The sequence below is a fragment of the Anabrus simplex genome, chromosome 2, assembly GCF_040414725.1.
Source record: "Anabrus simplex isolate iqAnaSimp1 chromosome 2, ASM4041472v1, whole genome shotgun sequence".
Lineage (NCBI taxonomy): Eukaryota > Metazoa > Arthropoda > Insecta > Orthoptera > Tettigoniidae > Anabrus > Anabrus simplex.
Window position 1 is genome coordinate 762,030,661 of NC_090266.1, and position 72,089 is coordinate 762,102,749.

The following is a 72,089-nucleotide window of genomic DNA, read 5'->3' on the forward strand; positions in this document are numbered from 1 at the left end:
ATCGTGAAGTGAATAGATTTATTCAACATTCACTAACCTGAAGAAAGCAAGCCTGCGGTCTCACGTGGCTGTTGATATCGTGATCACAGCAAAGAAACCACCGTCTTTACGTTCAGTCGAAACCACAAGTAAGTGGCATTTGATTAAAAATATCAGTCCTGTGCTTTTGAGGCTCCTGTACCCGATTTCTTCGTTGAAAGATTAGCGTACTGGCCTTCGGATTAGAAGACTCCGAGTTTGATCCCTGGCTGGCCCAGGAATTTCAATTGATTATATTTAATTCTTCTGGCTTGGGGACTCTGTGCCTGCCGGACTGGAGTAATACGCTTACAAGTTACGTACCCTGCAGTAACACATACAAGTTCATGAAAAGTCTTGGCCTTCTAAAATTACTGCTGCACAGTGAAATGTCCTGCAGATCTTCGTATGTGGCGTGGTTAGTGTTTGGACATTCTTATCGCATTCCTTGACTTTTCTTGACCTGATGTGCTCTCTCTCATATCAGTCAACATCTCAGTTGGCCTGACGGGAATGAGTGAAAGAAGTTCCAGATCGTAGTCCAGAATGAATATTCTCGAACTATCCAGGAGTCGAATCCTAGGCTTCTCGTTAAGTTTCAGACACGCTACTCCTATACCAGTCGGGTGGTGGGGTATTATATTAAATCAACAATTAAAACTTCTGTGAAACCAAACTTGACATAAATATACAGGGTGGTCGGAAACCACGTGAATCGTGTATATGAGCGTTAGAGTGTTAATAATAATAATAATAATAATAATAATAATAATAATAATAATAATAATAATAATAATAATAATAATAATAATAATAATAATAATAATAATAATAATCATAATCATAATAATAATAATAATAATAATAATAATAATAATAATAATAATAATAATAATAATAATAATAATAATAATAATAATAATAACAACTGGCTTCAGAGCCACACCAAGAAAGTAGCATCAGACACAAACACACCGTGGGTTTCTGCCGGTGTCACGCAGTGTACGTGCTATGACGCGATCTTGTTTAGCTCCGAGGTCCATGTTCATATCACTCCCCTGGTCAAATGATTTGATTTCTTGGGTGCTCTAAAGCCCGACTTAAGCCACGTGCAAATTTAGCAACACGCCTCGCAAAGGCCATTTGAATTCGCTCGCGGAGCGGTATGATTGGCTAATTTCAGCAGCTGATAAAATGAGAGCGGCGTGAGATGTCAACTTATTTTTTAAGAAATATTTTTCAGTACGACCAATCCTGTAACGCTCATATACCCGGTTCACGTCGTTTACGACCACCCTGTATACGATTTTCATTAACATACAAGAATTGTTTTACTTACCCCTAAGAAAATGCAGAGAAGTTTCTGGTACGTTCAATGTATTCCAATGATTTGTAGACATATTAGATGAGAAAATTAGAAATTAAGTTTTTGCACACTGAAAGGTAAGCATTCACCGCCATATGCAATTGTACCTGGCTTGTTATAATACATTTTAACGTTTACTTTATTTTCCAATTTAGTTCATATTTGTTTTTATCATTCGACGGTAAAACTGTCTAAAGGCAGGGGAAATAACTGATTCTTGTAATGCCTGGAGGATTACCTGCTGGTGAAAAGAAACAGTATTTTTACCGTGAAAATTGTTTAACGAATAAGAAAAATCGATATATTGTTATGACTGGCAGCGTTATTAGCTGCCGTTCTTGGAGGACCGGATTCGATTTCCTGTATAGCCAAAAATGTAAGATAGGCAGGAGGACTGGTGTATAGGTGAAAATGTACATGTATGTCGCGTTTATCGTGGGAGTGCCTGAATATAGCTACAACACTTCCGGACGAGAACACGGACTTGTGTTAGTCCGGCTACTAAAACTGAGAATAGAAAATTATTTGAAACACATATCAGCTGAGAGTACTGTATTATTAGTAATGTGTGTTGAGTATTCAGCCCGAAGACTGGTTTGATCCTTCACAGCTCCACCAACAGCAGTCATATATAGCCAAGGTGACACTGAAAAGGCATACTACGGAAATGAAGAGTGAGGCAGTTTCCCGTTGCTTTCCTCACCGAGCCAGAAGTTCGTATTACATATCAGTCTGCCAAGCCCACTGTAACGTATGCACCAACCTACTCTATGAGCGATATTTTCACACCATTCCCAACAGAGACTGGCTGTATAAGGAATGGTATTACTAGCAACGCACATAACTCGGTCACTTTCATATTGTCAAAGCCAAGGATAAGACAGAGACAGATCAGTGAAAGTAACAAACTTATTCTAGCCCATACCAGAAGACATAGTGTCCTGTAGAAACTACATCTCTCCAGCGAAGGCTTAACAGAGTAAAACGCTGTAATGTGTATTTTATTCAAGTATTTAGTTTTTAATTACGTCCGCCTCTGTGGTGGTTCGATTCCCGGCTCTGCCACGAAATTTGAAAAAGTGGTACGAGGGCTGGAACGGGGTCCACTCAGCTTCGGGAGGTCAGGTGAGTAGAGGGGGGTTCGATTCCCTCCTCAGCCACCCTGAAAGTGGTTTTCCGTGGTTTCCCACTTCTCCTCCAGGCAAATGCCGGGATGGTACCTAACCTAAGGCCTCGGCCGCTTCCTTCCCTCTTCCTTGTCTATCCCTTCCAAACTTCCCGTCCCCTCACAAGGTGCCTGTTCAGCATAGCAAGTGAGGCCACCTGGGCGAAGTACTGGTCATCCTCCCTAGTTGTATCCCCCGACCCAGAGTCGGCAGCTCCAAGACAGTGCCCTTGAGGTGGCAGAGGTGGGATCCCTTGCTGCGTCCGAGGGAAAAACCGACCCTGGGGGGTAAACAGATGAAGAAGTTTTTAATTACAATTCCCAATGTCTTTGCGGTATAGTTGTTCAATGCGTATAGAAAATACTCTGCGTTTTACATCCTTTTACCTACTGTAGTTCTTTAGAGGTGGAAGATAGTAAAGTCCGTCACAGTCGTCCCTTTTTTAAAGTAGCACAAAATTACAAGCATATTAAGACCGGTATACGGTTTTGAGGGGCGAAATACAGCACACACGTAAACTCCCGTATGAAATGTCATTCCCAGTGTTTTGAAATTTGTATTGTGTTTTATTCTAAAACTTCTCCCATAAGACTACCGTCTTGTAAACAAACGCAAAATAAACTAAATGTCGTGCGGCTACCACATACATCCAACATTCCCAAATTCACAAGCACTATATTACCGTTTTAAGTGAAAACCTATGTAACGATCCGAAGCATCAGCAAGAAGTTCCCGTCAGGAAGCAAGTAGAGGCAAAATGGAGTGTAAGGAGTGGAAATCTTCTACTCAAATGTTAACCTCACCAGCTCGCGGTGCACTCTGCTTCAAACTGACAAGGCTCTGACGACTGAGTGACTCCCGGTATAAGGAGCCCCTGCCCCACCTCTGCCATGCCATCGGCTTCTTTTTAAGGCGGAGGAGCAGATGGAGCATTAGGGCACTGTATTGCCCTTGAGGTGGGAAACTACCTCTTAAAGCGTACGTATGAACCAATAATGGTCAACGGCGGTCCAAGGAGCATGAGCAACTGATGTAGCTCCAATTGCTGGTAGGGCGGATGAAGGCTGTAGCAGTTCGGTAACTCCACTCGTCATAGTTGCTATGCGACTGGGCAAAGGCTCTGTAACTGTCAAGGATCGTGTGACTGTTGGTGTGCAACAACGTACCGACAATAATAGATGTCACGCACAGGTGTCTTCCGAAGAACTGTACTATCTCATCATGCACGACTGCAAGCCCTGCGGTGATCGGGGAGTTGCGACGGGAGCAGGATTGTGTTATCTGGGAGCACATAGCAACAAGCCGGCACGTAGGCTGCGAATCTGTGACCTTCGCTTTGCTCGAGGATGGGCTGTAGAGCAATTCGTATGCTGCATTCGTGACTATTTAGGATCCACTCTGCTTACCCTGAATGGGGAGGGTGCTAGAAAGGTGCCCTAAACATAGTCAGCATATTTCCACCCGGCTAGATAGCCGCGTCCAGGTGGTCCACGACTTGCAGTCGAACAAAATAGGAATGAATTATGCTGCTTGGAACATACTGTACGTACTTCTATGGACAGTGACACAGATAATCAACTACAAATACGAGCAGCAATTGTTGCTCGTGAACTGAAAAGGTTCAATATTGACATTGCTACACTCAGTGAAACAAGGCTTGCAAATGAAGGACAACTAAAGGAACGCGGTGGAGGTTATACCTCATTTTGGAAAGGGCCGAATTCGAACGAGCCCCGTATCCATGGAGTTGGTTTTGCTATCAAGAATAAAATTGCTGATAATCTTGATGAGCTACCATGTGGTATAAATGAAAGGCTTATGACTCTTCGCCTTCAGCTCACTAATAACCAGCGAGTTACAATAATTAGTGCATACGCTCCAACTCCTACGTCCGATGATGACCAGAAGGAAGAATTCTATTCCCAACTCGATGTGCTTCTAAAAATACCATAGCCAGACAAAATTATCCTTCTAGGAGACTTCAATGCCCGAGTTGGCAGGGATTCAGCATTATGGTCTGGTGTACTTGGTATAGAAGGTGTCGGTAAAAGCATCTCTAATGGAATCCTTCCCCTAACCAAAGGTTCTGAACATAATCTTGTAATTACGAACACACTCTTCCGACAAAATAACAAATGTAAGACTTCATGGCAACACCCCAGTTCAAAAAACTGGCAACTGATCGATTACATGATGACGTATTCATCACAATGGAAAATGATGACTGTTGGACCGAGCACCGTCTGATACGGTCTGTAATGGCTCTGCAAGTTAATCAGAAACACAGGAAGCATTGAAAGCATATCAGATGTAGGGTGAATACCGAACGTCTCAACGATGATAGCGTTAAATCGAAATTACACCAACTCCTTGATGAAAAGCTGCCTGAGAATTATCCACAGAATGTCGAAAACCATTGTCAAACGTTCAAGTGAGCAGTGCTCTCAGCCTGTGAAGAATGGGCTGTTTTCTCCCGAAAGAAACATGAAGATTCGTTTCATGAGAATGACCTAGAAAAACAGTCTCACGTAGAAACGAAAAATAGAGCATCCAATGTCCGAAAAAATAACACTAAATCAATCTCCAAAAGGCAAATGTATCAAAATGCAAGCGCTGAAGTCCAGAGGAAAACTAAGGTCATGAAAAACCGATGGTGGATATGTAAATCCTGTGAAATGAAGCATCTAGCTGAAACAAACAATACCCATGCTTTCTTCATTGCAACTAAAACTCTATATGGTCCATCTCACCACGGAATCAATCCCATAAAATCGAAAGATGATACTGAACTTCTTAGAGAGACAAAATCCATCAAACCCCGCTAGAAAGAACATTTTGGAGAACTGCTGAACAGGAACACACAAACTGATGACAACATCTTTACCCAAATTCCTCAGAGCCCTATACAAATCACCTTGACGAAGCTCGCATTCTATTAGACGCGAAAACTGCCATCAGTCAACTCAAGAATAATAAGGCACCAGGCGTGGATGGAATTCCCGCTGAGCTCTTCAAGGAAGGGAACACACCACTAGTTCACCACATACACAAGCTCAAAGACAAGATATGGCAGACTGGTGATCTGAGGCATTCCCTGATAGTAACCATATTCAAAAAGGGTGATAGGGCGTCATGTGGCAACTATCGAGGGATATCGTTGATTTCTGTTGCTGGCAAAATTCTCGCTAGAATACTGAGCAACCGCCTGAAACCACTGGCCGAAACAGTTTTGCCTGAAACTCAGTGTGGCTTTAGACGACCGTCGGCTGTTGTGAAAATGGTTAAGGAAGGTTTTTGATTATATCACACTGAGGCGAATACCGGTACAGTTCGTAGTATAGGCCACGGCTGCCAACACTCTCACCTTCACCAAACATCTCCTTCACCGAAATAAATCTTCCTCGCCTGGGAGACGGCGTTACCGTAGCATCTAGGAGGCCCGCCGGCCCCGTAAGGCAGGGAATAAAAACTTGTGTAGAATGATAAACTGATAGATAGACAGGTAGATAAAGGGGAAATAAAAGTTTTACGACTCTCAAGGATACATGAAGTTAGGTAGAAAACTCACGGTGCTGTATTTTACACAGTCTTTGCGCGGAAGTTCAATTAACCAGAGTGTTCAGTGTAACCCTAGGAAATAACGAACTATAGACTTCTCGCTACCTTTAAACACTTTTAAACCTCTTTTTAATTCTTCATTCTAACAAACATTTATTGCACTATTGTGTGGTTATCCTGTTCCTTATTGCGGCTTGTATGTAATTTACAACTGCAACATTCCAAAAAAAGAAAAAAAATGTTTGAAGCTTTTATAAACATTTTGGCTGTAATCTAGAAGTGGGTAGTATTATCCAAAATATCAAACAATGCACATTCTTGTCCATTCTGAAACTCGCTTATTAGTTCTAGTAATTATATTCATCTTAAAGTGTAATGCGTAATATAACCATGGACGGCAACTTTAAAGACCTGCGCCAGGCCTCTTTTGAGACCATAGTCAATTATTACAGTAATGTTATCAAATGACTAAAGTTTTCTAGAAAGAAGTTTAATTAAGTCTTTCAGGAATACACGAGTAATACAAGGAAGGATTTCTAAACTTGTAATCTCATTTAACGTGGATAACTGCCAACTCATTATTTTCAAGAAAAGAATAGAAAGTACAAGCAGGCCCTATACACGAAACCACATGGAGTAGCAATTTAAAGTCAACGGTGGGATTATTATTATTATTATTATTATTATTATTATTATTATTATTATTATTATTATTATTATTATTATTATTTCACTGGGAATAAATGTGTCATTTAACGTTAAATACGTATAAGTGTAGAAAGGGATTAATTTCATGTGAGCCCTAGATGTTGACATTGGGATTGCCGGCTCGAGTACTTTGTCTAGGTACCTCATACCCTGTAAGGTACGAGTAGGCCCTATACATTTGTCTTTCTCTTTATTGCAATCAATGAGTGGGTAGTAATTAAATGAAGGAAGCTTTTACCAATTTTTAGAGAATTTGGATTCTCGTAGTTCAAAATTGATCATTGGTTGACGGCTCACTGATAACAAGCGAGCACATCCCATGGTCGGTCTAATGCAATTCAACAGAATGTCACTTCACTATGTGACAGTAACGCTTGTTGCGTTGGACAAACTCGAGGACAACATTCATTAATCTACTTTAACGGCCAGCGAATATTAAAGCAGCATAAAACACCAATTCCATGGTGGCCTTAAAATACAATTCATTTACTAGCTTGGTGCATTTTATAGGAGTTGATTTTCAAAGCCGAAAATAGTGCTGTATATCTCTTTATACTGACGTAACACTAAATTAGCTTTCGATGTATATGCCATATTTAGACAGGTAAAATAATTTCGAATAATTGCTTCTTATTTCTCTTTGATTCGTGATCATTTTCAAGTTGAGTTTAATAAGACACACTCCTATCCTGTTGAATGAATCCTTAGGTCTTGAAAATACTGAACGCCGATGCAAAAATAGTTCTGTATATGTTCCTAAGATTTTCTGAAACGGCTAAAAATATTATTTGCACGGTGTGAAAGAAAGAAAGAAAGAAAGAAAGAAAGAAAGAAAGAAATAGTTCTAAAATAATATCTTAAATCGATCATTTTGTGGACACACGATTTCGAAAAATGAGCTCTCATATATCTAAATCTAGATTCCTATCCAGATATGGCTGCTGTAAACTATCATATGTATTGTGTATTACTATCAAAACACGCAAACAGACAATATATTAGTTTTAAGTAATTGCCAACACAGTGATCATAGCAAAGAGACTGCCTTTTCACGTGGGAGGTAACTCCTTATTTTCAATATTCCCACATACATTGGCCAGATTTATATGCATGGTTCCCTTGTTAAAATATCAAAAAGCAATTCAACAGGTTATTCAAATTATTACTATGTGGCTGATTGAGAAGATCTTAAAAGGTAACATGATGAGTAAATAGCGATATTTATGACTCGATTTACAGGCGCAGAGTGATTTAAGAGGAGAGGAACGGACACAAAGCCAGTTAGTAACTACCTCATACTGATTACTTTACCATAAGAGAACTCCTCATTGTGTCCACCTAATGATTGATGAATAGGGAGAAAAATGACGCATATCATCACGCTGATTTATTCCTCTTTTCCGTCAACGGTTTAATATAGGTGTTCTACTATACCCGGTGGTACAGCTGGCCCTACTTTTTCCTTAACATATGGAACCAGCTAGGAGTTAAATGTCTCTTAATCCTATCTTGCGCAACATCCTACAGCAATTTCATGTGCAGTTAGTCCGATATAGATTTCCCCGCACAATGCAAAAAGGGTACAAGAGCCAATAAGTGAGGCCCATCTCAAAAACACTACCATTTTATGTAGAGCGGAGTCCAATACTCCCGTCATTTTTACGAAATGTTACTGTACTGTACAAACCATAGTCACTCCTTGAGCTGTCGGTAGATAATTGCTCACCTGATTGTTTCAAGAGGCCATTTTCTTTTGAGAGAAAAGGGTGATCAAGGTATCCAGAAAACGTGATAGGTTAGGACCAATTACACACATGTCAATTCAACGCCATTTTGTATAGTGTCATCACATCGAAATTGATAGAAACGCATTTTTCACAGTATTTCATAATCTATGGCACGCAAATACTGTACAGAGGATGTGATAGCTTACGCCATGTAATTACTACCGTTACAGCGTTCAATAAAGTCGTAAAACTGGACCACAAGGATGTAACACATCAGTAACTTGACGAAACGAGAACTTTCGCTATGCTCGTGAATACAGAGTTGTAAGAGCGAGACGTTAAAGCAGGAAGTAGCTGCGCGCAATTAGGCATGTTAGATGTACGTGGATAAGCTGCAGGGAGCAGGGAGGTTTCGAAACCTCAGTGAGTCATGCCTTTTTGAATTTATATTTCTCATTCTTCTAGGCATCCTTTACGAAGACTTGACTTTTCTGAAGTCTCCGACATTCTTCTAAGGAAGTTATTATAAACAGACATAATAATTATCGACAAGTGAGCACCAAATACGGACAAATTCATTGTGAATACCACCCGAAACATAACGCTGGACTCGTTTAACCAAGTAATATGTACATACTATACTCGTAGGGAATGGTTGCAAATATCTGGGCTTAAGAGTGACATGATTCTTTAGCATACTGTGGTGTTTGGAACAAGGTAAACCTGTCTACACATTCCAGTTCAGAACTTGTAACATACAAGATCAGTTTCGAAGTAATGGCGTACATTATTCCATTAGTACAGTGATACGAAACCCATTCTTCGTCGCATGGAGTAGCTACATGGTAATAATCGCAGCCAACATCTGATTTTTCTGACGGATTCAGAGTTCGAATCTAGCTACGAGCTTACCATTTTTATTTTTATACTCTTAAGGAATTCATAGTTTAGGTTTAACTTATTAAGGTTTAATTTCCATAAGTCCGAAAAGTCACTTTTCACCTTTAGAAAGAAAGCATACATCAGAAAGGAAAAATAACACGCGACATTTTTATGGCAAACGGCTACAACGAATGAAGTACACTGCAATTACTATCAGCATTATGACACACCCTTTCAAACAAACAACTGCGCACGTTCGACTCGAAGAACGATTGGACGTAGCAAGCAAGAATGACTCATCCCTACCGTGCTCAGATAGGCATTAAAGAAGGAGAGTAGTATAATGGGAGAGTTCGGGCGCCTCCTCCTCCTCCCGCCGCCTCCTCCGCCGCCGCCGCCGCCCGCGGGAAATTTGAATTTTGGCGGGAAATTTGAATTTTGGCGCGAGATTTGAATTTGTAAACAAAGCCACGTGCTTTTTGACAGCCACGTGCTTTTTGACAGACAACAACGCATCGCAAACCTCAGTACTGCCATCTTGACGGGTCTAACCTTAGTGGTACCAACTTAACCTCACTAGCATGAGGTAAACAAAGCCACGTGCTTTTTGACAGCCACGTGCTTTTTGACAGATTTGTAAACAAAGCCACGTGCTTTTTGACAGACAACAACGAATCGCTAACCTCAGTACTGCCATCTTGACGGGCCTAAACCTCAGTAGTGCCAACTTAACCTAACTAGCATGAGGTAAACAAAGCCACGTGTTTTTTGACAGCCACGTGCTTTTTGACAGATTTGTAAACAAAGCCACGTGCTTTTTGACAGACAACAACGCATCGCTAACCTCAGTACTGCCATCTTGACGGACCTAAACCTTTGTGGTACCAACTTAACCTCACTAGCGTGAGGTAAACAAAGCCACGTGCTTTTTGACAGCCACGTGCTTTTTTGACAGCTGTCATCCGCCATCTTTAAACCGCAAAGCACTGTGCTGCCCTCTATATCGCAGTAGCTGCAAAATTCGTCACCTGTCATCGGCAGCGCTACCATCTTGACGGGTCTAAACCTTAGTGCTACCAACTTAACCTCACTAGCGCGAGATAAACAAAGCCACGTGTTTTTTGACAGCTGTCATCCGCCATCTTTAATCCAGAGAGCACAGTGCTGCCCTCTTTAGCTACTTACCTTTGAAATGTGGTGGCGGATAATTTGAAAAATGCTTTTTTGACAGCAGCCATCTTTGTGCACCGTGCTGCCCTCTTTAGCTAGATACCTGTGGTGGCAGGCAATTCCACGTGACAGCAGCCATCTTTAATCAAGAGAGCGCCGTGCTGCCCTCTATGTGGTGGCGGCAAATTGAAAAATTCCACGTGCTCTTGTTTGGAAACAAACTCATGTGCTTTTTTTGACAGCTGTCATCTGCCATCTTTAATCAACAGAGCACAGTGCTGCACTCTTTAGCTAGATACCTTTGAAATGTGGTGGCGGCAATTTGAAAAATTCTATGTGCTCTTGTTGGGAAACAAAGCCACGTGCTTTTTTGACAGCTGTCATCGGCCATCTTTAATCAATAGAGCACCGTGCTGCCCTCATGCGGGGCAATTTCGTCAGCTGTCATCCGCCATCTTTAATCCAGAGAGAACAGTGCTGCACTCTATGTGGTGGCGGCAAATTCCACGTGCTTTACAAACCCATGTGCTTTTCTGACAGCTGTCATCCGCCATCTTTAATCCAGAGAGAACAGTGCTGCACTCTATGTGGTGGCGGCAAATTCTACGTGCTTTACAAACCTATGCGCTTTTCTGTCATCCACCATCTTTAATCTAGAGAGAACAGTGCTGCACTCTATGTGGTGGTGGTAAATTCCACGTGCTCTTGTTTGGAAACAAATTCTACTCGCTCTTCAGCTGTCATCCACCATCTTAAATCAAGAGAGCACCGTGCTGCCCTCTTTGTGGTGGCGGATAATTTGAAAAAATTCTTTTCGACAAGCAGCCATCTTTAATCCAGAGGGAACAGTGCTGCCCTCTTTAGCTACTTACCTTTGAGGCGGTTAATTTGAAAAATTCTTTTCGACAAGCAGCCATCTTTAATCCAGAGAGAACAGTGCTGCCCTCTTTAGCTACTTACCTTTGAGGCGGTTAATTTGAAAAATTCTATTTAACAAGCTGCCATCTTTAATGAAAAGAGCATCGTGGTGCTATCTTGCGGGTAATATTTTACGTCACAGCTGTCATCCACCATCTTGCATTGCTAACCTTAGTGCTGCCCTCTTTAGCTACTTACCTTTGACAAGCTGTCACCCGCCATCTTGCATCGCAAACCTCAGTGCTGCACTCTATGTGGTGGCGGATAATTTGAAAAAATCTTTTTGACAAGCAGCCATCTTTAATCAACAGAGCACCGTGCTGCCATCTTTAGCTACCGCCATCTTACATCGCTTACCTCGCTGCTGCACTCTATGTGATGGCGGTTAATTCGAACAAGTTTAATCACGCATCGGGGAAAGCTAGAGTAAGCACGTGCTGTTGTGATGACGTCATTGTGCATGTTTAGACTTGTCCGTTTTCTTAAGAGTAAGTCGATGTAAAGGAATGTGGTAGCGGTAAATTCGAACAAGTTTAAACATGCATCGGGAAAGCTAGAGTAAGCACGTGCTGTTGTGATGACGTCATTGTGCATGTTTAGACCTGATCGTTTTTCTTAAGAGTAAGTCGGTGTAAAGCAATGCAATAAGTACAACATTTTTGAATGCGATCAAATATTTATTTACAAATGTACTACAACAGTGTTCGTTTTTTGCTGCTGACAAGGTTGGTGTGCTTCTTAACAACGTATGCTTCTGAAATGCCTCCTGCAACATTCAAATTAAACAAAGCATTTAGAAATATATTATACTAAGTATGTTATGCTTTACAGAGAAGATCATATACTTCTTACCTTGCTGTTATTCCTTTTCGGAATCATCATCATCATCATCATGAAGTACTAGAGAAAGTTCATTCATACACTGTGTACAGTGTTCAATCCTCGGATTTGGTCCATCCCAATCATCATCACCATTTTCTCCTCGATGCTTGTAATGTCGTTCACAAGTTCTGCATAAAGCTACTTCGACTGACATCTTACTGTGTAGAGGAAGGATGTCCCAAAAATTATGTACGTAAGAGGCAGCGTACGTATATAAAAATCCTGGTGGTAAGTATTGAATAAGATGTTTCGGCATCGACGATCTACGTTTATAGAACATCTTAATAGCCTCACTCACTCGTGAAACATAAATAAGATGTTGCGTATGAGCATGCAAACATCATGCACATTTACAGTTTTGTTCCATAGCGTACGATGTCGAAGCACACACTAATGAAAATGATAAAGATCTATTCTTATTTATAGTCTCGTAACAATATTCGTTAGCGGATGGTAAGTAACATCACTCATATGAATAATAAGACAATAGGCTGCTGTGTTAGCAGGAATGTTTTCAGATGTTTCAAATTCTAAACGAATATCAACTGGAGATTCTTTTATAGATTCTTCGTGATAAGAGCAGTCTATAACTACAATCGGTGCTTTATTTTTAAATTCTTGAGGTGTAAATAGCGGACGATCTTCTTTCTGATAATACGATGATTGAAATTCACAAAACATGTCATAGAGCATCCCAAACTTATTTTTCTCAAAGTTAATGTCGATGTTTTCGTAGGGATACGTAATTCCATTGAGATATAGTCTAACGTGTCTTAATTTGCAGTGATCAAACAGTGAGCTATCTTTTTCGTGATTGAATTTACGATTAGTTTGAAATCCAAAAATAATGTACAAGGGCTTCTCAGTAAAACGTGATGTTTTAACAGCCCAGCTATGCTTGTTTGTAGGTGGTAACACAGGATATTCATGCAGCTCCCAACTTCTAAAACGTATAGGTAATGGTGTATCATTTTCTACAATCTTGAGCAATCGAAGTTTTTCACGATCAGATAAGGTTACATGTGGGATCCGCCACAGTATACGATGCAGTGTTATTTTCGATTCTACAGGTGTTTCTACTGCTTTAAGAGAATTGTAATCACTTCGATCACGGATTAGAATAAGCTCTTGTTTTACGTTGGTTATAATACGTGTAAAGTCTTCTGCGAATCCAAAAATATGTTTCAGTGATAACATACCCGTAAAAGTTCCATCCTCATTAATCATCCAGTTGTTAGTAGCTTTTGGACACCATCCAGCCATCCGCAAAAGATTACTTTCTTCATCACAGAAAGAAGGGTAGAGTTTCATTGCGCTTGTAATACCAACATTCTTCCTTCGATCTATTTCAACATTATTTACTTCATATCGCGCTTCAGAAAAGAGAAAAGCTAGAGCATGGTTGTTTAGTTGTGAAGTGCTTGGTCCACTTCCATCAGACTTTTCTAATCGTCCTTCAATATAGAGGTAGCTTTCGTGCGGTAAGGTGTAAACATCTTGTTGATTAATAATAAAATGAATTTCATCATTGTTATTTAATCCAAACGTAAAAGGTTGATAGGAATGAAGCTCACTTCGTACTACACCTTCACGACTTTCTACTGTATTCGTAATGTCTAGCATTTCTTCCATTCTGTTGTAGTAGTGTATATCCTAAATCTTGGAGTATCTGCTTATGGGTATCTGTTAACTCGATGAGTCTCTGCACACATGTAGTATGTCTTCGGAATGTACACCGTGTTTTATAGATGGTTTTCATACTGGTTTAAGATGTAGTTTGTAAGCTACGTACGCGTGCTGATCTAAATGAATAAGCTGATTACGTTTATTTACAAGTCTAAGAGTAATGTTGCTAATGTGTTTTACAGACACAGGATGATAAAGAACTACTGCTGGTTTCTCACAAATAGTATATCCACGTTCCTCTGTAACAATAAAGTCGTGCAGCACGTGCGAAGGTTGTAGATTACTATTCAAGTCTGTAATAATATTACAAGTAATGTTCACATTATAATCATCGAAGAGTTTTATAGGTTGATCAGACTCGTAACGTACGTTCGGTAGGAGCTCCCTCGATGAAAATCCAAGCAGTGGTCCAATCGAATCAGGTTGTGATTTGAAGTCAATCTTAAATGATGATTCAATAACACATTTATGCGTAATGTTGCTTATAGTGATTGAGAACTTGTAATTATGATTACTAAAACTATCTTCCCCAAACTGATCAATTAAAGTACTTTCAATATAGTCGTGAATATCATCTACTGTATAACTACCTGAGGGTAGTGTTAGCACATACTCATCGTAATAGAACTTGTTTAAACCATCACGCACATTATAGATTTTATTGTAGCTTTCAAACGATACTAGTCCAAGACTATGCGGCTGATAACCAAGTTCGATTGGTGGATTAAAATAGATGGTTGTTTCAGGTCCTTCTCCACGTACAGCAAACGTTCTTTCACTGTTCGTCATCACGTAGATACTAATACACTTTCTCTACTGTCTGGGTTTGATATAAGAACATAAGACATAATCGTCCGCACATGCGTGTATTAAAGTTTTGCACACGGTTTTTATTGTAAACAATGTCTGCACTGCTTCCGAAATAACGTATGAGCTCAAAAGGAGGAGGTAAATCTCCATAGCTATCAAAATACCATACTTTAGATTTACGTTTTACATAAGCAACGTAATGAGTTCCAGGTCCACGACTGTCGTCCAAGTTAATTACGGCACTGTCACGTTCACGTGGATGTGCTGGTAGTTGATCGCGCATATACACTCCTCGAAAATAATGAATTCCTAGTTGTTTAGCAAACGTAAAAACTTCATCATGCGATAGAGCTCGATATGGCAGTGCATTCAGTAGACGTTTTTTGGAGAAATGTAGATACCAAGCCCTTTCTTGTATGGCGCTAGCTTCATGTTCACACCTTTGCCTCGTAACGCAATTGCCTCCATCGTCTTTTTATGACGTTCGCTCTCTTTCAACTGTTGTTTCGCTTCTTCTACAGCTTTGACAGTTCTCGCTACAGCACTAGCACCACCTAGCAATGACCCTAAAGCTGCTAAGCCAGCAAACAGCGCAGGAAGAAATCCTCCTCGTTTTGGTACAGGAATAATTCGCGCACGTTTACTAAATATTGCTCTGCACTTTGGAGAAATTCTCGCTCTTGCTGCGCGTAACGCCTTAGTAATAGCTACACGAGGATTGTATTCCCCTCGAATAGCTTTTTGCGCAGCCTTTATAACATCTTTCCATCCAACAGTTTTTACTTTCTTCTTCTTCTTCATGTCGTTTGGATATCGTTGTTTCACCATGCTGGACACGACTTTACTAGTCAAGAGCAAATCATAAACTAACCGTTGCCTCTTGTTTCGTTTAATATATATATTACTATTACGTACTTTATGATTCAGTTATCATGAAGATTATAAAGCAGCAAGACACGCTACCTGTTACCGACATTGTACCACATCTCTTACCTAGTTCTAGTACAACTACAAGAAAACGTCATGGAACGTTGTTTCCTTTTACTGTTCGATGTATTATATCAGGTCCGTCGGGATGCGGTAAAACAAATCTTTTACTCACACTTATTACTTCTGTAAATGGTGTACGCTTCGAGAATATTTACGTTTACGCAAAGTCACTCTATCAGCCGCTATATACTATTCTACAAACTGTAATGCACGATCTAGTTAAAGATGGAATAAGATATTTTAAATTTAATTCACATGAGCAAGTACCATCACCAGACGATGTGCTTCCTAATTCTCTAATGATCTTTGATGATGTCGCAACAGAACAGCAAAACGTTATTCGTGCATTCTTTAGTATGGGTCGACATAAATATGTTGATTGCATCTATTTGTGCCAAACCTATTCTCGTGTGCCCAAGCAGTTGATACGCGACAACGCAAATGTTATTGTGCTTTTTCGGCAAGATGAGCGCAACATGCGACATGTGTATAACGATCATGTTAACACTGATATGACATTCGATGACTTTAAACGTATGTGTGCTAAATGTTGGTCATTACACCGTTACAGCTTTTTAGTTATTGATAAAGAAAGTGATGTACAGCATGGACGATATCGCATGGGTTTCGATCATTTTATATGTATTAACACAGAATTACAGTAACTACTTGATTAAAAACCACCATCATGTTAACATCTAGCAAGGAGATCACAAAACATATCATCCAAGCTCGAAACAATATTCGACGGAAATTTAAAGAGCTTAAACGTATTCAAGCAGACACGGATTTATTTTAAAAAACACAACTAAGTACACCACTCAAAGAAATTTTTAATTCTACTTCATTACCGCAGTCTACTTCAAGTTTTGCTTCTATGCAAACATCATATCATAAAGAGAAGCATGAAGAAGAAAAGCATGAAGAAGATACGGAAGAGAAGAAGCAGGATGTAGATCAAGAAGAGGAAGATAAGGAAGAAGAAGAAGAAGAAGAAGAAGAACTTAATGATACATCACCATCTAAGCGTGTTGAGTTTTTAACTACAGATGTTATTGCAGAAACACCTACTACATCGACGCAAAATCTACCATCTTTGTCTGAGGTTATGATTACACCAGAGTATCGCAATCAGTTTAGAACTTTTATTCAAGATACCTACGGATCTCTCTTTGCACCTTATATAGAAAAACTTTTTACAGGACAAACTGACACTACCTATGGTATTCGCTACGAAGATGACTGTTTCCGGATAGGAAATTCAAATGTTAAGATTAATAGCAACAAACTCATTGTAAAAGGTGTTACCTATAAACCTACGAAAGGACTCTTAGAACTTCTTTTCTCACGAATACCTGACAAGGATATAATTTTACAAGATGATCTTAAAAAGTATAAAGCAATACTTTTTGCTACTGATGCAACACGACGTAATTACAAGAGAACAGAAGCTGTAAATGCGAATAAGAGTTACAAGTATCGTGAGTTTATTTCTAAGCTGTTTGCGACTGCACGTAGTCTAGACGTTATCTACAAGCCTTTGTTGCCGTATGTGGATGTAAGATACTGGAATGACCCAAACTTACTCGTTGAACGATTACAACTTTTAAGAGCATCGCAAGAGGCTGGTCACACTGGTCACGGATCAGAAATTCTAGAAATAGAAAGAGAACTACGTTATGCCGGTATTATTTTGTAATGGCTCGTCAAGAGAAGATCTCACCTGTAAAGGTAAACATCGCGCATGAGTTACATAAACCAGCACGTCGCACCTACTGTCGCAGACGCGTTATTACACGAGGAAAAGATGATCTCTGGCAAGCAGACTTAGTAGAAATGATTCCATATGCTTCTAGTAATAAGGGCTATAAGTATCTACTTACTGTTATCGATGTGTACTCAAAGTTTGCTTTTGCACAACCCGTGCGTTCTAAAACAGCAGCTCAAGTTAAAGAAGCATTTAAACATATTGTTGAAGAATCGAAACGCTGCCCAAGGCTTCTTCAAACTGATCAAGGTAAAGAGTTTTACAACAAGGATTTTTCTTCTTACCTCAAGTTACTTGGCATTCAACACTACTCTACGTTCAGCAATCTCAAGGCGAGTGTTGTAGAACGCTTTAATCGTACACTCAAAACAATGATGTGGCGAGAATTTACAGCGCAAGGTTCATATCGTTGGATTGATCTGCTACCTAGACTTTTATCTACCTACAACGATACACCTCATCGCACTATCGGAACAAAGCCACGTCTTGTTACAAAGAATACACCTCGTCTAGATGCTATTCATCTTGTAATCAAAACAGCTGATCCACGTCGCTATCGCTTTAAAGAAGGTGATTTCGTTCGCATCAGCAAACACAAGTCTATCTTTGCGAAAGGATACACACCTAACTGGAGCACTGAAATTTTTCAAATCAGAAGTGTTAAGCTTACTAATCCAGTTACGTATTTACTCCGCGATCTCAGAGGACAGCCTATTGAAGGAGGATTCTACATCGAAGAACTGCAGAAAACAAAATATCCTGATCACTATTTAGTTGAACGTGTTATTCGACGTCGTGGTAATAAACTGTATGTTAAATGGCTTGGTTTTAATAACAGCTTTAATTCATGGATTAATAAAGAGGATGTACTTTAAATCTTATGTGTGTGTTTTCTTTTAATCCTCTACGTTTCCTTTCTTCTAAGTCACTAGGACATGCTGTAGGATTAAACAACACCTGTAATATGTTTTGACAATTCATATTTATTTTAGACTATATACATACATTTTTATCCTTTGTTTATGTTACGGTCTTTGACACTCAGTTTTCGTTTTATTGCACCAACAACGACAAGTGCTGCTATATTCTTCTGAGCAGCTAAAGCACTAGGTAATAACACATACACACACAGCATAACTTTACGAAGCAGATTTTAACAGCTACACTCTATGCAGGCAGCATGTAACTACGTATCAGGCGAATGTGTTCTAGGGCTGCAGGGGAGATGAAGCACGAAGAAAAGAAGATCAATCACTCTATTGATGAGTCCACGCCCAACATGCTTCCTCATCTTTCTCCCAGCACTTTTCTTCACCTTTTCCTTGTTTACTCTCTCCACAGCCATGATAAGTGTTTATAAGCGAAGACAACTCGTTAGTTTTAGGTCCGTGATACAGTTTAATTAGTTGACATGTACGGCACTGTCTCACAGAAGGTCTTCTAGCTAAACTCACGTGTTCATGATGTAAACTACACGTTTGAAGCTCTGACAAAACAGGATCTTGAGTCCACTCACGAGGCACCTTTTCCCAAATCTTCTTTACAGCATTCGCAGCTACATTAACCAAAAATGCCTTTGGTAATGCATTTAACTCTTCTTCAGTAAAAGTGTTTAGTTTCTTTTTGCATGCATAAAACTTTACGATCGCCTTTTCAACTGCGTTACACTTAGTATCTGTTAGAAATGACATGATGTCTTTACTCTACAAATGTTTCTTTTACACTAAGGTTATTTCGACACTGCACTTTACATATGTTGTTCACTTCCCGGCATGCACTGCGACATAACCAATCAAAGAGCATACCTACATGTTGTAAAGACTGTTTACTTGTTTCTCTGCTATGCTCTTTCGGAAGAGTTTTAAATGATGGGCACCCCAATTCATGCATGTCGATAACTTCACACGATGATGGTAGAAAATCACGCAACCATTCTTTCTTTTCACAACCCTTTAAAAGAACAAGATCTGCTCTTGACAAATGTGCATTCATCATTAAAGGTAGAAAACGATAAGGTATTCCTTTTTCTTCCCACTTCAAACCTAAATTGTTTTCAATCCACTGAGTCTGCTTTTTATCTTCATCTGTTTGCAAACAGTAAGGGAACGGTGGACTAAATACTAAACTAACAAGTTTTGGAGCCCACAACACACTGCAATCTAACACAGCCACCTCTTTAAACACAAATTTGTTTCCATTTACTTTAAAGCCTTGCACATCAACTATTAATGTTTTCGTCATGTTTGCACTCTACACTCTATCACTGTTTCTCGAAGACTAAACCTTTTAGTCAACGAACGGGTTTAAACATGCACAATGACGTCATCACAACAGCACGTGCTTACTCTAGCTTTCCCCGATGCGTGATTAAACTTGTTCGAATTAACCGCCATCACATAGAGTGCAGCAGCGAGGTAAGCGATGTAAGATGGCGGTAGCTAAAGATGGCAGCACGGTGCTCTGTTGATTAAAGATGGCTGCTTGTCAAAAAGATTTTTTCAAATTATCCGCCACCACATAGAGTGCAGCACTGAGGTTTGCGATGCAAGATGGCGGGTGACAGCTTGTCAAAGGTAAGTAGCTAAAGAGGGCAGCACTAAGGTTAGCAATGCAAGATGGTGGATGACAGCTGTGACGTAAAATATTACCCGCAAGATAGCACCACGATGCTCTTTTCATTAAAGATGGCAGCTTGTTAAATAGAATTTTTCAAATTAACCGCCTCAAAGGTAAGTAGCTAAAGAGGGCAGCACTGTTCTCTCTGGATTAAAGATGGCTGCTTGTCGAAAAGAATTTTTCAAATTAACCGCCTCAAAGGTAAGTAGCTAAAGAGGGCAGCACTGTTCCCTCTGGATTAAAGATGGCTGCTTGTCGAAAAGAATTTTTTCAAATTATCCGCCACCACAAAGAGGGCAGCACGGTGCTCTCTTGATTTAAGATGGTGGATGACAGCTGAAGAGCGAGTAGAATTTGTTTCCAAACAAGAGCACGTGGAATTTACCACCACCACATAGAGTGCAGCACTGTTCTCTCTAGATTAAAGATGGTGAATGACAGAAAAGCGCATAGGTTTGTAAAGCACGTAGAATTTGCCGCCACCACATAGAGTGCAGCACTGTTCTCTCTGGATTAAAGATGGCGGATGACAGCTGTCAGAAAAGCACATGGGTTTGTAAAGCACGTGGAATTTGCCGCCACCACATAGAGTGCAGCACTGTTCTCTCTGGATTAAAGATGGCGGATGACAGCTGACGAAATTGCCCCGCATGAGGGCAGCACGGTGCTCTATTGATTAAAGATGGCCGATGACAGCTGTCAAAAAAGCACGTGGCTTTGTTTCCCAACAAGAGCACATAGAATTTTTCAAATTGCCGCCACCACATTTCAAAGGTATCTAGCTAAAGAGTGCAGCACTGTGCTCTGTTGATTAAAGATGGCAGATGACAGCTGTCAAAAAAAGCACATGAGTTTGTTTCCAAACAAGAGCACGTGGAATTTTTCAATTTGCCGCCACCACATAGAGGGCAGCACGGCGCTCTCTTGATTAAAGATGGCTGCTGTCACGTGGAATTGCCTGCCACCACAGGTATCTAGCTAAAGAGGGCAGCACGGTGCACAAAGATGGCTGCTGTCAAAAAAGCATTTTTCAAATTATCCGCCACCACATTTCAAAGGTAAGTAGCTAAAGAGGGCAGCACTGTGCTCTCTGGATTAAATATGGCGGATGACAGCTGTCAAAAAACACGTGGCTTTGTTTATCTCGCGCTAGTGAGGTTAAGTTGGTAGCACTAAGGTTTAGACCCGTCAAGATGGTAGCACTGCCGATGACAGGTGACGAATTTTGCAGCTACTGCGATATAGAGGGCAGCACAGTGCTTTGCGGTTTAAAGATGGCGGATGACAGCTGTCAAAAAAGCACGTGGCTGTCAAAAAGCACGTGGCTTTGTTTACCTCACGCTAGTGAGGTTAAGTTGGTACCACTAAGGTTTAGGTCCGTCAAGATGGCAGTACTGAGGTTAGCGATGCGTTGTTGTCTGTCAAAAAGCACGTGGCTTTGTTTACAAATCTGTCAAAAAGCACGTGGCTGTCAAAAAACACGTGGCTTTGTTTACCTCATGCTAGTTAGTTTAAGTTGGCACTACTGAGGTTTAGGCCCGTCAAGATGGCAGTACTGAGGTTAGCGATTCGTTGTTGTCTGTCAAAAAGCACGTGGCTTTGTTTACAAATCTGTCAAAAAGCACGTGGCTGTCAAAAAGCACGTGGCTTTGTTTACCTCATGCTAGTGAGGTTAAGTTGGCACTACTGAGGTTTAGGCCCGTCAAGATGGCAGTACTGAGGTTTGCGATGCGTTGTTGTCTGTCAAAAAGCACGTGGCTGTCAAAAAACACGTGGGTTTGTTTACCTCTCGCTAGTTAGGTTAAGTTGGCACTAGTGAGGTTTAGGCCCGTCAAGATGGCAGCAGTGAGGTTAGCGATGCGTTGTTGTCGATGACAGCTGTCAAAAAGCACGTGGCTTTGTTTACAAATTCAAATCACGCGCCAAAATTCAAATTTCCCGCGGGCGGCGGCGGCGGCGGAGGAGGCGGCGGCGGGAGGAGGAGGAGGCGCCCGAACTCTCCCATTATACTACTAAGGAGGTGGTCATTTTGAATACTTCCTTCATTAATCGAATGGCCATTCACAAGCCCATTGCACCTCTGTCGGTGATAGCTTATTTTACTGCAAATAGCTCTTTTAAGAGCTACTTAGAAATGAACATAACAGAGTATGTCCAACATGAGAACTGATCATGATTTAGATTTGTCTTCAGCAACGCGACTCACACCAACATTCAACAACGAAGTAAAAGAGTCGTCCTATATCAGACTCGAACATCCAACTAACCAGCACCGCTTTCCTTCAAGCACGCTCGGCTATCACAAGCTGTAGTTCGCCAGCCTTATATCAAAACTACTTCAGCCATCATATTCTCTGTACAGCTACTGTATATGAAGTTTATGTGATACAGAATTTTCACGATTACTTACAATCGGTCGGTATTTTATTGTTAACAATCATTTCGTTGACACGAATAATTATATATAGCCTAGTAAGACCAGACATCGCTGTGAGTAGCCAAGGTTAATATTTTTTATTTAGGCTATAATCTGCGGGTTGCATAAAACCGAGTGAATAGGGGCAGCTCTATCACGCGGTATTATAATCGAATGAGCTCTTTCCCTGATGTTCTTTTTTTTTGCTATGGGCTTTACGTCGCACCGACACAGATAGGTCTTATGGCGACGATGGGATAGGAAAGGCCTAGGAGTTGGAAGGAAGCGGCCGTGGCCTTAATTAAGGTACAGCCCCAGCATTTGCCTGGTGTGAAAATGGGAAACCACGGAAAACCATTTTCAGGGCTGCCGATAGTGGGATTCGAACCTACTATCTCCCGGATGCAAGCTCACAGCCGCGCGCCTCTACGCGCACGGCCAACTCGCCCGGTCCCTGATGTTCTAACATACTAGGCAATTTTGTGAAGTATTGGGAGATCTATCTACCATTGAAAGATTTACATGAAATTTCAGGTAACTCCCATTCCCCATTTCAATTAACGGTGTCTTGCGGTAATTTTACAGACGTTATAGCTAATTAAGAGTGGCATAGACTCTGCAGACTTACATTTCAGTATATATTTCCCCTTCACAACAGAATACACAGGATGGGTAACTAAGTTATTGCATAAAATTTTCAGAGCGTCATCGTCAAGTCCCGTCTTAAATCGGCGAAGCTGATACATCATATCTACATACATGCAAGGTCGGGTCAAGAAGTTCCCAGTTTAGCTCCGTAGTGCGCCAATAGATAACAGCACAGGGTTGCGCTGGCAGCCAAAATGACCTTCAACCTTGGAAAGGCCGTGTGCCAAGAAACGTCCGTGTATTAATATCGTGAGTTGTTATATTGATGTCTTTTTGAAAACGTGTGTGTGGTAGTTTGCGATGACATAATGGACAGAAGGGTGGACCAACAAGTCAATTTGAAATTTTGTGGTAAACTGGACAAATTGGCCACAAAGCACTGAACATGCTTCGCCAAGGATACAGGGATGAGGCAATAAATCTTAAGTAATATGTCGAGAGGCACAGGCACTCCGCGGGTGGAAGAACGTCCCTTGAATACGAAGAGTGGTCTGAAGGACGTTCCACGTGCATCACCCATGAAAAAATTGAACGAATTTGGGAACTTTTGCGTGAGGATCGTCTGAGGACATTGCTGGTGTGTCGCACGGGTAAATGCAGACAATCTAATGTCGAAACTGAACATACGGCATGTCGCTTCCAAGATTTCCCCACGATTGGTGATCCCTACGCAGAAAGAACACGGCGTCGCAGTGTGCCAAGATATCCGTGAGCGTGTCGCGGATGATCTATCCTTCAGGTCCAGGATCATCACTCGTGACGAGTGTTTGGTCTACGAGTACGATTCTGAGAAATATCTTAACGAAACAAGCTTGCTTGAAGTTTTGATTCTTTTTTCTAAGGTGATATACAAAGACCTAATAAAATTTTTAAATGAAACGAAATCTTACTTCAAACTTTGATGAAGCAGTTATTTTATAAACAAGGTAACAGTATATTTTCTCCAGCAGATTGTAGATGCTGTAGGTCGTATTCCTGAAATTAACGACGAAGCAACGAGTGAAGTATACTTTCAGCATAGGAATTACACAGAATAGCTCAGATGAAAGCAAAAAATGGGTAAACGAATTAGAGGTAAAGTGATAAAATAGAAAACGATAAGAAAAAGTAAGAATATGAGTACGAGTAAGGATGAGAAGAAGAAGAACAAGATTAAGACGAAGCGAAAATTAAATGTTGAAATGAACGTTCTCCACAAAATTAAACCAAAACAAGACTGATTAAGCAAATAAAATAAAACAAGGAAACATTAAAGTGTTACAACACCGGGAAATACGAACGCGAACAGAGAATTAAGTAGGGAAGTAAATGAGAAAAGGGAACCTGTCGCTGTTTAAGTACATCATCAAGAAAGACCGTGCGACAAGATTTGTGTATTCCCTGAGGCAGCGAGAGATTGAAAGCACTGCATTTAGGTAATGAACAAAATAAATATTCTGTAATCGTGTTTCATCAGTTTACATACACTGATCTCCTAGTGACAATTGGCGCTCGATAGTAGTATCTGTGCATACGAACGTAACTATTACTTTATCTGGAACTAAAGGAAGATTATCAGATAGCTGATAATGGAAAGGACCTAACATCCACGCATCAGAGGTAACGGGCACCTACACCACTATGTGGAATTATTCACACTGAAATATTAATTTTAACTATTAAATACTTCAAGTAAATTTCACAATTTCTTTCATCGCGCTGTAACGTAAGTGTTGAAACCTAAACTTCAATTTCAGCTTCTGAGTGATATTTGTACAATAGTAGTTCATTGAGATTTTTACATCCTTAAGGCATTTAAACACGTACATGACTTGAAGCTAATTAACCTCTAAGTTGCCTGTAGGATAACATGTGCAAACTGGTATAAACTGAATGCGTTATCGTGGCTTCGAAACCCACCGTAGGCTGTCCCGAGATTGGTTTTCTGTGGTTTCTCATTTTCAATTCCAGGAAAATACCAGGAGAGTTCCTATTAATAGGCCGTAGCCGATTCCTTCCACCTCGTTACCCAGTTTCACAGTCATTCATTTAATTTTCATTAGCTCCTCTACTGAGGTTGGCGTCAGAAAGGGCATCAGGACGTACAAAACATGCCGAATAAATTCATCTCACCTCATCCCCGACCCCCTATCAAGAAACAAAACATACAAAATTTGAATGCGTTATATCCAGACGGAATTGAGAGCATTAAAACGTGGAAGATTAATACCAATAAGAAATAAGAACAAATATATCGTATTACTTTTCTGTTGTTTATTTTGGGTATTCGGTTTCGTCCGACAACACAGCCAGCCTCAGTATTTGCTTTTGTCAACGTTTACGATACTCACTTTTACTTACTTACAATGTTTGAACAGGACAAGAAATAATAAACTTACACTTAAGAAGAACACAAATGCCTAGTCCACCGAGCCAGTTGGCTGCATGGTTCGCGTCATACAGCTGTGACCTTCCTTTCGGGCGATGATGGGCTTGAATCCACCCACCGACAGCTCTGAAGGAGGTTTCCCGTTGTTTCCCATTTTCACACCAAGCAAATGCTGGGCCTATACCTTAAATGAGTACACGGCCACTACATTTCTCATCCTTGCGTCGCCGAGAACCTTCGACGTGTTAATGCGACGTTAAACCAGCAGAAAAAATGAATCACCCAGCCTCCGAGCCAGAGGAATAAACAGAATGTGGCTACAATCACTGGCCCGTATGGGAATTGAACCCAGGACCCTCCGGATTGAAGGACACAATGCTGATCACACAGTCAAGGAGCCGGACAACCTTTCCACTGGAATGTTTACTTACTGGGAAAAGTGGCCTCGATGTTTGTCCCATAAAATGATAATAATAATAATAATAATAACAACTCTCATCACTCATCTTCTACAACGGCCCTCCCCCCCCCCCCACACACACACACACACACACGCAGAGAGAGATATTTAGTTACCTTTCCAAGTCTACCAAGTTGGCACTCCATTTAAAATTCGAAAGAAGAAATTTCTGCTTTCCAGAATGTCATTTCCTGCAATTACATACTCTCCTACTCCGTCCAGTGCCTATCTCCGTTTGCTATTACCTAAATACAATTATAATGAAATTTGATCTTATGAACCCTATTCCAAATCCTGTCTCCGGTTAAATTTCAATTAATTTCTCCACTAAATCCACGATTGCTTCTTTCTTCCGCATCTTCATTTGATGTGGATCTGTAACGCTATTTACATTTGTTTAGGCAATGTAGGCCTAATTCCAGTGAATTTTGTATACTTAGGCAGGCATCAAAGTGGTAAGATTGCTAAAACAAATACATGGTTACTGAAACTCATGGAGGCCAGAATACCAGCTACGATATTTCCTCGCTAATTAAAATCCAATCCCTTAATGGAATTTGAAATGCGTACGAAAATACAGTATGAATGTCCTTAGAAATATCAGAGAGAATTACGCTCCCAGTATTTTAAGCTGAAGGTAACAATAATTGATTCGTTTTCTGTGCACTGTACAGGGTTATTCAATCAAGGAATTATGGAATCAAGGCCAGGAAGCAGCTTGCGACTTAATATGTCCTTGCCCGACTTCACGCCGTCTGATGCGTCATGCAAAACAGCGCATGTGTTCTTATTTATATCTCAAAAAGTAATTGTCCGATTTTGAAAATACTTACATATTTGAACTTGTACGCAGCTGAACTTTTAAATCAGCTGTATAAATTTGTGCCGTTCTATTTAAAAATATGGAGTTGGTATCAATATCTCGGTTGTTAATCACCCCTTGAGACTAAGTAGCACGTTATTTTACAAGCCTCTGCGTGCCATTTACGAATATGAAAACAGAATGCTTATATCATTAATGGTTTAGAAGTTATTTGCGTGTAACAAGTTAGGTGAATAACCCTGTATTATAACTTACTTCGATTTATAAAATCTGAAAGGTATGTTCCACCAATCGCGGAATATACATTATCGAATATTATCTATTCAGCAATGAATGCTACTAAGTTAAAGATATAGGTATAGATATTTGTCTCGGACATCAGAGTATGAGCGACTTTGACCGGAAGCATAGCCTTGAATTTTTACCGGAATGTGTTTACATTTTTTTTGCTAATTGCTTTACGTCGCACCGACACAGATAGGTCTTATGGCGACGATGGAACAGGAAAGGCCTAGGAATGGGAAGGAAGTGGCCATGACCTTAATTAAGGTACAGCCCCAGCATTTGCCTGGTGTGAAAATGGGAAACCAAAGAAAACCATCTTCAGGGCTGCCGACAGTGGGGTTCGAACCCAAAATCCCCCGGATGCGAGCCCACAGCTGCGCGCTCCTACCCGCACGGCTAACTCGGCCGGTGAATGTGTTTCAATAGACTTTCAGCCATTAGGGTGTATCGAGTACAAGATGATCTAATAAGCTGAAAGTCTAGTCCAAGTATAATGCGGTCGTGAAATCTAAATAACTTATTCGATTCAAAAGGCTCACAATGGGCGACTAGAGCGCCACGATTGCGCTGGTCTTAGTGCCAGATATGTAGTTCAGATCCCTGCCAACAGAACAAGAACGGCCGATGTCACAGACGCAAAATCTGAAGGTACTCACTGGCGTCCGGTTCTGTATTTTTCTTTTTGTAATATCGAAAGCTATCTCTTTTCACTTACGACTCAGTTAACTTATAACTGTTTGTTCTTCAGTCTGCCGAAACTTATATTTAGTAATACTTTTATAAACTACCAAGTAAAGAAAACATATGGTAACAGTATTATTCTTGAAAACGAAATAACTTAATTAAAATAGAATGGCATGTACTACTGTATACGTGCACGATCTAAAAATGTGAAAATCTATTTGAAGAGGCAGTCTGTCAAATGAATGTCACATGACTTGTGGTACTACCTACATCAGACTTGCTGGGCCTAGGGATTTTTCACTTTTTCATTCTTTGTGGTCCGTTCCTTCTTTCGCAAGTACAGGGCGAGTCCCGCAAGGGTTTCCGTCCTTCTTGCATGCCGGGTGTCGGTAAATAAGAACGCGAACACAGTCACACCATTCTCGTACGCCCGTAGGAAACCCATCAATTTCGATGAATGGATAATTAGATTGGAAATCAGATAGAAAAACAACTGAAGTTACCCTAAGTGTTAAAAAAGCTCTCCCGCAGCCTGTAGGCAATCGTTGTAAGGTGTGATGGTATTTCGATTCCCTCTGCGTTAGTCAGCGTAATGAATTTTCAACATTTCAAAGCTAGTTGCATTTAAAAATCTACAGCACAGGAAAATACATCGTACAAGACATAATTCAGAAGCCAAGAAATGCACTAAAACAATTAATTACCGCTGTATAAGAAGCAGCCACGCTGTTGACTGTGCAGAAGCTTATCGCCGTCTAGCTGAGACCATGACATCACTAAACGAGGTGTCTTGCCAGTCGGCTATTGCATCATCCATTTACCCATACATGGCACAGGGAAGAACCGACAACTAGAATGTGGCTCACACCGTACCTTTATTACTCTCTTCCGTCTTCTCCTCTCGTTAGTGTTATGAGAGGATGATTACTTCGTTGTAATTTCTCTTGAAACAGTAATCGCCATCATGACTTTAATTACGGTACACCTCCAGCATTTGTCTGACAGGAAAATGCGGAACTACGGAAAACTATCTTCAAGGCGACGTGTGATGCGAACCGAGCCAACTATTTTCCAGCACAATGGATTTCCTGTTGAATCCAGGCATTTACTGAGGGCACATTCCTGAAAATACACTGGCGGAAATAATATCCAAACACAAAGAAGGGCTTGTGCTAGATTAACGAATGTTGGTAGGCGTGTTTGTACATCTGAATCATGACGTTGATTCAAATTTCCCGCAAATTGCATTAGCGTGGCGCTAGTAGCGGCCCCATGACGTTGCACATCAGGTTTGCTTTAAATACGAACTGTACTGTGTGAGAGCGTCGGTTACCTGTGAGATTGGACGGAGTGGCTGTAAGTGGATCAAGAACGCCTTTTCGATGACGGAGAGGCCAGTATCAAGAGCTCACTGCTGTTGAACGAAGGCGTATAATAGGGCTACGTGAAGGTGGAATTTCCTTCTGAGCTATTGTAGAACGACTTGGCAGTAATGTATCCAGTAATGTCTGGGAGCTGTGGTCACGAAAAGGTACGCTCACAAGAAGACTGGTCTCCGGACGCCCCGTGGCACCACCGAGAGTAAAGACCGCTGTAATTCGGTGAATGGCTGTGGAGCAGCAGACTGCGACTGCAGCAGCAATTCGAGCGGCAGGTGGCATCAAAGTGACGCAACGAACTGTTGGAAATCTGTTACTTTAAGGACAGCTTCGAGCCAGACGTCCTGCAGCGTGCATTCCACTCAACCCAAACCACCGCTGCCTGAGACTTCAGTGGTGTCAAGCGACAGTTCATTGAAGGATGGAGTGGAGGTCCGTTCTGTTTGCCGGTGAAAGCCGGTTCTGCCTTGGTGCCAGTGATGGCTGTGTGTTGGTTAGGAGGCCAGGTGAGCACCTTCATTCCACCTCTGTGCGGCGTCGACACACTGGACCTACGCGGAGAGTTGTCGTTCGGGTAGCAATTTCCTATGACAGCAGGAGCACTCTCGTGGTTATCCCTCGCACTGTGACTCCAGATGTGTAAGTCCGTCTGGTGATTTGACCTGGTGTGCTGCCATTCATGAACAGCATTCCCGGTTTTTTTTTTCCCGAACAGGATAATGCACGCCCCCATGCCGCTGTTGTAACCCAACGTGCTCTACAGTGTCGACATGTTTCTTTGGCCTGCTCGATCCTCCGATCTGTCCCCAATCGAGCACATATGGGACATCATTGGACGACAAGTCTAGCGTCATCCACAACCGGCATTAACCATCCCTGTATTGACCAACCAAGTACAACAGGCATGGAACTCCATCCCACAAGCTGACATCCGGCATATGTACGACGCAATGCAGGCATGTTTGCATGCCTGCATTCAACAATCAGGCGATTACACCGGTTATTAAGGGACCAGTATGGAACATTTATGATGGCCTTTCTCGCGCGGACATTACTCTGTAGTCTTATAACTTTAATCAATTAAGTGTGTTACCACGACAAATACGTTGCCAAAATCTCCGTATTCTACATTCCTTATTTCATGGTATTTGGCTATTTTTCCGCCAGTGTATTATCAGTAATAATATGTAAACGTCAACAGTGTCCGACTCGTTGGCTGAATGGTTAGCGTACTGGCCTTACGTTCAGAGGATCCCGGGTTCGATTCCCGGCCGGGTCGGTGATTCTAACCTTCATTGGTTAATTCCAATGGCCCGGAGGCTGGGTGTTTGTGCTATCCCCAGCATCCCTGCAACTCACACACACCACACACAACACTAGCCGCCACCACAATAACACGCAGTTACCTACACGTGGCAGATGCCGCCCACCCTGACCGGAGGGTCTGCCTTACAAGGGCTGCACTCGGCTAGAAATAACCGTCAGGGGTGAAGAAAACTAATACATGAATACGTTTCCGATGTTGAGTACTGCTAATGAAATTCGTGGTAATTTGTACAGCCTGGCACGTTGTATTGGAGCCTGTATAATTTTGAAGTTTCACCGCTTGGTCTGGGTTGTTTCGAGTCCTGATTTTGTCATGAAGTACTGAAATTCTGATATGAATATTCAAAGAGAGTTTACTGAACCTCGTGCGACGAGGGGTTTGAATCTCACACACAGACATCTCGGAAGTGGTTCTTCATTATCTACTGTTCCAATTCCGTGTGAGGAGTGGAATGATACTGTACCGTTTTAAAGGCAATGTGGGTGCATTAAGTAATATGAAGACTGTCTCCTTTTTTTCCAAAATCCCCCCCCCCCCCCCCACACACACACACACAACGTAACTACTGCCGAACAGGTGTTCAGCACACGCGCTCGTGCGTCATTCCATTTGAGGTTTACACAAAGCTGTAGCTATGTGGCTTCCAGGACGTCGGTAGATGCAGAGTGGGTCTCGGCCCATAAGTGGCCACGACTGGTCCGTGGTCCAACAGCTCTGCACTCTGACCGGCCAACCGTGCAGAGGAGGGGTGGCCACGGCTCTATCACGGCTCTACGCCACTGAATTCGGGAGACGGCACAGGGCTGGACCTCACGGCTGGCCCCAATCGTCGGCTGTCCTGAGAATGGTTTTCCGTGGTTTTCCACGGTTTTCCACTCGCCTGTACTAAGGCGTATACCGGGACAGCTCCTAGTAGAGGTCACGGTCGCCAACCTCCTCCTCACCTTCACCGCACATCTCCTTCACTGCAACAAATCTCCCGGCCTGAGACACGGCGTTACCGTCTAATAGGCTCGCCTCCCCCTTCAGGGGAGGAATGAAAACGTTTTTAGTAAGACGTAAGTAAGCTTCCAGGAGTCCGACTCATTGGCTGAATGGTCAGCGTACCGGCCTTCGGTTCAGAGGGACCCGCGTTCTATTCCTGGCCGGATCGGGGATTTTAATCGCTTTGATTAATTCTTCTGGTTCAGGGACTGGGTGTATGTGTCCGTCCCAACACTCTGCTAATCATATTCAGACAACATACCACACTACCAACCACCAAAGAAACACGCAATAGTGCTTACATCCCTCCATATAGGGTTGGCGTCAGGAAGGGCGTCCAGCCATAAAACAAGGCCAAATCAACATGCGCGACGCAGTTGGCACCCGCGATCCCACAGGTGTGGGAAAAAGCTGTAGGAAAAGAAGAAGAAGAAGTAAGCTTCCAGGATACACAGCACCAGTAACGTGATAAAGGACCGTGGCATATTTGAGATATTAAAGGAATCCACATACATTATCTGTAATACCAAAGAACACAAATTTTCCATTGCGAACATTTTATTATTAGACTGAAACTGATTATCGCATGATTAACCCTCTACTGCGTAGTGTTGCATTTTCACCTGTGCAAATGGACAGAGATTGTGGACAGAGGTAGTTTTACGGCACACCTTCAACTGTATAGTCAACCAAACACATATACAAGTGATGACTTTTTTTTTACATAACAGATGACAAAACGCCCTACAACCAAAGGTACTCCTTCCACCCCGTCAACATCCATGTGTACCAATCACAGTTTATTTTCCGTGGGCCCTTCCCATCACATTACCACAGGCTTCAGGAGTACCTCTGGCTAAACTCCAAAGACGTTATCGACCTACGGTCGTACAAATATACTTGCACCTTTGCAATACGCACCCATGGCCAGGTCTTTGAATGTTAGAAGCTTGGCGTAATACCGTATATATATCATACTAGGAAGATACCCGTGCTTCGCTTCGGTTTTCAACTCAAAGTTACTATTCAAAGTTTTACATTTTGGAGAGTCCACTGTCAGCGGAGCCTGTCAAATATGCCCTCACTTAGCATGTCGAACGGTTTTAGGGGAATGATCTTTCCTCTGATATGACACTCGTTTGAACCCCATACTGAAGAAGATGAATGTTTTAAATCCTACCTTATTTAACATCTAGGATGTAAAAGCGACCATCCTGTGAAATTTTGATTTTGTACGTCAAATAGTAATGGAGTAATGAACACTTTTTAAGGGGTGAATGTTTTTTAGGATATAGGAGACCATCCTTCAAATAAGGTTCGTGCCTAAAACGATTTCAAAATAATGGATATTGTGTTTTTGAGAGTCAACCACCATATAAACCCCTTTATGACAGAAATATTTTGAAGTATACGATATTTTACACCTAGGACATAAAAGACACTTCTCGTACAATTACAACTTTGTAAGTCAAACGGTTTTCGAGGGATGAATAATTTCGTTTTCGGAGCTAACCTCATTTAACACTTTAGGGGTGGAACGTTAATACATGTTTCCTCTTTCACAACTAGGATTTAAAGTATATACCGCTATTTGGAATTTTGTTTTCGTACGTTAAACCATTTCGGAGGAAGTGATGAACATCTTTGTTTCGGTTCTTAACCCCCATTTAACTCTGAACGGTTAAATTTGTTTCAATCCGTCTGTTATATAATACCTGGGGTATCATTTGAAATTTCAACTTAATAATTCAAACGGTTTCATATAGATGCGTATTTTTGTCATCATTCCTCACCTATAAGTCAAAATCCCCTTACTGGTGTGTTGCTTTAAGTCCGCTTCTCATTTCTATCCCCATAAAAATAATTCAACTCCTTTTACACCCCCCTTTAAGGTGGCTCCAAACCCCTCCCCGGCCACAAAATACGTGTCGCTTTATTTTTAAAGGAGATTCCAAATACCAATGTTCACGTCCGTAACATCCTTAGTTTTCGAGATATAAGTATCCTCAAACAAAGAATTCAAATAATTTTTCAATTCATTAACCCCCTACATTAATTGGATTTTCAGAACACAAAAGAATACGTGTTTGTTTATTCACGTCTGTAACATCTCCAGTTGTTGAGATATAAGTATCCTCATTAAAATAATTCAACCCCTTTCTCAGTCCTTTTTCCGGAACAAAAAATACGTGTTATTTTAATCTTCAAAGGTTAAAAATACCAGTTTTCACGTCTATAATATGTTAAGATTTGAGGTATACTGTAGATATGCTCATTATAAAAATTCACCGCCTTTAACACTTCCCCATAAGTGTATATTCAGAAAACAAATTATGCTTGTTCCTTTACTTTTACATGAGATTCCTAATACCAATTTTTACGTCTGTAACATGTTACATTTTTTAGATATATTGTAGAAATTATCATTTTAAAAACTCGCCCCCTTTGTCAGTCCGATTTACTTCTAAGTAGATTTTTTAAAAAAAGTACGTGTTACTTTATTTTTATAGGAAATTCTATATACCATTTTTATGACTGCAACATCTTCCCTTTTTGAGATACACGTATCTTCATAAAAGGTATTGAAATCACTTTTCCCCTTCTCACCCCTTTAAGAGGATTTTGCGAAAACAAAACATACGTGTTTCCTTATTTTTAAATTTGATTCCATATACCAATTTTCACGTCTTAAAACTGTTAAGTTTTTGAGATATAGATACACTCATTTTAAAAATTCACTCCAATTTTCACCCCGTTAGCACAGGAGTATCCAAAAATCGTCCCTTAGCATGCACCTACATTGTAATATAAATGTATCCTTAAAATTGTATTTCCTTATGTCCAGTAGTTTTGAATCGACGATGATGAACCAGTCAGGACATATTATTTTAAATATACAGCACTAGCAAAATACCCCTGCTTCACTACGGCTTTAAAATCAAAGTTATAATTCAAAATTTTACACTTTGGTGAGTCCACTTTCAGCTGAGTCTGTATCATACGTCCTCAATTCGTACTTCAAACGATTTTGGGGGAATGATTATTTACTTTATAATCAACCACTCACATGAACCCCGTACAGAAGAATTTGGATGTTTTAAACCATATCATATTTAACATCTAGGACGTACAAGCGACCAACCTGTGAAATTTTCATTTTGTACTGGCAGGACCTAGTGCTTACAGTGCACTATGTCTTCTGGTATAAGCTAGAGCAATTTTGTTACTTTCATAGATCTGTCTCTGTCTTATCCTTGGCTTTGACAATATGAAAGTGACTGAGGTATGAGTGATGCTAGTAATGCCAATCCTTATACAGTCCCTGCTATAAATGGTGTGAAAATGTTGTTCATAGGGTCGGTTGGTGCATACATTTCAGTGGGCTTGGCAGACTGATATGTAATAGCAACTCTCGCTCGGTGAGGAAAGCAACGGGAAACTACCTCACTCCTCATTTCCTTAGTACGCCTCTTCAGTGATGCCTAGGCCATCTATGACAGCTGAGGGCAGAGCTGTTGAGGATCCCACCAGCGGAATCGCTGACGGACTGTACATACATATATACCTCGAACAGTAATGGAGGTATGAATAATTTCTTAAGGGGTGAAAGTTTTGGAATATTTATTAACATCTAGGATATAGAAGACAACCTTTCATTAAAAAAAGTTATGTTCGTGCCTGAAACGGTTTCGGAAGAATAGATAGGCCTATTGTGTTTTTGAGAGTCAGCTACCATCTAAACCCCTTAGGGGAGAAGTATATTTAAGTATACGGTATTTTACACCTAGAACATAACAGAATACCCTTTTCGTAAAATTACAACTTTGTACCCTAAACAGTTTTTAAGGGAAGAATAATTTCGTTTACGGAGCTAACCTCATTTTATACTCTAGCGGTGGAACGTTTAAAAACATTTCGTATTTCACACCTAGGATTTAAAATATATACCGCTATTTGGAATTTTGTCTTCGTACGTTAAACCGCTTCGGAGGAAGGAATGAATATATTTGTTTACAGATTTTAACCCCAACTCTCTGAGTGATTAAATTTGTTTCAAACCTTGTGTTATTTAACACATAGAATATCATTTGATATTTTAACTTCGTAATTCAAACGGTTTCATACAAACGTATATTTGTGTCATTCCTCATCCCCCAGTCAAAAAAATCCCTTAAGGGTGTATTGTTTTAAGTCCTCTTCTTATTTGTATGCTCATAAAACGAATTCAACTCCGTTTACACCCCCCAATTAAGTTGATTCCCTCCCCACCAAACAAAAAATGCGTGTTTCTTTATTTTTAAAGGAGATTCCAAATGCCAATTTTCGTGACTGTAACATCTTCAGTTTTTGAGATATAGGTATCCACATAAAAGGTATTCAACCCCTTTTTCACCTTTTCTCACCCCCCTAAACAAGATTTCGCGAAAAAGTACGTTCTTTATTTCTAAAGAAGATTCCTTGTACCAATGTTCACGTTTTTAAACTGTTCAGTTTTCGAGATATAGCTACACTCATTTTAAACATTCGCCCCCCTTTTCACCCCCTTAGCAACTAAATATTCAAAAATCCGCCCTTAATGAGAACCTGCATTGCAATATAAATGTATTCTAAAATTTCATTGCTTTGTGTCCAGCAGTTTTGGCTCGTCAGTCAGTCATTCAGTCAGTCAGTCAGGACAAGTTACGACGACGAAGATGTTTCCATTTACCGACCGAAGAGCGGGGCGGGCCCTCAAAAGAGTTACGCCCTCTCTCGGGCCAGGAGTAGTTGAGAGAACAGTGAGGTGTTTTGAGATGGGGAAGATGGGAAAATAGATTTGTATGATTGAGGGAGGAGGGATGATGAGGCATCTTGACTAGGGAGATGTGAAGAAGCGGAGCTTTATACTAAAGTGTTGGGACAAGTTATTTTATATATATGGATATAGATAATGGCTAATCGCATCACGTATAAGTGTTAAGGAATTAGCCCCAGTTAATAATTGTTCGTATATCTAAAACACTGAACGTAAATTGAACTTTAAATCTAATATGAAGACTATGTGTACATAGTTCCCAACCCTGCTCCCCGCCCCCCCACCCCCACCTACCACACACAGTAGGCCTAACTCCTAAGGAACAAGTGTTCAGCACACGCACTCGTGCGTTATTCCAAGTGAAGTTTACACAAAGCTTTAGCTATGTGGCTTCCAGGACACACAGCGCGGTAACGTGAATTATGTATCAAAACATGTAAGCTTGCGTTCGGCAGATACTGGGTTCGGCGACACTGATGTTCTTCCGTGGTTTCCCATTTTCACACCAGGCAAATTCTGGGGCTGTACCTTAAGGTGACAGCCGCTCCGGAAGGAAGGTAAAGCCCCACTATTTGCCTGGTGTGGAAATGGGAAACCACGGTAAAACATCCTCAGGGCTGCCGAGAATGAGGATCAGACCCACTATTTCCCGAATGCGAGCTCACGACTGCGCGACCCTAACCGCACGGCCAACTCGCTCGGTAAGATTCATTTTGTTTTGGCGCATACTCTATTATGCTCTTTACGGTTATCATAATCGTGAAATTTATCATGCTACAAATCAACAAACTAATGTAAGTTAGAAATATGTATATGGTCTGTAGAATAACTCTAAATGTTCCTTGGAAACCAACATATTTTCCTTCCCAAACTACTGTATAATGCCTGCTTATTATTTTAACTTTAACCAAACGTTCAATATAATTATAGTCGAAATAATAATGCTATTTGCTTTACTTCCCACCAGCTACTTATCTGTTTTCGGAGGCGATGAGGTGCCGGAATTTTGTCACGTAGGAGTTCTTTTACATGCCAGAAAACCTACCGACACGAGGCTGACGTATTTGAGCACCTTCAAATACCACCGGACTGAGCCAAGATCAAACCTGCCATGTTGGGGTCAGAAGACCATCGTCTCAACCGTGTGAGCCACTCAGCCCGGCGTTCAATAATTGAGTTATACTCTTTGTAAGTTATATACATAGTTTAGTCCCAAGACATATTTCAGGATTTCATCGGGTAAAAGTACTTTTAACATTAATCGTGTACCTCTCTGTAGCCGAGACGAGTGGCTCGGACGGTTAGAGTGTCGTCTGTCTGAATCCATGTTTATTGATCCCAGCTCAGTCTGGTGGTACTTGAAGGCGCTAAAATAATTCAGCTTCGTGTCGGTAGGTCGAACTGACGTACTGAACTCTGCTGTATGTTGACTTTTGTAGCAGGCAAACGCGTCACGTCATCAATGGTAGACCCTGAGATTCTTTTTTTTTTTGCTAGGGGCTTTACGTCGCACCGACACAGATAGGTCTTATGGCGACGATGGGATAGGAAAGGCCTAGGAGTTGGAAGGAAGCGGCCGTGGCCTTAATTAAGGTACAGCCCCAGCATTTGCCTGGTGTGAAAATGGGAAACCACAGACCCTGAGATTCAGCCGCTCTTCGCCTGGCCACTATATCTCTGATCTAGAATAATGACAATAATAATAAAAAAATCGTATGGTTACTACTAGCCTAGTGCAGCCCTTGTAAGGCAGACCCTCCGATGAGTGTTGGCGCCATCTGCTGTGTATAGGAGACTGCGTGTTATTGTGGTGGAGGATAGTGTTGTGTGTGGTGTATGAGTTGCAGGGATGGTGGAGTCAGCACAAACACCCTGTCCCAGGCCAAGGGAATTAACCATTTAAGATTAATATCCCCGACCCGTCCGGGAATCGAACGCGCGACCCTTTGAACTGAAGTTTACTACGATAACCATTCAGTCAAGGAGCTGGACATAATGACAATGAAGGAATATTTTTTATGAACAGATAAGCACCGTTCACGGCAAAATAAATGTCTGTAGAGTACCGTTCATGCCTATGCATATTTTCATGAATTAGATTTGTGTTCTAAAGCATGAAGGAAATGATCTTCAACCGACGTACGGCCATTAAGCTTTGCTGATATCTTAGTAAAGTTTTCTGTCGTTGACGCAATTTCCCGTTCCGTCACCCGTACGATGGCAGGCGATAAGGTTAAGAGAGAGAGGGGAAAGGGACTACGAGCGATTTCCGGTCGACTTGGAACGAAAGACGGGCACCATTCAGTCTCCACGGTTCGTTCACTTCCCCTTGCATCTCATTTTCCGCTCCAGGGTGACAGACAAGGAAAAGAAAATGGGTGAAAATCAATGTGGCGTCAAGTTCAACGATAAAAATGCTACGTCTTTATAATGAACTGACAGACAAAGATCTCAGAGTTCGAACGAGATAGCAGAGGAAGAACATTCCTTTGGACGTGTCACAGTATGTCTATTCACTGAACTTAACTATTCACCAGATTTGGGAATTACGTGAGTAAACGTTATCGAGTTACTTTTAACGGCTACAGTTTTAGTAACTTTTACCTGTAATCGTCACTTTCTACGAACTGTCATTTTTACTAGTAATTTATTTCGCGAAATAGCATTGTAATAGTTACATTCCAGCAGTCGATGTACATCACAGAGAAGCAGATATAAGAAGAAATTAAGTAATGGCGCTGTTAACTTTTTCAATACTTCTACAGCAGAACAAGTAGCTTCATCAGTACTGGATGAGGTTCTTTCTTACACTCCAGCATTTCCAAAGATATCGGACGTATCCAAAAATATCCATCACAGCTGGGGATGTTCTTAAATTAAGTCAGTTATTCCCTCAAGTGTCCCTGTAGAGATGTACTTCCCCAAAGAGGTAGAGGCTTAGTGATGAGAATTTTAACAGCCGCTACTTTGCAAAAAAAAAATGAAATGTTCGAAATGTGAGTTACTAAGAGTTACTACCTAAAATAAAAATAATTTTAATAGTTAATTCAACTTAGTGATGACAGCCACTTAATGACTATGTTAAAAGGCGCAGAATGAAGTAATTTTTTTTTACTGTAGACGGGACATCCGTGGACGTTATTATACGCTAACGATATCATGCTAACTAGCGAGCTCGTAAGGACCTTGAATAGTACAAGAGTGGAAGATGTGTCTCGAAGAATTTGGGATGAAATTAAATCGAAAGAATGAGTACCTGCAATGCGGTAACCAAACTGATAGCGCGATCGTTGTGTGTAGGGTTCAAGTTAATAAAGTTACCCAATTCAAATATCTACGTGCATTCATCACCTCAGAATGCACTACGAATCCCGACGTCAAGACAAGAGTCAGTGCCGCATGGATGAAATGGCGCCAAGCTACTGGAATCCTGTGCGATAAGAAAATCCATTGCATCTAAAATCTGAAGTCTACCGAACAGTGATTAGACCGGTGGCCCTTTGTAGAGATGAATGCAGTCCTACAGCATCGAAGCGGGAACAGGCACTTCATGCAATGGAAATGAAAATTCTGAGATGGTCAAATGGCTTGACTCGACTAGACCTTATCAGGAACGATGTTGTGCTGAAGAAATTAAAATGCGTGAACCACGCCTGCGATAATATTGACATGTACTCCGTAGCAGCGAAACCTCATCTGTAAAGACTGCCCTTCGACTGAATGTGGTGTGTCACCGACCTCGATGGCCACCTCAAACACGCTGGCTGGACCGAGTAAGAGATTACATGCGGCTTACCAAACTCAGCCCCATAGGACGTTATGGATTGACTGGAGTGGAGGAAATATTGCAAGAAGGCACACCCCACACAAGTGGGCAAAATGCAAAGATAAAGATGATGATGATGATGATGATGATGATGATGATGATGATGATGATGATGATGATGATGATGATGATAGTTCTTGCAGAGTTATGTATCATTCCAGCCCCATGCGATAAATAAATATCAGTGATTTCATTAAAACGGGCGTTGTTTGAATTAATTTTAATTATAATTTTACTGATTACTTGTTGAAAAGTAATTTGTAATTGTAATTGCGTAAAATGTTCGATTCCAGGCCAGGTCAACAATTTTTACTTTGGTCTGAGTGCTGGTTTGAGGTCTACTCAGCCTACGTCATTGCAATTGAAGAGCTATCTGACGGTGAGATACCGGCCCCGGTCTAGAAAGCCAAGATTAACGGCAGAGACGATTCGTCGTGCAGACTACACGACTCCCCGTTATCTGCAGGTCTTCGAACTGAGCAGTGGTCGCTTATTAAGTCAAGGTTCTTCGGGTTTGTTGCACCACCAGGTTTGGTTTTGGTTTTAATTCAGAAAGATATTTCTCAGGTAACTGTAATTCAGCCTAATTTCTTATTCTTGTAATTTTCCCAACAATGCTATTCACAGCACTCTATTATTTTAGGGAAAATAGAAAGGCTACCATCACCGTCAATACCTTTTCTTCTTCTTTGACCATCTCAATGATTCAGCCTGGCCAACGAGGCCCTGAGTTCGATCACCGTACATGTAACAATTATAAGAATGATTTAGTGTGCGTGAGCAGCATTTACGGAGCTGTGTGAGGACAACTATGGAGCTACCTAACGCGAGAAGTTAGTAGGCTTAATCAAGTAAAACCAGTAACGGGATCCATCAAGTTGGCATAGTAAAAGACCAGTCTTGCCTGTAAGAGATCCGTGGCATCGTGAAATTATGAAAACAAAACATTTAATTCACCAAGTCAGCACGCGACGTTAGAGAATGGACTAGGATGACATGGTGATTCTAAAGTATTTTTGTTTCCTCCATATTTTTTCCATTATAAGCATCATAAGCAGTCACAAAGAAATGAGACGCAGTCAATATAGGACATAAACCGTTATTTGCATTACATACAGTCGCACAGGTAATCACACAAACTTCAAAAAGTCATACAACATTACATGCTGCCATACAACCAGGTATGCTCAAACTAGTATATCCACCATTTTATGTATCCTTACAGGTTATTAGAGGGGCTTTTAATTCTAAATACAGCATTATATAGATGGTGTTTTGCAAAAAGGGCGTTATCAACAATACTTCAACAAAATACGTCTTAAAAACCAGCTTTGTTATTTCCCGAACTTATTAATTGGATCAATATTTGCAGAAATGTTCTGGAAGTCCATTCGTATTAACGTTACAAGGATAAATTAACGGACAATTTAGTAATATCCCGGTAAGTAAGTTTTTATTGATACCGCCCTTTCTCATAGGTTACCAATTCTATGTGGCATCTCGATCAATCGATAATTGTTGATAATGCCGGTTTTGCAGGTTGCGTTATTAATAGTAAATGATGAAGTAAAACCGATTAATTTGATTTATGTTAAACACGTTGCAATTAGACAAAAAACTTTACAGTTTGCTCAATTGACAATTCTTAAGAAGTGGATTCCTTAGGTCACAAGAGAGAGTCTCGTGAACCCAGTTCTAAAGAAGTTTTTTTTTAAATAAGGGCTAAATGACACTAAAATTTTAAATGACAAATTATATTAATTATGAGGGTTATATTTTACGAGTTCTTACAGTGCTTAATCATCACAATCTTCGTCATCAGTCTCGGCTAAACTGTCTTTAACTGTTGACATATTTGGCAGCCCTAGATACTCTGAATTGCATCTCTATGGTATGATTCCTTTTACACATAATCCTTTCGGATCCCTATATTTTTTCGACGATATCGTTAACCTGGACGTGCCAAGTTTTGTTGGGCCAACTAGTTGGAAGGACAGCTGAAGTCGGCCTTTGTTTCTTTCCTAGTAATTTTTCCCTGTGTTCTTGAGTGCTTGTGGTCTTTGAGTACTTAAGTAGCATTTGCATCATCGCCATGTTTAAACCTCGCGCCTCTTATATTAGTAGTGTAGAACTTTGAGCCATCTTCACAATGTGTAGTTGTTTCGGGGAAAGTGCTTTTCTTTAACCCGGTCCCATGCAAGAACGTTCTGGAGAGTTCTTACCTCAACTTCATATGGCCCAGGCACCACTCTTGATTTTTCTATCCAAGTAGCCCATTCAGAAGGTGGCCAGGTAACTTTACTTCCCGCATACTTTTTAATGTTGCAACGTATAGAATCCACAGGCATATATGAGTATCCTGATAGTAGGTAGTTGATTGCTTTTTTTTCGCACAAAGAGTAGTGTTTAGGAAATGCTAATGAAACTACATCCCATCTTAACGATTATCTTCAGAAAATTGAAGAGAGGTATTTCATTTCACCCTCCTTGACCATCGCATTCACCCCAGACGAAAAAGAACGCATTTCATATGCTGCTCTAGTGTACAGTAGAGTGAAGTTATAAACTGCGTATTTTTCAGCGTAGTATAACAAATGTTTGTCTCAATACGGAGTGTTCAAAACTTTCTGTAGGTCAGACAAGCAATATAGAAAGCCATCTTTCCCACTAGATTTCTGAACACTTAAGAATGTGCCCAAGATATGTTGTTCTTCTGCATTATTACGTACAAATTCATAGATTTCATTTTCACCTCTTTCAACCATAGCTTTCTGTTCATAAGTTAAACATAAAGTGCACTTGTCTTTTTCGGCGAATAAAATCCTATGTTGTAACCAAACCAAATCAAACTCCACGGCGCAACACGCCGAAGGGCCATGGCCTAACAAGCGACCACTGTTCAGACAGAAAGCCTACAGAATATGAGGTGTCGTGTGGTCAGCACGACGAATCATCTCGGCCGTTATTCTTGGCTTCCTAGACCGGAGCCGCCATCTCTATCTCATAAGATAGCTCCTCAATTGTAATTACGTAGGCTGAATGGACCTCGAACTAGCCCTCAGTTCCTGGTATAAATCCCTGACCTGGCCGGTAATCGAACCCGGGCCATCCGGGTATGAGGAGGTACGCTACCCCTACACCGCGGGGTCTAATACAGTATGTTGTAACCATTCCCTCAAATTGTTTTGAAGACATTTCTCGAAACAAAATTTTCGTTATTTTCTTAACATTTAAGTCTATACATTGTGTAAACATCCTACAGAGATTTCAATTCAGCTGGGACATGATTCTTTGTGGATGAATTTCTGACGAACCGGCTGGCAAGCTTTTAATGAACATTTCCACCGTACGTCGAAAACGTTCAGGTGTTTTAATAGCAGTAGTCTGCTTCCCCCTCTCATCAATTTTAGCTGTTTTGATGGAAAACTTGTTATTCCACATACATCGGATAAGAATTTCAGATATATTCAAATTTTCCGGTAAAGATTTTATAAACATTTTAATTTCATTTTCATTAACCGTCAGGAAGTATTCCTTAGAAATCCTTTGTTTTATTTTACAATATCTGTCCAACTTCTTTTACTTGGTACACTTTATATCCAACGCAGCAATCAGTCTCTCTGCCTTGTATCGTCTCCTATAGGCCAATACTCATTAAACAGTGATCATCTGTCATCTTCTGATAGTTAATAACGGCTGTTTGGACCATTTTTAGCTACACAAGGGATTGGTTGTAAACGTTTCTCATTTCTTACTTTTTCTTTGTGACGTGCGTAACTTTTACCACAGTTCTTTAGTTTCTTTTTCATTGATATGCTAATGGATTTCCTCCTCTTACTTCCACTTTTCCCCACTTTCCCTTCCATGTCATTTTGTTCATTTGGCTGTACATTTTTGTCCACTTCATAACTTCTACAACAGCCATCATCATTCAATTCAAAGTCAGGATCATTACCACTATCACTATCATTATAATAGTCAAGAAGTCGCCTGGAAACGTAAGTGCTTCCACTATTAACAACGTTGTTGAAAGCCTCACTATGTTTATCAGGTTCAGCGGCAACACCTTCTAACATTGCATTGAACACACTGTCAAATCTTGTTTCAGATTCAATTGTAAAACTATTCAAGTAATCCTTCTAACCTTCTGGACAATGAACTTCAACATCCGAAGCTGCCGGCAAAAGTCTACGTATTGAGTTTCGATGATGATGATGATGATGATTATTATTATTATTATTATTATTATTATTATTATTATTATTATTATTATTATTGATGTTTAAAGGGACCTAACAACTAGGTCATCTGCCCCTAATGGTACGAGGTGAACGAAATTAAAATTAAAACTTCAAAAAGTATCCAATGACTAGAGTCTAAAACGAATGACGGTATAAAAATGATCGTGAAAGAAGAACAATTAGTGGATCCTATTCACAATGCCTTAAGTACTGGGATGGTACTTATCTAAAGGGGTCCAAAATCAAGGTCACCGGTCCCTCATAATGGTACTGTTCACTGGTAAAGCAGAATCATGGTGTACCTCCTATGGTGGTACTAATCACAGGTAAAGTAGATCCATGGAATGCACAGGTCGCACAAACCTATCGTGTTTCGCACGTAAGGGTACTACTCACAAGCAACGCAGAGCCGTGGAGTTCCTCACTTAGTGGAACTAATCACAGGCCACTTATACTCATGGTGTTGCTCACTTATTGCTACTAATCATAGGCAATGTGGACCCACGCTGTATCACACATTATGGTAACGCCCACAGGCAACACAAACCCATGGTGTTCCTCAGATAATGGTATTACTTTCAGGCAACGCAGACCCATGGTTTTCATCACAGTGGTACTTATCACAGGCGCCAGTGAAATCCGTGGTTTTTCGCACAAAATGGTGCCAACCACAGGCAACGTAGATCCATGGTGTTCTTTATAAAAGTGGTACTACACACAGGTAACGCAGACCATACTGAACACAGTGGAACCGACCGTTTGAATGCCACGGTGACACGTATCACAAAGAACGCCCAGACCCGTAGTGTTTCTCGCATAATGATACCGCTCCTATGTAACGTAGGCCCATGGTTTTCCTCGCAAGTAACGTCGACCCATGGTATTCCACACATAATGATACTAATTATAAATAATCACATGTTTCTATTATCATCCTCCCTTAGTCGCCCCTTTTAGCCGCTTCTTACGACAGGCAGGGGATTCCGTGGGTGTATTCTTCGTCTGCGTCCCCCACCCACAGGGAGGTATAGGGTTCCAGCTCTACTTATGGTTTCTTATCTCTTTCATTCATCTTCATCTTTCTATGATTAGTTTGCCTCTAGACATGATTAAAGTGGTAAAACGGCAAACCCAAGAATTAGTAACTTCTAAATTAACAGCACAATCAATCATCTAACATAACACTGTGGTAGAGGAAGCACCCAAAAAAACCTGTCAACAGTCACTAATATATTATTTGTTATTGTAATAATTAAATCAGGACACTATTGCTCAGTGTCACAGTGTCCCCAAGAATAAACATTCTCCCCAATAACAACAATGACCAGCAAGGAGCACGAAATTAAGTACAATAATAGGGCGGATGTACTCCATCATAATTGCTATTATGAGAATAACGCCCTTTCTACAATTCAGAAATGTCGTTCACCCATTGAAAACGCCCAGTTTTAAAACATTATTTTGAGTTCTACGGGGATGTGTCAACGCCTTTTAAAAATTTCGATTCCTGATAATATTCTAAAAAATTTGAAGTGATAAACGTATTTTATCCGATGTCCGACTCCTTAGCTGAATGGTCAGCGTTGAGGCCTTCAGTTCAGAGGGTCCAGGGTTCGATTCCCGGCCGAGTCGGTGTTTTAATCGCGTCTGATTAAATCTCCTGGCTAGGGGACTGAGTGTTTGTGATTGTCCCAATACTTTTCTCTTCATATTCAGGCAACACACTACACTACCAACCACCACAGAAACACGCAATAGTGATTACATCCCTCCATGTAGGGTTGGCGTCAGGAAGGGCATCCGGCCGTAAAACAGGGCCAAATCCACATGCGCCACAGTTCGCACCCGCGACACCACAGGTGTGGGAAGAGCGGTAGAAGAAGAAGAAACGTATTTTAGCCAAAATTGCTGATAACGCCCTTTCTGCAAAACACCATCGATATGATGCCACATAGGTTATTATACTTCAATGGGGAAATACGCCGTTATATCGTTGCTAAGGAAGCAATGCTGCGTATGTTAAAATGCTCTTCCTATATACCTACATTACTTTCCGTAAGATTGGTCAAGCCTCCCAGCCTCGTATGGATATGCAGTCTATCAGAAAAATTTACGTTGTGTTCGTTTTTCTATGCGTATGTATAAAGTACCGCACTGTAGGAATATATGTTTGCACGACGTATTTACGTACTCCTAGAGAATGAAGTTGCCTGCTGCTTTTCCTTGATGGATACAGTACTTTTGTATCATCTCTTGGCACAGCCAACGGCCGTAGTCGTGTTGAAACACCGGATCCCGTGAGATCTCCGAAGTTAAGAAACATTGGGCGTGGTCAGGAGTTGGATGGGTTGCCACGCGCTGTTGGTGGGCGGTAAGGGAATGGAGGAGCGGAAAGGAACTGGCCACCCTACCGCACGTAAACTCCGGCTCAGGAACACCTCTGCGGAGGTTCGAACCTGCCTTCGGGCAGAATAACCCTTACCTTACCTCTTGGCACAGGCCAGAGCAAAGTGTAGCTTTCACCGAAGTCCCAGTCTCATCTATGGCTGTGACAATATGGAAGCTGCTGGGGTATGGGTGGTGCTGAGTAATGACGTTCAGAGCACGACTAGTGCATCTGAGTATTATGAAAGGTGTTGCTCATAGGGTCAGTCGTGCTGCAATAGCACTTTCTGACCCAGTGAGGAAAGCAATGGCAAACTACCTCACTCCTTGTCTTGCCTAGTACGCCTCATTTTGGTGCTGCCATTAGTTTCTGCGGGTTCCTTATAACTGCATAACTTTTGGTGGTGCTATTTGAGGATCCAACCAGCCTCTCGGCTGATGACCTAACAGACAGACACAGAGAATGAAGTATTTAAGGTTCATTTTCCATTGCACACAACGAAAATTGACAATAGACTGCATATCAATATGTGGATGAGAGGCGTGACCAGTCTTAAGAGAAATAGTGGCTAGAAAGAACACTACCAAATTCTCGATATTACTTCCTCAGCGAAGATATGCAATACATACTGCAATACAGCCTGGTACTCTTCAATCAGTAAATACCCCAGTATGTGCAGCCGCACAAGATTTAGACAAAATTCAGATATGCTAAGTACAAAGGCTGTTGGCTACAGCGTTTCGAATTCTCACACATGTAAAACTAACAACAGGACTCCCATGATGTTAACATTTTCTCAGGAATGCTTCAGCGTATGTAACGCTCTAAATGTGAGTAATTCATAAATGCTAGGAAAGGAAATTTATGATTTGATTTACTCAAGCATGTAATCAAATTTTTGAACGACAGAAGTTAATGTCCCTAAAGTTAAAGTTAAGGGAAATAAAATTCTTAAAAGGTTTGGAATCTCTCGCATAATAGCCATTATGCTGCATCATCAGCATTTCACTTAAACTATCTTCAAAATATTATATATTGAAATTCTAATTTCTAACTTCTTAAACTGCTTAATGCTCACACAAAATACGTCTACTTCAGCATGTACTTCAAATAAGACGCTGAAGAATGGGAATGACGTTAAGAGGGCACCAGTTATTTTGTATAGTTAGCCTATGTAAATCTCAAGGCAGAATTATTATTATTATTATAATTATTATTATTTTGCTATTTGCCTTACGTCGCACCGACACATATAGGTCTTATGGCGACGATGGGATAGGAAAGGCCTAGCAATGGGAAGGAAGCAGCCGTGGCCTTAATTAAGGTACAGCCCCAGCATTTTCCTGGAGTGAAAATGGGAAACCACGGAAAACCATCTTCAGGACTACCGACAGTGGGGTTCGAACCCACTATCTCCCGGATGCAAGCTCACAGCCGCGCACCCCAAACCGCACGGCCAACTCGCCCGGTGCAGATTTAAATTATTAACGATAAAGGTTACTCCCGATCATGCACATTATAACCTATACACTAGAACGCACCATTGCATTAAACATTTTCTCCATTTACGTTAAATAGGTGGCTGACAATCTTAGGCCTATAAAATATAAAAATCAGCTTATTGCGGAGCTGGCTGATAACTGATATTCGTAAGTATAATTTCTGAAAAACATGAACATACATACATACATACATACATACATACATACATACATAATCATTAAAGACTGGTATGGCTTTACAAATCTCTTTACGTTGGTTCACTGGTTTCGTGCCAGAAGCGACCATGCAGGGTGCGACCACGCCGAAATCGTGTCGCTAGCGACCGAGTGGATTAAGCGTTGTGCCGCATGCAACGAATCAGTCAATCAACAATGATATGTATGTAGGGCAGTCGCCGAATCGGTTCACCTAGTCGTATTATATAGTTTCAGAGTAAAAGGAAATTTATCGAACATTTCCCTTTGTAAATTATCGTATTCCCTAAGTCCTCTTCCTATAAACGAATATTTGCCGCAAGTTTTCCTCTCGAATTCCAACTTCATATTGTGATCTTGCCTACATTTAAAGGCACCACTCGAACTTATTAATCTACTAATTATAATCCACGCCTCTCTCCACTGACAGATCGGAACATACCGCTTAGTCGAGCTGCTCGTCTCATTTCTCCCCAAGTCTTAGCGTAACGGTGCAAGCTACACACGACATTGTGATCCTCCCCCAAGATCTATTGTTTTCATTTGGTACATCAGTTCCCTTCCATCCTGTATATACCGGAAAGTGCTTTGATTATGTAACATGATCCTACGAAACTTCAAAGTATCTGAATAGTAACTACCACTTCTTATAATTACTTCGAAAGTTTTCAAATTTTGTTTTTTTATCGCATTACTTTTAGTGCCGGGAGTGTCCGAGGTTCGCCAGAACTGTAGCTGCTTTTCCCCGTACACCCCATGGGACTGAGCTACATGCACTACTGTGTGAGGGTGTTGTTTGTAGGTTTAAGATATGTGTAATTGTACGGGCTAGGAATGGGAAGGAAGTGTTCATGGCCACGAGAAAGGTACCATCCCTTCATTTGGCTGGAGAAGAAAATCGGAAACCACGAAAACTTTTTTCGAGGAAGGCCGACGGGGGATTCAAACCCAGAATCTCCTGAAATAGTCGTAACAGGTAGTGTCGTAACGCACTGAGATAACCAGTTTGGTACCTACTCCCAGGCATGAAAACGCAGTTACATATATGCCCATGTTGTAGGATAAACATAAACGCATTACCCTATTTCATGTGGTAAAAGCTACCGGGCGAGTTGGCAGTGCGACTAGGGCCGTGCAGCTGTAAGCTTGCATCCTGGAGGTAGTGGGTTTGAACCCCACTGTCGGCAGCCCTGAAATTGTTTTCTATGGTTTCCCATTTTCACACCAGGCAAATGTGGGGGCTGTACCTTATTTAAGACCACGGCCGATTCCTTCCGACTCCTATCCCTTTCCTGTCCCATCGTCGCCACAAGACCTATCTGTGTCGGTGCGACGTAACACGAGTTTAAAAAGGAAAGTGTTGTAAAAACTACCAGCTTCTTCCAGGAGTGTTACGTAAAGCAGGTGCAGTAGCTGCCTACAGGAGTGGTTCAAGTGACATTGCGCTTAGTGCTGGTACTTCGCAGTAAATTCTTCAAAAGCAACTTAGGAAGATGCTGCTTTATCATTTCTGTTTCCCGAAAATACAAGAACTGATTCTGATGATCCCCAAGAACTGTATTTATAGATTAGATGGCTGTAAATCAAATATAATATTCGTTAAAACATAACTGTATTTGTGTTATTCTAGTATTCAGTATAGAATTACCTGATTGTACACACCCCCCTTCAGATTTTTAGGGTTGTTGTACATTCCCCCCTTTTATAGGGTTTTCACCTTAGAATATCTCTTGCATTATTTTTGACCCATCTATGTTTTCTCTGGGGAAGGAATATCTCTGTTTATAAATTACACCGACTTAGTTTTCAAGGACGAACTCTTGAGTTTGTTTTAGATATTACCTTTGTGTGTGATGTTATGTATGCATGTTTTACTTAAACTTTCGTCAGAGAAATGTATTCCTTAATTGTTATTTATAAACCTTTCATGAAATCGTTGTGATTGTTCTCCGTAAAGGCTTGTATAGGCTGTATTTCCCAACGACTAATTCAGTGTACATAATTAAATGTTGTGCACGGTTTGCGATTATAGTAGTTCGCTATCTGAACAGATTTTGAAAAGAACAATTTCATTCCCTACGCGATAAGTAGTGTTATAAATTGTTGGCGTAAATTATGACATTTTATAGTTCTGACTCAGCTTACGTTATCTTGGATGATGACAGCTCAAAGAGGTCTAGGTGTGTCCCTTTTCTCTCCATTTGCAAGAACAGCATCATATCAAAGTGGCTTCTTTAATCGTTCTGCTCGGCTGTGGAATGAACTCCCACCACAGATAAAAGAACTACCTCCAGAGAAATTTTGTACAGAGGAAAAAAGGATGTATGTATAATGAAATCTTCTGTACAAAATATAATTTTTCTACTGTGTGAATTGTCAGTATGAGTGAGAGGACGGATGAAAGTTTATGGGATCCCGAATGAGTGAGACTGTATATGGGTATGAGTGAGTCGGCCTAGTTAAAGTATATGTGGGGATCCTACAGAGAGAGAGAGAGAGAGAGAGAGAGAGAGTGTGTGTGTGTGTGTGTGTGTGTGTCGAATTACTTGAATGTTGAACAGGTCTTGTGAGCATTATGCAAATATGCCTTGTAAATGCGGTAACTGTATATAAGCAAACTATGTAGAATGTAATTGTATATTTGAATATTGTAAATTTAAGCGATGATGGAGGCACTTTCGTGTATGTGGGGCTATGCCCTTTCTCCATTCATCATCCATAAATTGTACCCACAATTAGTGGAAAATAAATAATAATAATAATAATAATAATAATCATAATCATAATAGCTTATTGGAAGAAAAATGGGTTGTCAACACTGGTCGCATACGGCACGACACTGGTTCATTACTGATGTACATTGATCTCAACAACGGATTTTAATTCAAATGTTATACAGTTTTCTACACTACACTACACTACACTACACTACACTACACACACACACACACACAACATAAGTGCATAATATCAGATTATAGGCCTGTTCTTTCAATTGAAATTTAATTAGTAGTACCCGAAATTATTTCTTTCTTGTACATTTGAAATTTTTGCTCAGCGTGCCACTATCTTCGGAAGTGTTGACTAATTTATATCCAAGGCCATTATCATTTAAGTCAGTGTGACAAGTAAAAGCCCCTCTAGCTTTGATGCTTGTTGAGTTAGCGATACCCAAACTTCAAAAGTATAGTTACGGGAAAGAGTTTCTCTCTTTCTTATAGGTAACTTACCATGACGTCAGAAAATCTCTGCAGCCTAATCTGCATTGTTCCTGATTGTTCTCTTTCAGTTTTCGTTTACATATTTTTTCTGCTTTTTATTTCTTTTTCCATCTGTTAGCGATCTTTTCTGCTTCCTGCTCACATATCTTGTCAATTACAAATAAGAGTACCCAGTGTCCTGAACGTTTATTGTTTTACGTGTGTTGAGAAACTGTGAGAATCAAATTAAAGTACTGTAACACTGAATAACTATTTAGAATCCTAATCGAGAGAAAATTCTTGAGTTGGTGAGTCTGTCGACCTTACACCTTAGTGATATTCTCCCCTCGTCTAAGAATTAAGTGTCTCTCTTCCCTTTTGCGGCGTAGTGGTTAATGATGCTCATCTGTTTAGTGACAAGCAGCGACACAAGGAGACCAGTGAGGGTCTGGGGAGCTGTTGTGTCTAGACGTTGGCTGATTAGCTAAAGAAGGGCGAAAGTGATAATCATCACCTGACTCAGCATCACGTTTCTAAAAGTAGACCATTTTCCTTCCAAACTGTCTACGAGTACAAATAAATCGAGAAATTAGAATGCGAATCGAAACGAAAGGTAGATAACAAATGGTTATAAAAATAATAATGAGTAATTATTCTGAAAAACAGTGACAGTGCTTTGAAAGCTAATGTATTAAATAAATAAATACATTGGAATTGTATCTCCTACGAGTTGACATTGCATGCATTCCTACGTTATTTTTGCCAAGTTCAGAGGAGATAATTATAAAGGAGCCATTATATTCTAGGCCGATGGTAAATTATGTGAGGATACATGCGCAATCTAATTTCCAACCAGTGGAAATGTAGAGATTTTGTGCGCATAGTCTGCTAACATAACCTAGACAGACGGCAAAGTTAGCAAGATACAGAAACAAGCAATATGTTGTGAAGAGAGTTCTTTGGAAGTAATTATAACATGGAATGTGCGCAATGAAAACAATTCTAGCTATAATATAGCAAGAAGCCCATTTCTTTCCTTGCTTTCAAGTTTTGTACTAGGGAAATTCTGCGCATTTAATTGCATGAAGTGTTAAATACCAGTGGTAACATTTAGAATGGCATTAGTAAGCATTCGTATTTGTTCCTAGTAGATTTCTTGAGACCTACAATTAGCCTAAATGTACTTACGTCTTTAAGATTTCGTAGATAATCATGATTCTTTTACTTTTAACTAAGTTAGGATTTTATCGTAATTGTGAATTATATTTGTAGCCGTGTATGTATGCAAATAGCAGATGTAATGAAAAACCAGTGATTTAATTTAGTTCATACAGGAACGAGACTGTTCGATAGAGTTGCTGTTAAAGACATTTCTCTCATCCGATCATTCAGCAGTCAAACTCTGGCGGGCCGTGTTGAGTGGCTCAGACGGATGCGGCACTGGTCTTCTGACACTAACTTGGCAGGTTCAATCCTGGCTCAGTGTTCGAATTCGTCAGCCTCGTTTCGGTAGATTTACTGACATGTAAAATAACTCTTGCTGGACTTCCATAATAATGTAAGTTAAAGTGTCGGTTATTATTTTATTTTTAACGGGGTTTGGCTTCCTAAGAGGCCTGGTGCAGGTCTAGTGAGTTGACGTCGTATAGGCGACCTGCGCGTCTTTGAGGATGTGGCCCTACCTATGATCAATTCTAATGCTGAAGACGGCACACTCACCCAGCATCTGAGCCATCGGAATTAGCCAATGAAGGCCCAAATCCTCGATTCTGCCTGAAATCGAATCCGGGACCCTCTGGACCAAAGGCCAGCACGCTAACAATTTAGCCATGGACTCGGGCAATTGTCGATTATAGGCTACTGTTACCTTAAGAGTATACAGGGTGTTAGGTGTATACGTGCAGATATTAAGCTAGTCGGCTAAGAAAAATACATCTCATAATATATGCTATGTACTTTTTACCTTGTCCTATTAGTTTGCCCATAACTGAGCCAAATATTTCAGGACCTAATGTGTTTTGAACGGCCGTAGCAGGATACGCCGGTGATGTCATTCTGTCCACGCGTAGCGGAAGTACAGTAGCCGAGTACAGGGCTTGTTGAACCTGTTTCTTATCGCAGGCCAACACATGTTGTTGTGCACTTCCCCTAAAGGCTTGGCAAGTAGAAGAGGATGACTCACGCGCCAGGTTACTTGCTGTACTCGAAAACCGGTGTAGGGTACTCTGTGTGAAAAGTACACAGAATCCTTACAGTGACGTCGAAGATCCGTACAAGCACATACGTGCGAATCAAGTGTTGTGTATTTGTGTGCGATTTTTAAGACGTCAATGGCATTACTCAGTGATCCAAGCTGACAAAATGAAAGGAAATGGTTAATAAGTAAATGAAATATGGGCGCAACATTTCTGTGCTGTTATTGCGACAGTCTACGATGAATTTCTGACAATAGACAATGCGGGTTGTCTATGCTTATTCATAAACTTTTTAGGTCATTGAAAGGATGGTGGACACTGAAAGAAAAGGCTATAAGTATTCAGTGAAATTGTTATTAATGAGACAAATTTCAAAAACCGTAGTTGCATCCATCGTGAACATTGCTCGAAGGAAAAAGACCTACTGTGGAATTGCCGCCGGGCATTTCTAATAGAAGGCTTATTCTTCTTTTTCCTAATCTGTTTACCCTCCAGGGTTGGTTTTTCATGGGACTCAACAAGGGATCCCACCTCTACCGCCTCAAGGGTAGTGTCCTGGAGCGTGAGACATTGGATCGGGGATACAACTGGGGAGAATTAATAGTACCTCACCCAGGCGGCCTCACCTGCTATGCTGAACAGGGGCCTTGCGGGGGTATGGGAAGATTGGAAAGGATAGACAAGGAAGAGGGAAGGAAGCGGCCGTGGCCTTAAGTTAGGTACCATCCCGGCATTTGCCTGGAGAAGGGGGGAACTACGGGAAACAACTTTCAGGATGGCTGAAGTGGGAATCGGACCACCTCTACTTATTTGACCTCCCGAGGCTAAGTGGACCCCGTTTCAGCCCTCGTACCACTTTTCAAATTTCTTGTCAGAGCTGGAAATCGAACCCGAGCTTCGGGGGTGGCAGCTAATCACACTAACCACTGCACCACAGAGGCGGACGGAAGGCTTATTACTGAACAGTAAGTACCGATAGGTAAAATGATGACTGTAATGGACCCGTTTAATTAGAACTTCCGTAAAAATAATATTACTACTACTACTACTACTACTACTACTACTAATAATAATAATAATAATAATAATAATAATAATAATAATAATAATAATAATAATATCTTTACGTTCCACTAACTAATTTTCACTGTTTTCGGAGACGCTGAAATGCCAGAATTTTTTTATCGCAGTATTTTTTAATGCAAATAAATCTACAGACACGAGACTGACGTATTTGAGCACCTTCGAATACCACCGGACTGAGCCAAGACCAAGCCTCCCAAGTTGGGTTCAGAAGGCCAGCACTTTACGCAGTGCTGCACCAATCATCTTGCCGGGCTGAGTGGCTCAGACGGTTGAGGCACTGGCCTTCTGAGTCCAGTCTTGACAAGGTGCTCAAATACGTCAGCCTTGTGTCAGTAGATTTACTGGTACGTGAAGAACTCCTATGGTACTAAATTCCTGCAAATCCGCGTCTCCGAAAACCGTGAAAAGTAGTTAGTGGGACGTAAAGCCAATGACATTATTATCATCATCTTACCTGCACAGTTCATAGGGGTATCTTACCTGGAGTTCCTCATAGGTACGTTATTAGAGCTTTCAGAGGACGCTCCGTTTCGACTACGCCGAAAGATGTGGTTTTTACACGATGGTCCACCACCTGATATAAGCCGCTTACTGCGTGATCATTTGGATCAGTCCTTTGGTCTATGGCGAATAGGACGACATGGACCCATCAATTGGCCCTCCAGATCTCCAATGGATATTACGGAAGACTGGATTCGGAGAAGTGATTTTCTTTTGTTAGTTGCTTTACGTCGCACCAACACAGAGAGGTCTTATGGCAACAATCGGACAAGAAAGGCCTAGGAATGGTAAGAAAGTAGTCGTGGCCTTAATTAAGGTTCAACCCCCGCAATGCCTGGTGTGAACTTGGGAAACCACGGAAAACCATCTTCAGGGCTGCCGACATTGGGGTTCGAAGCCCCAATCTCCCGGATGCGAGCTCACAGCTGTGCGCTCCTAACCGCATGGCCAACTCGCCGGGTACGGAGAAGTGAAGCCTGCAGAGTAGTCCAGGGAGATCACTTGAACAATTGCTACGTGTTTCACATTGGTATGTCAGATGTTACACCATTTCTGCAGCGTATTGAGTTGGGAGTTCAGTTCTCAATCGATGTAGTATTTTGAGTCTCGATAGTTCGATATTCTCATAAATCCGAGCAGAAAAATTGAAGTACAGGTAACAAAAATTATAAATCTAGGGTTTCAGTTCGCGATTGCCTTGTACGTGGCGCAAGCTGAACACAACACACGGAAGACGTGCTTGTTAAAACGCTACATATTGACCTTGAACACAGCATGGCAGTTCTTCATTCTACACTGTACTGGTTTGGGTACATTGCGTGTGTGTGTCTGTTGATGTGCATGTTTGATGTTTATACACAAAACCTGTTTGTCACACTTTGTCCTCTAGTGCTAACCACAATACGAAGATACACCTGACTCATCGCAAAGAGACCTGGCTCTGGTCTTACGCATACTATCCTGTAGTAAACTACTGCGAGCGATGTAGGCACGGGTGAAGTACATTTCATCTTGTTTCCTCCTACACCACGCATATTTTACTATTTTCTTCCCTGTCTTTCAGCTCCTAATGACTTGTTAATAATAATACCGGTAATGTTATTTGCTTTACGTCCCACTAACTACTCTTACTGTTTCTGGAGGCGCTGAGGTGCTGTAATTTAGTCCCGCAGGAGTTCTTTTTACGCGCCAGTAAATCTACCGACACGAGGCTGACTTATTTGAGCATCTTCGAATACCATCGGACTGAGCCAAGATCGAGCCTGCCAAGTTGGGGTCAGAAGGCCAGCGCCTCAACCGTCTGAGCCACTCTGCCCGGCAGCAAAAAATATTATTATTATTATTATTATTATTATTATTATTATTATTATTATTATTATTACCGGGCGAGTTGGCCGTGAGGTTAGAGACGCCTGGCTGAGAGCTTGCATCCCGGAGATAATGGGTTCCAATCCCACTGTCGGCAGCCCAGAAGATGGTTTTCCGTGGTTTCCCATTTTCACACCAGGCAAATGCTAGGGCTGTACCTTAATTAAGGCCACGGCCGCCTCCTTCCAACTCCTAGGCCTTTACTATCCCATCGTCCTATAAGACCTATCTATATCGGTGCGTCGCACCGACACAGATAGGTTTTATGGCGACAGATATAACTAAGGACTAGGATCGGGAAGGAAGCAACCGTGGTCTTAATTAAGGTACAGCCCTAGCATTTGCCTGGTGTGAACATGAAAAACCACGGTAAACTATCTTCTGGGCTGCCGACAGAGGGGTTGGAACCCACTATATCCCACTCATGAGCTGTGGAATATCCCCATTCAATAGGACAAGGCAGTTTCCAGCACCGGTTCTAATTAATATCAGGATGGGTGTAGTTGGAGGTCGGTTACATCTTTTTATTAATGTTATCTTGCTCCTGTACAGTAGATACAGTACGTTACTGGAGCTTTCAGAGGACGTGTCGCTTCGACTAAGCAAAACCACGTGGATTTTACACGATGGTGCAGACATTTCCTCAGCGGTAGACAGGACGATGTGGAACTATCAATTGGCCAGCCCTTATTCCAGTGGATTGTTATGCCTGGGGGGACATGAGAAACAAAGTATACCGAACTGAGGTAACCACTTCGGATGACCTCCGTGAACGTATGTTTAAGCACCAGAGGATATTCTGAACCACAGTGGTGTCTTGGCTCGAATGACAAGTTGCTTTACGTCGCACCGACACAGATAGGTATTATAGCGATGACGGGGCAGGTAAGGGTTAGGAGTGGGGAGGAAGCAACCATGGCCTTAATTAAGGTACAGCCCCAGCATTTGCCTCGTGTGAAAATGGGAAACACCGGGCGAGCTGGCCGTGCGCGTAGAAGCGCGGCTGTGAGCTTGCATCCGGGAGATAGTAGGTTCGAATCCCACTATCGGCAGCCCTGAAAATGGTTTTCCGTGGTTTCCCATTTTCACACCAGGCAAATGCTGGGGCTGTACCTTAATTAAGGCCACGGCCGCTTCCTTCCAATTCCTAGGCCCTTCCTATCCCATCGTCGCCATAAGACCTATCTGTGTCGGTGCGACGTAAAGCCCCTAGCAAAAAAATGGGAAACCACGGAAAACCATCTTCAGGGCTACCGACAGTGGGGTACGAACCCACTATCTCCCGAATACTGGATACTGGTAGCACTTAAGCGACTGCAGCTATCGAGCTCGGTGTACCAGTAAATATACCGACACGAGGCTGACGTATTTGAGCATCTTCAAATACCACTGCACGGGGCCAGGTTCGAACATGCGAAGTTGGAGTCAAAAGGCTGGCACCTCAACCGTTTTAGCCACTCAACCAGGCAGGAGGCACGAAATGTAGGTACGTTTAATTTACTTAGTTGTATAATATGTCCATTTTTCGTTTGAAACAAAACGTTCGATGTGCTTCGATAATTCAATTCTGATTCTACTCATATGGATATCCTATGCCATGCATTTGTTCGTTGGCGCAAGGAACTGTCTTCCTTCTTCTACCTTTACGCAATGCACAACGGGGATCGTACCGCATTTCACGTCCCGGCGTGCGTATCCCAACCGATGAAAATGTCGTATGGCCTTTAGTGCCGGGATATCCCAGGACGGGTTCGGCTCGCCAGGTGCAGGTCTTTCTATTCGACGCCTGTAGGCGACCTGCGCGTCGTGATGAGGATGAAATGATGATGAAGACAACACATACACCCAGCCCCCGTGCCATTGGAATTAACCAATTAAGGTTAAAATCCCCGACCCGGCCGGGAATCGAACCCGGGACCCTCTGAACCGAAGGCCAGTACGCTGACCGTTCAGCCAACGAGTCGGACTCCCAACCAATAATTATATCGCACGCTCGTACAGGTCGCGCACCGACACAGGTTTTCAGGTCATTTCCATACTCACTAGACCACAGGGCTGACGACCACAGATATCCCTATCCCCTAAAGGACGTAACAGCAAATGAACCAGTATTAACGCTGAGAATTCAATACATCTCCAGGGTCCGAAACCGATAACTAGTGTTGTCTGAAACCCCTAAGACGGAAACTAAATACTAACAACAACAAACCAGTCTGGCGATAATGTAACGTAACATGTTGTAGACTGGTAGCCTTCAGCTGTTACCGTAGGTCAGTTGCTCGTAAACATAAAACCAGTTTGGCAAGTATATTACGTAACATCTCGTGGCATTGAATAGGGAGCGCTCAGCTATCACAGTAGTACATTTGCTCTTAAACATAAACAGAACAGAAACCAGTTTGGCAGGGATGGCGCGTGACTTGCCTGTTATCAAAGGAAAGCTATTCATTCACAAGAACAAGGCATACTACCTATTCTAAAAACATCGTACCCCTTTGCTCTCGAAAATAACTTCCGAGGATTACTAAAAGTTTGATATATAGTGGTTCGTCACATCGTTCTCTATTGCTACAATAAATATCTGCACGTATACACCTAACACCCTGTATATCAAATAACAGTATACCGACTCCGGCACCCAATAGGAGCTAATCGATATTTTCCTCGTAATATACAAACCCGTGTCGCAACAAATATATTTTCTCATCTAAAGAATTTCAAGATGTTAAGACAGGAAAACTCTGATGTAATACATAAAAAATAGTTCTTCATTCCCGCCAACAGTCAGTGTGTTAACACTTTTCTAATGCGTACAATGCCTGGTAGTGTATTCCGTGTCATTTAAATGGCCCTGGATGGAAATAGTAGTAGGCCTATAGCGTTCTCACTGTACAGAACTCAAGGTAAGGAGACAGTGCAGCCTCACTTGTGATAACATGGACCATAATCGACCAAATCGACAAGTATTCGGTCAGCCTGTCGGTGCTTGTTTAACAGTAGTCCGGTAAACACCTGTAAGTACGTAACAAAACTCGCATGACTATGACATGCGTCACGTGGTTTGAATGCGGGAGTGTAATTACCGTTCAGTGAAATTCGTATGGTATTCTTGCTGTGAACGGACCGAGCTGGCCGTGCGGCTAGGGTCGCACAGCTGTGATTTAGCATTTGGAAGATAGTGGGTTCAAATCCCACCGTAGGCAGACTTAAGGATGGTTTTACGTGGTTTCCCATTTTCATCTCAATCAAGGCTATGGTAGATTACTTTCCACCCATAGCCCTTTCCATCCCATCGCCGCCGTAAGACCCATCTGCGTCGGTGTGACCTAATGAAATTACATATGCCTTGTAGTGCCAGGAGTGTCCGAGGGCAAGTTCGGCTCGCCAGATGCAGATCTTTTGATCTGACACCCGTAGGAGACCTGCGCCTCGTGATGAGGATGAAATGATTATGAAGACGACATTGAAGAAAGCATTATGAATAGTTGGAAAACGTATTTTGAAGAATTTCTTGAACATACAGGAAACAATCTAGTAGAAGGAACAGAAGAAGAATTAGAACTGCTAGAACCTGAAGAATAAGTACAGTGTGAGGGAACTGATATTTCAGCGGAAGAATTGAGAGCAGCAATCAAAGAATCAAACTCGGAAGAGCTGCAGGACACGATCAGATCACACATGAAATGATCAAATTTCTGGGTAGTGAAGGAGAGCAGTTACTACTTAAAGTGATAATGTTGGCCCGGGAAACTAGCCACAATCATTCTAATATTCAAAAAGGGAGGAAATAGGATGTGTAAAAATCATCGGGACATATCACTGCTTAGTATCCCAGGAAAAATCTATTCGAGAATCCTGGAAGCCATACTGAAAAGTCAAGTGGAGGAACACTTGGAGGAAGAGCAATATGGGTTCAGAGGAGGAACAAGCACCCAGAATTTGATCTTCACTATCCGACTAATATATGAAAAGAACATGGAGCAAAATCGTGAAACTTATATCTGCTTCCTAGATTTGGTCAAAGCATTCGATAAGGTACCATGGAAGGTATTGTGGGAAATTTTGAGGAAACAAAAGTGGGTACTTCACTGCCGCAAGCAATTAAAAGTTTCTACTGAAAATGCAGAAACCAGGTACGGACATCCAACTGTACATCTGAAGTGTACATCACAATAGCCGAAGTGCGATAGGGAGACGTATAGTCACCTTATTTCCTCATAATCCTCCTAGATATCATGAATAGCTGTAAAGAACAGGTTAAGAAATTTAAAGTAGGAACTGCAACTTGAATCCTGTATACATATTACAGCTGGCATTCACAGATGATACTGCGATTTTAGCAAACTCTCCCACGGATCTGCATTAAAATCTAGGTATTTTGAATAGAGAAATGAAATAGAGGGGCATGGTTATAAAACCAGGCTAGACAAAAGTGATGGCCGGCACAAGAAAGAAAAGATATAAAATCAAGATCGATAACACAGAATTGGAGCAGGTAAGAATGTTCGGGTACCTGGAGGCCACTGCGAGTGAAAATGGGAGGATAGATGATTAACTTAACAATCGAACTGCACCTGCTGGACGCCTCTATTTCTCTCTCTCTCTCTCTCTCTCTCTCTCTCTCGCTCTCTTTCTCTCTCTCTCGCAGCTACACCTGAGCAGGTTGCAGGAAGTTGAAATGAGATATCTGAGGAGAACAGAACACAAGACAAGGAGAGACCGTATTAGGAAGGCAATGAGAGTAACACCATTGAAGGACACCATAGAAGGAGCGCAATTACGTTGGTTTGGACATGTGATGCCACGGAGAGTGTGGGAAGCCCAGATTGAAGGACGTAGAGGGAGAGGACGACCCCACATTGAGTGGAAAGATAATATCAAGTCCGGCCTAGAAACCAGCGGTATCCTATGGAGGGAAGCTCAGCAGATGACACAAGATAGGGAAGCCTGGTGGTCCCTCTGCCAAACCTGGACACCGCAAGGTACAAGAGAAACGACTGAGTAAGAAAGTAAGTATGTATGTAAGTAAGTCCTCCTTGAGAGCATTTTGTGAATTTCTCTTGTTTGAAATTCGTCTAGATCTGATTTTTGTTGAAAGGTAGTGCCATAAATGTTCAATTGGGTTTAGGTCAGGGGACTGGTGAGGGGTTTCCAAGCGTTTAGGTGTGTTTTACAACAACCAGAGCTGGGTATCTCTAGCATTGTGTCTAGGACCATTGTCCTGTTGAAGAAGATTATCTCTTCCCAGTCCCATTTTATCAAGACTGGCAGGTAAGTTTTGCCTCAATATCTTGTTGTACGTCCGACAGTTCATCTTGCCTTCAATTAAATGAAGATTTTCCACTCCCTTGGCGCTCATACACCCCCCACACTGTTACTAAACCAACCCCATGTTTCACAGTAGGAATCAGTTTCCGCTGCTGTAGCTCGGTGTTCGGTTGCCATCACGCTTGGAGGCTGCCGTCTGACCAGAAGATGTTGTACTTGCTCTCATCAGTCCAGACAGTCCTGTTGAAGATCTCCAGACATGTGTTTCGGTGCACCGTGGCAAAGCGTAGCGTTTCAGACGATTAACCTTGCTCATATAGAAATTTTTACGTCCCCGACTCCCGTTGAAGTTCATTTGACGAAGTGTGTTGCGCACTGTCGATTCACTCACACTAGCACCTCGCCGTTCCAGCTCAGCAGCACTGTCTCGCGGATTTTTCTTCACTTCTCGGACAATGAAGCGTCTGTTTGCCAGCGTCAGGACCCGGGAAGTCCTGTTCTACGCTTGTTATTGTAGCATTTTGTCTCTGAAAAGCGGTCGATGATCAACTGCACGGTGGACTTAGGCCTTCCAAATGCTTCTGTGCTCCTTTTGAGCGACCATATATTGTTGTGAAAGTGGATGATGACGTTTCGTTCGCTGGGAGTAGTTTCCGGATTCTTTCTCCCCATTCTGGCAACGTGTGAATGCACTCGAACGGTGTCATGTCAACAGCTGAGTCGAAATCTGTTAATGGGATACGCCCGAGTCGCAGCAGCATGCACAACGTCATTAGCAGGGAGTGGAGGGCTGGTTGTACTCGCGAAAACGGGGTCTTACAAATACTTTTTGCGGGTCCTCAAATGAAAATTTATCGTTTGTGATTTCTTTACGAGTTGGTGACAATGTTTTGGTTTCATATTGTTTATGGGAATGAATAAATGACTTGAATACTACATAAATGATTTGTTATTTAAATCCATAAACCTACCTAAACTATTAACAAAATCATTATTTTCTAAAATATGTGGGGTCGTACAAATATGTTTTACACTCACTGTTTGCTGTAGGTAGAGTTAAGACGTTATGAATTAAGCTCTATGGTTATGATCACGAATGAAGTTAAAGTTTGGTTTGCAAAGATAAATAATTATCTTCGGTAAGTACGTTCTCCCTGAAGGAAATTTCTAAACCAAACCCCATGGGCACTTCAGCCCTGATGTGCCTTGGCCAACCAAGCGACCGCTTCTCAGCCTGAAGGCCTGCAGTTTACAAGTGACACGTGGTCAGCTCAATGAATCCTCTCGACAATTATTCCTGGCTTTCTATTCCGGGGCTGTTATCTCACCGTCAGATAGCTTTCCCACGGGTATCACGTAAGTGAATTAGATCTCGAACCAGCCCTCATATCCAGCCAAAAGTCACTCACCTGACCGGGAATCGAACCCGGAGCTTCCAGGTAGGAGGCAGACTCACTAGCCGTTGACCGTAGGGCCGGCTCAAGTCTCTTCCTGTAGAAATGATGTCGTAGAGATAATACTTGAGGATACAGTGCCACTTTGTGTTATAACGGATCGCGTCAGACTATTTGACCATTACAAGTTCGTTGACACAGTACAAAAGTTACGCTTTGTACTGTAACATTAAATTCAACCGTATCACTGGAAATTTTCCCAAAGGAGGGAGTCATCCGTCTCTTTGTTTTGTTTCCGCGCGCGTTCCTCTCTGATCAAGCATGGAAGTCACGTTTTGAGTTAGCTTTGTACGTTCCTTGAGATCTGCCTAATTGTCTTGACTGATATTGGGAGGACGATGTAGGAGGGGTAAAAGGAAGTAAGAGGATTGTGCAACAATAGAGAAGCTTTCACACATCCTAAGCACGTCCATCAACTCGCCAGATCAAACTGTGCCAACTCTGATTAGATCCCTGCATATACATTATTGCTGTCACAGCAGAACTGTCGCCAAAGTTGAAGAGGGGGAGTAACTAAGCAGCGAATTCATTGAATTACGTTCTGTGCGAGAATCTTCTCCTGTTTCCGATGCGAAATTCTACTAGAATGATCCAATTAATGTCTTAATACTGCACCCGCCCCCTGGGTAGGGTGCAATACTTCGTTCATTTTCTCTTCAACAGTCCTCAATTAGACATGAGTAGACATGTTTCTGTACTCCAAGGGAGGTTCTATTAGTCTTTTCCCCATGAATTTACACTCGTTGGAGTAAATTATTATTATTATTATTATTATTATTATTATTATTATTATTATTATTATTATTATTAACATTTTCGCTATGTACTTAACGTCCATTCTGTTGCTACATTTTAAAAGACTGAAGAATACCGGAAACTCTCCTGGAAAGGGACGTGCTATTTTTTTTCTCTTGTTACAATTTGCCTTACGTCGCACCGACACAGATAGGTGTTATGGTGACGATGTGATTAGGGTTGGGCACTATGTCCCTGTTTCGGGACTCTGTGCCGGTGCACAGTTATGTTCCGCTGTTCCGGAACACGGAGTGTCAATTGCTCCGAAACATTCTCAAGCGAGACCGAGATATTGACTTGCTATCCCGTCAGAAGCGCCACTACGCACTGCCCTTCCCCTTCGGCTACTAGCTGACTGTCGATACCGGCGGTGTGCACTTTGTTCTAGCGCCTGACACTCAGGAGCCGTCATCGGCTAAGTTAGCGTGCTGGCCTTTGGTCACAGGGGTCCCGGGTTCGATTCCCGGCAGGGTCGGGAATTTTAACCATCATTGGTTAATTTCTCTGGCACGGGGGCTGGGTGTACGTATTGTCTTCATCATCATTTCATCCTCATCACGACGCGCAGGTCGCCTACGGGAGTCAAATCAAAAGACCCGCACCTGGCGAGCCGAACCCGTCCTGAAATCTCCCGGCACTAAACGCCATACGCCATTTCATTTTTATCGGCTAAGTTCGTGCATGATCTTCGTAGCAGGATATTTAGCCACCACACTCTCCCTGTGCTTGAGCTTTTCAGAACTTATGATTTTCACTTTCCTCGAGTTCAGAGTGTATTGTGAACAGAATTACAGGCTCAGTGATATAATTGAACGCTCACAATGCTATCGCGTGCTCAATTTATAATCGGTTCTAATGCTACATGATACACATTCATTATTTCTAACACCTTAAAGAGAAACTAAGTCGCTAATATTATTATGAAACACATCTACATGACTTGTAAATATCACTTCTTCACCTGAATTATTCGTCTTAAAATGACGATTCAAGTTTCCCTATAATTAAAGGATGTAGAACATTCTGACATACTGAGCCCACCAAGTTATTCGCAACTACTTGAGAATTAAATAATACACTAGCTTAAGTAATAATTTCACTGAAAATTCTGAAAGAAAGAAACTCAAGTTCACGTTTTAACAAACTTCACCTCATTACCGCAAGCTACAGATTACTTATTGAAAGCATCTTTTCACGCGGGGTCTTCGAGAATGCGTACACTATAAGAAAGAAAAGAAAGCCTTGTGTATAATAAAAGGAAGTACGGGTACAACATACTGGGCACACGAAGTTATTCTTGGCTATTTTACAATTAAATAATACACTAGTTTAATTGGTTTCACTTCAAGATTCGCAAGTAATCAAAGGTAAGCGGGACCTGTGACGACACGATGCGTTCGGTACCATGAGTCAAGTGACAGCGGATATAGCCGATGACGGCTCATGACGGCTCCTGAGTGTCAGGCGCCAGACGGAAGTGCAGTGTGCCCGTGCCGCCCGCGCCGCCAGTCCCGCCACGTGCTGCTCGTGTTGGAGTGTTCCGTGTTCTGTCATATCCTCTTTGTTCTGTGAGTTCCGTTGTAGCCTGCCACTGGCCTTCGGTAGTAAATCGGTACAGGCGAATAACTTAATGTGTTCTGTTTTGTGTTTAACTGTTCTATAAGTGTGTTTTTATTGAAGTCTAGGAATATATACCGTACAAAAGACGGTAAAGTTTCCATGATGTCGCACAGAAGTCCTGTTTGGGACTTTTTTACTAGAATAAAACCCGACAGAGTGAAATGCAATGTTCCCGCTTTGGATGAACCGGGTTCGGGAGATGAACTTGAGAATGATCCGGACGATGAAGAACGTCGTATTAAAAACTTTTTATCGTCGACATCGTCCTGTAATTCGTCTGCTTTCCACAGATCTCTTTCATTTTTCTTTACTTCCTTCACGTAATTTGCCCAGTTGTCTTATGTTTTTATGGCATAAAAATGTTAGTTCAGCATTTGGAACAAAACCATGTTCATTACCCGCGTGGACTAAGGCAAATCACGGTCCTCGGCTTTTCGGTGGCCTAAGTCCCGAACTCACCCCTTCAATGGCGTCCTGCCGTGCACTTTTCACTGTCGTATCCTTTCATTCTTTTGTCACTGTCTGCCCAATATTTACCCACGATTCATCTGTGTAAATTATAACTTTATTTTGTGCCCTCAAACGTTTTATCTCCCTGAGATATCTGTGCCTCCAATTAATAATTTCATCGGTTTCAATGAAAGCTGCTTTATTACCCCGTCTTAAATAACGGAAGCCTATATCATGTAAGAAGCGATACAACGTAGTTTTGGAAAATCATGGCAAAGAATCTTCTCCATTTACCCGAATCAAAATCACGTTCAATGTCGGTGGTATGTTAGCAAATAAAAGAGAGTGAACCACCCGACGCACTTCACTTCGCAAAATTTCATCGTATTTAATTTTCCATGCATTTTTCTGCCGTCCTTCTGTTTTTTTGCTTTTTTTTTGTTGTTGTTGCGGGATAGACTATAAAAAATAATCCAGGACACTCATTAAAATATTGCGTTCTTTTCCCCTGAGTTTACCTACGGAACGTTTCTTTTTCATTTGGCAATCCATTGTACATCCTTCTGCACTTTTTCTTCGAACTAAGAACCCCCCCGCACGAGCACGAGCACGAACTGACAACTACACAGACTACACAAACACAACAAACACAATCCACTTGTCCTCAAGAACTATACATTTATCACTGATCTTGTCCGGTTCCATGGCTAAATGGTTAGCGTGCTGGCATTTGGTCCAAAGGGCCCCGGGTTCGATTCCCGGCCGGGTCGGGGATTTTAACCTTCATTGGTTAATTCCAATGGCTCGGGGGCTGGGTGTGTGTGCCGTCTTCAGCATTAGAATTCATCACAGGTAGGGCGCGATTCTTATAGACGCGCAGGTCGCCTATGCGGCGTCAACTCGAAAGACCTGCACTTGTCCTCTTCGGAGGCCACACGCCATTAAATATATATATCACTGACCTTTATTTAATCAATCTTATAATATTGATTAAATGAATACCACTGCGCACGACTGTCAGTATATTTAAAAGCCCAGCCAGCCGAGTCACTCGTGAAACGTAAACAAACGAGACGTTCTCCCTGTCATAAATTAAGAGATAACGAGCTAAGGACTTGAGGTATGAATGGTATGATTTAATAATAACTTCCATATCCGACGACCGTTTGCTTTGCTTTAACCACGCCATGATCCTTCTGCACTTTTTCTTCGAAATTAGATCCTCACGCACGAGCACGAACTCACGAACTACACAAACGAAATACACTTTCCCTCAAGAATTGTACATATGTCACTGATATGTATTTAATCACTATTATACATACTACTGACGAAATGGGCACTGCACTGCATGCTGCTGTCTGGAAATGTTTAAAGCGCATGTTCGGGAGATCACTACCGGTACTTCAGCCAGACAGACAGCCAGCTAGCCAGCCGAGTCACGCGCGGAACAAAAATTCAAGGCAGATAGTTCTCCTGTCACAAATTAAGAACTAAGCAAGATAAGAACTTCGGGATTGTTTTAAAAATAACTTCCATATCTGAAGACCATTTGCCTCGCTTTGACCCCCCATGCAAATTCAATAGGAAAGACGCTGGCCAGCGACTGACTTTTTCGTGCCTGCACATAAAATTCCTTGAACATGACTGAAAATAAACGCATATACTGCATTTTGTTATTATTTAAATTTAAAAATAAACTTATCTACATCGAGCTGAAATGTTTCTTTACCAGTAGTGAAAAAATTAGGAAAGTAATGAATATAAAATAGGAGTTATGACATGATAAGTTCTATGCAATGAAGATTTTGCATTTGGCGAAACTTTCCATTATATTACCATTTTCACACTAAAGTATTTTTTTACATTTTGTTTGTTAACGGCATCGAATGCGCCTTGAAATTCTATACATAACACGATATTTACCCATTTTATCCGATAACATTCTGATTTACGGATATTTGGCAAACCCGCTGCATTAGAGTAGAACAGCGCTATCCGCAAAACATGAGAGAAGGAAAGAGACGGAATTATCCCATTACTGCTATACTGCAATTTAAGGTTGGAACGCTCTATACTACGCAGTTACAGCCCCGTGTCCCAAGTGCCCACTGCACACAGCCAAGGCCAACTAGCTTATCTAGTGCGGCCTTCAACACAGCACGTTCGGTACAGGCACATTCCAGCTGACGCGGAGGATGTCATGTTGCCTCTCTCTCTCTCTCTCTACTATGCAGTTACAGTCCCGCGTCCCGTGTGGCGGCACTCTGTACCGAAACGCTCCGCCTCCAAGCTCCTAATGTTGCGGAACAACTGAATGTTCCGGTATGCCCAACCCTAGATGTGATAGGAAGGTGCTAGGAGTGGGAAGGAAGCGGCTGTGGCCTTAATTAAGGTACATGCCCAAGAGTTGCCTTGGGTGAAAATGGTAAACCACGGAAAACCATATTCAGGGTTGCCGACAGTGGGGTTCGAACCCACTATCTTCTGGATGCAAGCTCACAGCTGCGTGCCCCTAGCCCCACGGCCAACTCTCCCGGTGCCAGGAAATCTAATGGCTCTTAAATTTCACTCGACTGTGCACACTTGATCCTGCAACGTTGAGCATAGGAGATGAGTGAGTAAACGACTACGTTACATAGCCAGTTACCTACATCTATACTATGTTTGAGCAATTACATACAGTGGGCTACAGGAAAAAATAAATGCTAATGGATAGAAGGTAAATAGAGGGTGGTCACTGATAAGATAGGCTTTACTTCGACGTATGGTATTCTTACAATGGGCGAGCACTCATTTGCCGCGTGAGAGTCGAGGTCAGTAGCAGGAGGGTAAATCTTACGACAGTAATACAAACTATGTTAAGAAGTTCAATACTTGCCAAATTATGAAAGGAGTTGAAACTGCTCTTTAATTCATCACTCAATTTTTGGCAACTCGTTAGGAAATTATTCATTAATCCCAGTAGTTCACGTTGAAGAATCCCGGCTATATCCTGACGGATATTACGTTTCAGTTCTTGTAATGAATTTCTCTCCTGGAATTATTCGCAGTGGAATCAGTGGTAGAGTGCTGTTAACAAGATGCAAAATTACATTCCTTGTTGGTTGAATATCTGAAAAAGGGCCTTGGTATGGTATTCACTTAGTGTACAAAATCAAGCGTATTCTCAAAAAAGATGATGATTTTTATTATTTAAAGGGACCTAACAGCTAGGTCATCGGCCCCTAATGGTACAAAATGAGACGAATTGCAATAACAATTTAAAAGTACAAAATTCATCCACTAACCAGAATTCAAATCATGATGATGAACAATGAGTCGATGAATACCAATGTTAAAAAATCAGCGGATCCAGCTCACAATACTGAAAGTTAATAATAACTCCAAAACTGATGCACTGACCAGAATTCAGGAAGACGACGATGAACAATAATTACGAACTTAAAACTGTCATTGGATCCGACTAGCAATGCCCCACCTTCCCAGAAACTATTTGAAGACAAAGCATTACTGACCAAGGGACCGCTTCCAAAGCGATGATGCTTGTTGTCTATAGGGTTCCAAAATCCTGGTCAACGGCCCCTTATAATGGTACTTATCACTAGTAAAGTAGAACCCTGGTATTTCTCATGTTGCGGTACTAATCGAAGGTAGCATTGACTCACGGTTTTCCACACATTATGGTACTACTCACAAGTACTGTACGTCGCACAGGTAACGCACGCCTATGGTATTTCTCACATAATGGCGCCACTTATAGGCAACACAAGCCCATGCTGTTCCTCACATAGTGGGTACTAATCACTAGCAATGCAGACTCACGGTGTCGCTCATGGTACTAATAACAGCCAACGCCCTGACCCGGTGGTGTTCTCACATAACGGTACCAATCACAGGCAACGTAAGCCCGTGGTGTTCCGCATATAGTGGTACTAATCACAGGTACTATAAACCCCCAGTGAACCACTCTCTGCTGCTACTAATCACAAACCTGGTGAGTACCTAACATAGTGGTAATACTAGCAAGTAAAGGCGACCCATGGTGTTCCCCGTGTGATGGTACTAATGGCAAGTAGTTTCATGGTTCTAATTCAACCATCCCTTGGTCGCCCCTTTTAGTCGCCTCTTACTATGGGGATACCATGGGTGTATTCTTCGTCTACAGGGGGTACTCTTTAAAATAATTTGTCATATGACATTTTCACCACGGATAGTACACCATACACAAATGTTTGCGTCATGGAAGGGAACTTCATGGACGAAATCAAGTTTAGTAGCACTTCAGTAACGATTGTTTGCAAACACACCGAACCATTTTTGGCAACTCGTTGGGAAATTATTCATCACTCCCAGTACTTCACGCTGAAGAATCCCGGCTATATCCTCACGGATATTATGTTTCGGTTCCTGTGCGATGTGCGGGTTCTTCTTGTTCACGGTATTTTTAATTTACCAGGGAGATAATAAACACAGACCTATAAATCTTAGGACTGAGCGGGGATAAATCCGTCGCGGAACCACGCCTCGTCCGAGAATATTTAATGTGGGTCTATTTGTCCATTGTATACATTTTCCACAGCACACTCCAAAATATGCGCCAACGTTCAGGGTCACCTGGTTGAAGAGCATGCGCCACTGTTATTTCATACGGATTTTAAGTGCAATAATATAGTTGTCTTTTGAACAGACCCATACGAAATTCTCGCTTGAGCAACATAACAAAGTGATATTTCAGAAGAATTATCAAACGATTATCATTTCGTCTAGTTTTGCTTCGGTGATAATCCTACGCTGCTTGTTTTGTTTCTTAGACTGGATACTTCCAATTTCTTGAAATGTATTATGAAGGTTGTGGACTGTTTTACTACTTGGAACGTCTTAACCCGGAAATGTTTCTTGAAGCGATCTTTGAACGTCACACATATCAGTTGTAGATAAAGACACTCTGTGCCGTAGAAAACGCACAAGACACAATAACCTTTATGACTAATGAGAGAATTAAGAAAAGAACAAAAACACACACACTTGGTAACAGCTGAAATACGACTGCGAAATCGGATACGTGTATGTCAGCTAACAGGGATGCGCGCACACAAAATAAAGGCCAGGGCCTGGGAAGAAAAAGTTGTGGCATGCCACGCTAGCCCCTTTCCCACGCGCGGAGAACGTAGGGGGAGCCCACCCACAGGAAAATCACCGCGTAGAGCGGAGTAAGGCATATCTGATCACTCTGTACTTCCTTCAAACCAAAACTGATAATTCACCATATGCCAAATATGAACGTTTAACCTACAGCATATGACTGAACTTGATAGGTTTACTGGAAATAATTGTCACCTTAGGAGTCCGACTCCATGGGAGTGGCCCCCGGTTCAGAGGATCGCGGGTTCGACTGCCAAACGTTTCGGGGATTTTACAAGCGTTTGGTTAATTATTCTTGCTCGGAAAGTAGATATTTGCGATCGTCCTAAAATGCATCTTAATTTACACGTATCATATCACACCACTAACCACCAGAGAAACACGCAGTGGTGAATGCATTCCTCAAGATAGGGTAGGCTTCAG